The sequence below is a fragment of the Sinohyriopsis cumingii genome, unplaced genomic scaffold (genome assembly GCF_028554795.1).
Source record: "Sinohyriopsis cumingii isolate HCF-2022 unplaced genomic scaffold, ASM2855479v2 utg000974l, whole genome shotgun sequence".
NCBI classification, from domain to species: Eukaryota; Metazoa; Mollusca; class Bivalvia; order Unionida; family Unionidae; genus Sinohyriopsis; species Sinohyriopsis cumingii.
The window spans coordinates 2,173,959-2,246,047 of record NW_028315950.1 but is presented as its reverse complement, the minus strand read 5'-3'; the positions used below and the strand labels follow the sequence as shown (position 1 = coordinate 2,246,047).

General features: G+C 33.9%; 3 protein-coding genes across 5 annotated transcripts; all 3 read left to right on the top strand.

Moving 5' to 3' along the window:
* The first annotated feature begins 17,572 nt into the window (after window positions 1-17,572).
* Window positions 17,573-23,533, top strand: LOC149772921 (uncharacterized). Of its 3 annotated transcripts, none has more exons than XM_089947124.1 (2): window positions 17,573-17,683; window positions 18,922-23,533. In XM_089947124.1, exon 2 carries the CDS (start codon window positions 18,945-18,947, stop codon window positions 19,443-19,445), a length of 501 nt encoding a protein of 166 aa, XP_089803250.1. In that variant the 5' UTR covers window positions 17,573-17,683; window positions 18,922-18,944; the 3' UTR covers window positions 19,446-23,533. The 3 variants fall into 3 exon arrangements, with proteins under 3 accessions (XP_089803250.1, XP_089803247.1, XP_089803248.1); XM_089947121.1 differs by having other exon boundaries at window positions 17,593-17,841; XM_089947122.1 differs by lacking the exon at window positions 17,573-17,683 and adding an exon at window positions 18,094-18,246.
* A 10,514-nt stretch (window positions 23,534-34,047) lies between these two features.
* On the top strand, window positions 34,048-44,953 carry LOC149772920 (uncharacterized). Its single transcript, XM_089947138.1, has 2 exons — window positions 34,048-34,155; window positions 40,360-44,953. Exon 2 carries the CDS (start codon window positions 40,383-40,385, stop codon window positions 40,854-40,856), a length of 474 nt encoding a protein of 157 aa, XP_089803264.1. The 5' UTR covers window positions 34,048-34,155; window positions 40,360-40,382; the 3' UTR covers window positions 40,857-44,953.
* A 10,577-nt stretch (window positions 44,954-55,530) lies between these two features.
* On the top strand, window positions 55,531-66,456 carry LOC149772919 (uncharacterized). Its single transcript, XM_089947133.1, has 2 exons — window positions 55,531-55,637; window positions 61,869-66,456. The coding sequence occupies exon 2, from the start codon at window positions 61,892-61,894 to the stop codon at window positions 62,363-62,365; it is 474 nt and encodes a 157-aa protein (XP_089803259.1). The 5' UTR covers window positions 55,531-55,637; window positions 61,869-61,891; the 3' UTR covers window positions 62,366-66,456.
* Window positions 66,457-72,089: the final 5,633 nt, after the last annotated feature.

Sequence of the window (72,089 nt, the reverse complement as noted above, 5' to 3'; positions counted from 1 at the left end):
CATCACAAATGGATATGAGGACATTGATATCGTAGGTGATTAACATTGTGGAATGTCTCTTCTCCATAGGGGCCCCGAGTGGCCGATTGGTCTAAAGCGCTCTCCGTTACGGATCACTGCCATCTGACCTCTGTCTGACAGTAGCTTCTCGAGGGTCAGTGGTTCTTTCCGGGGATTTTCCGGGTTCTTCCTCCACCATTAATACTGGCCGCCATGTATAGCCCATCGCGTGCTGAAAAATGGCGTTAAACCCTACAACAACAACAACAACAACTCTTCTCCATGTCTTCAGAGTTGCAGCTGGGAACGAGATCAATATGTACGCAGTTCAAAATTTCTCTGTTCTTCAGTTTCTTACACCTTTTTAAGTCCTTCGCGTCGAGAATACAGGACGTTGCGGCTTTTGCAAATTCATTACAAACATAATTGATCTAGCTAAAATTATTGGCCCTTAAATAACAGGCCCATAAGCTTGTTGCATACACGTTTTCCCTATTATCCCAATATCGTGGTATTGACGCTTCGTCCTAAGTAGATCATTTTACCGTATGCAGGTAGTTTGTTGTTGTTGTTGGGTTTAACGCCATTTTTCAGCACGCGATTGGCTATACATGGCGGCCAGTATTAATGGTGGAGGAAGAACCCGGGAAAACCCGGGAAAGAACCACCGACCCACGAGAAGCTACTGGCAAGCTTTCTCACATACCCACATTAGCCGAATCCGAGACTCGAACCCACGCAGACAGCGGTGAGATGGCAGTGATTCGTAACGGAGAACGCTTTAGACCACTCGGCCACTCGGGGCCCCGCAGGTAGTTTGTAGCAATTGTTTTGTTAATAATAAGTGCTGGATCATAACTAATAAAAATTTCTTTCAAAAAGATTTCTTTTTATGGAAATAAATAAGAAAATTATGAATAAATATAACGTTTGTATCTAATGTATCTTTATCAGCTATCCAAATAAAAATCGCCTACATCCTATACCGATGGTCGAATTACGTCCTGCGCAGACGAATGAGGTCGTCACTGTCACGTATGCATAATCGCATGATTGACTTTGTGTAAATATTGCTCATTGCCAAAGTAAGGTAAACAATAATGGTGGTTGCACAGAAATATTTACTTCGTCTCTGACTATGGCTATATATATATATATATATATATATATATATATATATATATATATATATATATATATATATATATATATATAATCATACACAGTAGAGAATCTTTAATTTGTACTCTGCGGAGATTCGAACCCACGCCCGCGCCTTGCCTGCACACACCAGTCCATATTCAATCACGACATAGCACACATCACCAAACATAATGCAACTGAGTCGGTGTTATACGTACTAGTGTGTAGCAGACACACTCGCATGACGACCTAGCAATTAATTCTTATGTATCTTGCAGTCATTCCGGATTCTTATGAAAGAAATCAAGGTATATAGGACTAATTATAGAGAATTATAAATATACACCAGACAGAAAGGAAAGTGCTATCTCCGGATTCGATAACAAAATGCTTGATAATAGTAGGCATTATTAATATTTAATACAAATAATACTACCATACAGGTTAGAGAATTTTTCATTCGTACTATTTAACTCACATCACAACATCTATAAAATATCACAAGTGTATTGATGTACCAATATCAACAATGCCTAATCAAAAGACTCAAGTTATCGTACACATCATTACACGTGTATTGAAATAACTTATAAGATAATGTTTTACATCTGCGTGGAAAAAATACAAATTAATCATTTTGTCATTTAGAAAAGGAATATTCGTCAAACAATTAGTAATATCGTTAAGAGAAAAAATGAAAAAAAAAACATGTTACGTAGCAATTATTATCTTAGATCATTTATACGAAAATCATGTCTTCAAGGTTATAAATAAAAGTCGGAAACTGACTGATACGTTATACAGCAAGTGGCTGATGAATTTAACAACTACGCCACTAAAATTTTATTTAGGAATTGCTATACCTGACAATCTTAGCAAATTGTAATTTCAAAACTAATTCCACTTGCATTACCTTGCGTAACAGCGATGCAGACTGGATCCGATTTATAATTAGCTCCACTAGCTGATATGTCTCTTTTCGCTTTGAATAAAATGTCACGTTTTCGCCACAGTCACTTGAATTCTTCTTTATGGAAAATCGAACTGCTATGCATCTATCGTTTACGTCATAGCATTTCTTCTTGTAATATTTGGTAGATATTTGCGTATTTGTCTCTATTGTTGACTTCTAAAGACATAAGAGGACTGTACGTCCTAGAACATAACGACTTGCTTCACATTTATATAGGTTTGTCCCGGAGTAAGTTTGTCCAACAGAAAAGCCGAGGATAAAATATAAATAGGTACTACATATATTAGACTTATTCAAGCGTTACACATCCGCGACATGTTTACTTTTGGTACAATACAATATGATTGGAACAGCTTTGGGGTGAAGATTTTGTTTTTAAACTTTTGGCAACGTGATTGGTTTCGTCGACCTAACCGTAGTGAACAGTTGGTCTAAATCATTTTGATATCACCTGTCCAGATAATTAAATTTATACTTCCAAACAGACTTACTGCAGTTGAAATTTTTACCTGTCACATTTCTATGCACACTTATTTTGCGTAATCAAGCCCCATAACACGTGCAAAAGGGAATTTTATACGTTCTAAAATAAGTGAGAAAGAACAGTGCATTATCCAGTTTGCTTATGTGTTCTTCAGAAGGGATGAAATGCCGATAATTCTTTCCCCTCTCTCTCCCGTCTGTAGTATTTAAGTATTTACCTAATTTGCACAAGTAAACACGTAAGAACCAGATACACAGTTTTTTCCTAAGCAATAGCAAATTATACATGCATAAATTGGAAAGATTTAAGATTTAATGAATATTTGATAACCCCATGATTGTAATACATCCTACATTACACTAAATAACTTCATTGCAATTTGGGACTCTATTCAGAATAAATAATGGTACATTGGGTCTCTATCCATAATAAATAATGGTACACTGGGACTCTATCCAGAATAAATAATGGTATACTGGGACTCTATCCAGAATAAATAATTGTACATTGGGACTCTATCCATAATAAATAATGGTACACTGGGACACTATCCATAATAAATAATGGTACATTGGGTCTCTATCCATAATAAATAATGGTACACTGGGACTCTATCCAGAATAAATAATGGTATTCTGGGACTCTATCCAGAATAAATAATTGTACATTGGGACTCTATCCATAATAAATAATGGTACACTGGGACACTATCCATAATAAATAATGGTACACTGGGACTCTATCCAGAATAAATAATGGTACACTGGGACTCTATCCAGAATAAATAATGGTACACAGGGACTCTATCCAGAATAAATAATGGTACACTGGGAAACTATCCAGAAGAAATAATGGTACACTGGAACCTCAGGTCGTTTTCGGGATGAACAGGTTCATAAATATGGAAGTATTTATTATGTCAAAATTGTGATAGCAGAAGAGAGTATATTGTTTACAAAGAAACATTTAATGATTTACAAATGAGAATCACTTGAAGTATGTCTGTCTACAATTGATAAGTTTTACAAGAACGCTAATTATTTGCATTGTCTGGAGAGAGCCAGAGATACAAATATTTACATTTTGAGTGCTTTCAGTTGAAGTATATATAAAAATTTGTGTGTGTACATATGTGTGTGATTCTTGGGCTTTAATGGTACGTCAGCACAAAGATGGCTACGAAAGAACAAGCAGTACTATACAAAGTCCTGAAGACACAGGGTGAACACATATTACATAAATAGTATTGAAATCAAAAGGTCCAATATTTTAACTGGGATACATTGTTATAAATTTCGTTAATTAAGTCCAATATAAATATTTATTTCCTACATGGTACTAGCAAAGATATTGTGCAAGAATGTGTTCTACAATCAGTGGAGACTGACATCGTATGCACGCTGGCTGTGTCACCCTTTTAAGGTCATGTATAAGCCAGGTATGTGTGTCTATCGGCACAATACTGACTCATCTCTACAAATATCTACAAGGGATGCGATAGTCACTGATATGCTTGATGCTCATAAGAGCGTGTTTGTAAAGTTTTCATACTATATATTATGTCAAGTATGATGAATACACACACACACACACACACACACACACACACATATATATATATATATATATATATATATATATATATATATATATATATATATATATATGTGTGTGTGTGTGTGTGTGTGTGTGTGTGTGTGTGTGTGTGTGATTCTGAAGTCGCTATATGGACCCTTTCATTTGAAAACTGGTGACTGCATGGCAGGTTTGGCTGTTTGTCTAACCTTTAATTACTATTAATACCAATGTGACTACGAAGTCAACAGTGCAGAGGTGCAGAGTAGCATTTTACCGACCAATGAGTAGATCATGTTTCTGTAGCCAGTTTTTAAATTTACGATTTTGCAAGGCCTTCATCGTGGACATATCAACAAAGCCAATGTTGATTAAAGCCCTTTGACATTGTTATTGTTTATATGCCCTTTGATATTTGACATTTTTACAAAACGTTAATATCTATTTATGTTTGAATCCATATCGACTCAAGCGTAATTTTTTTCTCCCAATTAAATCCAGTTACGTTCATTAAAATTCGAGCTTTTGACCAAATTTCGTAATCGGGACAACCAATTATCCAGATTATTATTATTATATTCCCTGTTGGCTCAGGACAATCAAGGTTCGGTGCACATTTTAGAAAGATATACATGAAGCTGAAATTCCCAATGACATTGCAGAGAAATATAATTTTATTCCTAGTAATCTGTTGCTCAGTTAATGAACAAATGGAGTTTTTATATCTGACATTAAAGTCATTGAATTCATGTTGGAAATAAATTTGACTTAAAACATCTTACACATTTTAAAAGGAAAATTGTCCACGAGTATGCATACATTAGATTTATAAGACATACGTTTTCAAGCGGAACAAATTCATCATGCACCTGGTAACATATGTAAACTAATCAGATTTCGACTTCCTGGTATATGCTTTTATCAGACCTTGTTTGCAAGTGTGGATATATGAGTTATCGTTAGAATAATAGGGACTGGGAATGAGATGCAAAAACTAACGGTTGGAGGGCGTATCCAAAACTGATTTGGGTTCCATTGGAAGGACAAGTGGAAAAACTTTTTCGAGGTTTTTTCCAACCAGTATTGACCTACATTTAAATAGAATATTTATTTTTATAAAACTTTATAAAACTTTTCTCTCAGATGTCTCGATTAATAATGGCGTGGCTTGAATGTCAGCAAGATAGATAAATTGTTTCAATATTTGTTTCTAAATTGACTAAGCCAATTTTGATCAGCTTGGTAGAAATGTAAGGCATCTTGTGTCAAACTCGATTCTTTAGGTCCTTCGGAACTCTCTCTTACACTGACGCATCTTGTAACCTGAGGAAAACTGTTTTTAAAAGGTTCTATATAATAACGAAGACATTTCTCTCAAAATTGGGAGGAGTAGTTCCTATGATAAACTTCATTGTACATTTTGTCATCAGTTATTCCAATCTGCCCCGTAACTAACAAACCTATGTGAAACCTATTTACAATTTCTTCTGCAGAACAACAGTTGAGCCAATATCGATCAAAAGCGGATCGAACTTTGAATAGCTTTCGTTGCATGGTGTATTAAAATTGTGTATCCGGCTGCTACTCTAAATCGGATGTGGCTTACATTAGAAACCAAAATGGAAAATATTTTTGGACCTCTTTTTTCGAATGGTTGAGTCAATATTGATCAACATCATATGGCATACATTACTTAGCACATGCGCTAGGGAAGTCTTGCCCGTGCTGACTTCCTTAACAACTCGATCCAAGATCTTTGTTCGACTTCTCTATAGAACCGATGAGCCAATTAAATGAAACTAGATACGAATCTTCGTAAGCGCATGCTGTCAAACTTTATTCGGTGGTGGTTCCTGGCTTCCATATCAAACCAGGTGGCTTCCTGTCAAACTTTATTCTCTTGTAGCTCCTGGCTTCCATATTAAACCAGGTGGCTTCCTGATTTAGTCTTCTTCACTCTAACGGCTGCCTAATATGTATCATTCTATGTCCGTACAGACTTTGGAGTGGCTTGACAACTTTGATTTCCTGTTAGTTTTACTACTCACCACTGTAGAAGAGAGGGAATGTAGAATGCTTTAAATACATCCTTCTTACTTTACCACAATCTAGTTAATGCAATTAGTCTTTCATAGGTTTCAATGTATTTGCATAATGCACCTTGTTATGGTCATCACCTAAAGATGGGCATTCACTCTTCACTGCGGATGGTGACGTATGCTCTCCGGTTTTCAAAAATGATTTATTTTGTTATTTTGACTAGTTGTACTGCAGCGAGTACCGAGCTACTCCTATTAGTGTCAGCTACAACCCAAAATTTGGATTCGCTTGTTAGATGAAAGAGGTAACAATCTATACCGACAAAGAAATTTATGTTTTAGATAGAACTCTCTACTCATTACAGTTAATGCTCCATTGTGGCAATCACTAGTGCGCACATTGTCACTTGTATTCATCTATATATGGTGTGCAATAAATAACATTCCCCTTTCCCAAGAAGTTTAATTGAAAAAAATAAAATAATCGTTCACGTGCGACCAAAGATTTGCATATTTTCATATGTTTGTTTTCGGACATTTACTGTGAATCGTGTTTAGTGTGCAATTATATTGTATTCTGCTTTTATTCTTAAACAACAGAAACAACGGAGCCAAGTTTTGCCAAAACAAATGTAAACAGAACAGTCAGGTAAAAAAAATGTATCCATTATATACGCTGTATTTAACTTATTGACAAATCCTGAGGATTTAGAATTTACAATAACTAGTTGGGTTTTTTTCGGGGTTTTTTTGGACAGTAAATAACCTTCAAACTATATTAAGAAATTTGTTTGAAAACGAATACGTTTTTAGTTTAAGAGCAACCCTTTATATCAAACTCTTCCGAAAGCCTTGCTAATATAAACAACAACGGACTTAACCCGGTAGCCTAACCAGGTTGATTTTGTGAACTTATATCGTATTGCAGAATGAAGTTATTTAGATATTCATATACTCACTTCTGAAGAGTTCAGGAATTGCGTATATTGTGACACCAAAAACTACCCTGATAAGCACAAGATGGAAACACTGGAAGACGTTGATCGTACAGCTGATGATTATTCCAAAGTTTCATTTGTTAATAGGTCTTTTTCTCAACAGTATGCTTGGTACAAACTTGTTTCAGTTTCGTACGAATACTTCGTAATCTCAATCTGGCACAGGTGCTTCACTTACACGTTTAAAAGACTAATGGAAAATCATTATCTTCTCCTACGTACGCATATCGTACGAAGAAAAAAACATTATATTTTATTGCTATAAGTAGAAAAATAAGCAGCCGAATAAGGACTGAGCTATTATCATTTCAAAGAGGTCAAATTCATGGTCTTGTACTGAAAGAAATACATTGGCTGAGCCAAACAAACTCTTGTCTGATTTCATTATGGAGAATTATGAACCATTAATGTCCAGCGGTTTGATATCTCTTATATATGATTCTAAAAAGCCTATCCCTAAAATATCAAGAGACAAGGTTTGAAGAGTGTTTTGTCATCACGCGCTTCGCTTTTATTTTCTTACAGTGAAAGTGCTCGTTTTAGGGAGTAAAGAGCGGCATTTTTAATGCTCCTCTCTATTATTTATGTTATTTATTGCTGTTAACTTAGTCGGAGTAGTGACAGTGACGACTTTACCCATTGGTGGTATTCATTTATTATTAGGCAAAGACCTAGCTAAAGATAAGGTTGTGGTTAATCCACTTGTAACTGACAAGCCTTGTGTGGATAAGAAATTAAATCCTTTTGAGACTGAAATCTCTGACATATACCATGCTTGTGAAGCTGCCAAAAAGATCTCTTGATAATGATGTTGATCAGGAGAGTATTACTTTAGCAGATACATTTGTTGGTCAGTGTCCTGATGAGGTCACTTTTTCGACTGATATTGATCAAACAAAAGGTATTGACCACGCTGATCCTCTTGTAGTACTCATTTTCTCTATTCTAATCGGGGTGTCGAAAGACAGGAAAAATATCCTCATATCCCCTGCTTGTTTTAGAGGGGTATAGGCGAAATCGAAGCCGTATAAGTAGCGGTCAGTTATTTTGTGAAAACAGGGTGTATGTGAGATATTGGAGACTGGTTATGTAGGGGTCGATAAGACTGCAGCTCTTGTCACACTTGTCAGATAGTATGGAAACACAATCAAACGATTCATTAGGCTGACAATCTGCATTTGGCCATTTGCAAAATAATAGTAGGATGTATCGGTCCATTGCCTACGACTAAGTGATGCAACCAATACATGTCGACTATAATGTGTGCGTCCACAATATTCACAGAGGCAATTTCTTTGACAAATATTAAAATTAAAATAATAGTAAAAGCTATCATCCTAAATGTCAAAGGGGTTTGTAAAGATTTCATCAAACCTTGTGTACAATATGATTAATGCTTTGATACAGGTAAAGATTGGGTTTAGGGTATTCGTTTGTTTGCAGTTAGGGGATTAGTTCAAGTATCATTAAGTTTCAGTCCTTTATAACTCATTGTTGGATATACTGTCTGAGGTGAGTTGAAGTTATTAAAAGAGAACCCGTTTTCAAATGAATATTCCAAGATTAATTATTCTGACTAAGTACATGACTTCAAAAATTAGTTGTCAAAGTCTTGTGAAGTAGCAAGAAATAATCTTCACTCTACTCAGTCAAAAATGAAATAAACGTATGATAGAACTTTAAAAACAATAAGTGTTCAGAATGGTGATAGAGTTCTGGCTCTTTTGCCCATGCCTCTACTATTAATACCTCAAAATCTTCTTTAGCCAAAGAATGATGCTCCTTATATAAGAGATAGCCCTGTTAATCATGCAGTAAATTTTGTTGTACCTGTCCCACACAGTGAGGACATCAACGATAGCTTGTAAACTGATTATGGTGACTTTGGAATTCAGAAATCTGGACCCGAAACCTTGACAAATACAGCCACAAATGTAGCGAACTGAGAAAGTTGTTGATCACTCTTTTCCAGGTGCTCCAATACTAACAAATTAAATCTACCATGTTTGTGATTTCTACACCACTGAGACAACATCATTATAGAATGAAACCTAACAAGCAGGAATGTTTTAAAAATCAAATTCAGTATTTGATGGAGAATGATTTTATTTAACCACGTAATAGTAATTTGAGTTCACCATGTATTCTTATGCCGAAAAGAGATAATAATTTCCTTATGTGTACATGGTGTACAAGAGTGAACAATGTCTCCAGAACAAATTCATTTCCAATGCCAAGATTTCGATGTTTGTATTGACAAAATTTGAACTGCAAACAATACCAGCCAGTTTTATATTTGGAATGAGTTATGACAAATTTCTTTCACGAAATGAGCGAAGGTAATTTAAATGCAATTTCGGATGGACTTTATCTACGTAACTTTATTCCTTTTGGCATGAAATAGTTTTCGTCGAAGACCCAGCACTTAATGAACTTGATAACATTTGGTCTAGGTAACTGCGATACGTACATGGAAAACATTAGAAAATTCTTTGAGCGACTCAGTGATGCACAATTATGTTTTTGCCGTTCTTGTATCGAATGGTTTAGGATATATTTTGTGACAGGCTAAAGTTAAACCTTTAGAAGTTAAGACCGAGGCTATCTCTAAATTCCCAGTGCCTATCAATAAAATAAACTGAATTGACATTTTGGTAGGGCCGGATATTATCAGAAAGTTTGCTCAACTTTTCCACAGTTACAGAACCCCTGACAGATGTGTTGGGTGAGAAATGGAAGTTGTTTTGTTCTGAGAAATATTGGGAGGCTAGTGATAAATTAAAGACATTACTCGAAGGTGTACCAGTTGTTGGAACTCCAGATTTAAGTCAATAATTTAAAATGTATGTTGATGCAAGTGATATAGGGGTTGGTGGCCTATTGTTAGAATAAGACAAAAATGGTGTTGATCCAGTGAGCTATTTTCTAAAATTTAAACAACCACTTTAAAACTAGAATCAGTGATTGATGAGGTGGAATGTTTTATTGCATGGGTGCAACATTGACATCCGGCGGAAGTAAGAAAAAGATCATTTGCTTTCAGTTGCACTTTCACAAGGAAAGAAGTTATATATATATATATATATATATATATATATATATATATATATATACACACACACACACACATATATATATACACACATATATATATATAATAAGGCATCCTCCTATGTAATCTTAATTATAGATATTTTTATTAATATATAAATCACGGTTTTTATTAAATAATTCTTTATCTTCCATTTCGTGGGTAGTTTTTATGTTATGTATACTATATCGTTTGCTTAACTTTTGTAATTGATTGTAGACTGCAAGCGTTATTTGTAAAGAACATGTTGACTTGGATTTGAGTACAGGGTCGTTTGATTTTCCCTTCCATGGTCTACCTGATTTCTGTCAGGGTGTTGTAAAATATTTAAGGAGACAGACCTGAACTTGTTTGCGAATTTGATAGAAATTTCTATTCGAAATAACCTTGGCCCGGGCATTTTCTTGTGTCATAAGTCAGATTACGCTATATATATATATATATATATATATATATATATATATATATATATATATATATATCAGGAATAATTATTAATTTTGCTTTAATTTTGTTTTCCTTAAAGTCTATCTGCTTGGATAATGATTTTTGTATGACAATGGTTTAAGGAATTTACATTAGCAAATGTTTTTGTGAAACAGTGGCAGTAGATAACATCGGAATGTAAGTGAGTTGCATGTGCCACACCTGCTGAATACCTTTCATGTCGACAACCGCTTTAATTTAATTTAGAGCAAGAACTGAACTGAACAGGAAGATAGTTTGACATGAAACGTGAGTACGCCGAAACTAGAGCTCCTAAAGATTACTGATGCGTTAGAGTAGGAAGGGCCGCAACATATACAGGTGTGCAGGTATGCTATTTATTGGATTTAAACTGAGCCAGTAAGCTAAAAATACCCGTACTGTAGTAAACAAGGGAAAACTGGACTGCTGTTTCCTCTTGGTTAATCTATAATCTGTATACTTTTTGGGTACTTAAACGTTGCATAAATCACATTGTTCCGAGATAATGGATAAGTGCATCTGACATTGAGTCACAAAAGTAAAATCTTTGACACAGTATGCAGAACAAATTTCAAAATGAAACAACGATGGTATTGGGTGCCGCGAGAACGTCTTCTTTTAACACTACCAGTGAACTGTCCATAAAAAGATGATTTTCCATTGTGTATGCACTTTATTTTATTGATTAATGTAAATAATATGCAGATAAAGTGAACTGTCTAAATATCTATATTTTGTACTATATTGCCATCTACTAACCCAACACTAACAAAACAAAAAAAATATAGTAGTTTATCAGTCTACCAATATTAACTTACGGTATATTAGATTATTTGCTGTTATTGTTGTTCTTATACCAAATCATCCACATCAATTAGGACATGCACCTTTGTCCAAAATCAAGTAAAATGTCTACCTGACTAGTGACATTTAGTGACAATATGTCTCTATGCATACAAATTAAATAGTCAAATCATAGTAATGGCGGTAAATATATATATATATATATATATATATATATATATATATATATATATATATGTGTGTGTGTGTGTGTGTGTGTGTGTGTGTGTGAATCTGAATAAAAAACATTACTTTTTCACTTGGAAATTCCTGAACGTGTTGACAATTTTTAATGTTTTAGAAAGGAAACTGACCTAGATCTTGACTCTATTATTATGTCATAGTTTTTTTTTATATCAATATTGTTTGTTTGAAGAATTACACATTCCTACTGTAACACCCTAAATGGAGTCAGTTTTATTGTTGTTTTCAGTTTTTAATTTGGGTGGATTTATTTATTTAAATTATTCTCTGTAAGCATATTATTTTGGAATTATTGTGAAAATATTCAAGAAATTTTAGATTATTTTAGATTATATTATTGTGATATATAAAAAGACTGTTAACGTATAGCCACATTTCATGCCATTGGCACATTAGTAAATTCAAGACTACAGGCACATCAGCACATTAAATATATGAATTTATTTGCAACACCACTGGAATTCATTTGGAACATTATGCATATGGACATGTGATAGAACTTTTAGGACTATTGAGAATTTATTTTACAATATTGTATGTTCTTTTTAATTTTACTTTGTATCATTAAGAAAACAATTATAAGTATGAACTGAACAAACATTGTCGTTTTGTTCGCTCTTTTCTATTGCCTAGTTTAGGACAACTATTCGTAACAGTGAGATACAAACACATTCGATGACTCCAACAACGTTATCATGACATGTTAATGATATCATGTCAATTGGCAGTAGACATTACCTGTATACAATATCTAAAACCAATGCAACTCTAGTTGCCATGGATATAGATATGTTGACCTACCACACTGTCTGATGACTTACACTCAAACACCATATGATGAAACTGCACATCGTCACTAATTAGATTGATGGGAACAACACCGGTTGCAGCAGATCTGGGTCCCTTCGAGTCCATTGCCATGCACATGAATCACGTTTATATGTAGAACATGAATACATGAACATAATTATCTGCCCTTGAAATTCCTATATGACTTTAACGATTGTCATAATACTGACATTAATCGTTCACGTTTTATATTTAATTACTACACTAGAAACCTCTTCATTTAAAATGGGTGCTCCATCGTTGTCTGAAATGACAATTATATTAAATGCAGACTTCATGTGGGGTAGACGGGTCTATAGAAAAGGTGAACTCTGTGTGCATAACTGTCACTAAACGTATTCAGAAATATGAAAATGCGTATTGTATTACTTTGTGTCTTGAAAATGCATTTTAAATCCACAGAGGAATAAATGATAAACAAATTTACAATAGAACAAGAATAGTGTTTTACCGAAAATTTAACCTTGTCTCAATTTTGACAGAATTCAAAGTTCCAAGCGTTTACTAAGCCATGGCAGCTTCATTAATTGAATGCAGAACTTATAATCAAAGTACCGTGTTCAGTACCAGGCCAAGTTAGCCCTATTCAGTTGCCTGTGCATTCTCAAGGTATATGGTCAGTTGTGGTTCATTTGCCTACATACAGTCTTATTTGGGGAGTAAATTTCACACTTAAATAGACTGATCACATTTATACAAAAATGTACATGTTGTTTTTAATAATAATTAAAATATACCATGCATTCACTTTTTAAATTAAATAGTATCATAGACAACCAAACAACATAAGGTCTGATTCAAAAAGACAACCAAACAACATAAGGTCTGATTCATAAAAGACAACCAAACAACATAAGGTCTGATTCATAAAAGACAACCAAACAACATAAGGTCTGATTCATAAAAGGAAAACAAACAAGATAAGGTCTGATTCATAAAAGACAACCAAACAAGATAAGGTCTGATTCATAAAAGGAAAACAAACAACATAAGGTCTGATTTATAAAAGACAACCAAACAACATAAGGTCTGCTTCATAAAAGACAACCAAACAACATAAGGTCTGATTCATTAAAGACAACCAAACAAGATAAGGTCTGATTCATAAAAGACAACCAAACAACATAAGGTCTGATTCATAAAAGGAAAACAAACAAGATAAGGTCTGATTCATAAAAGACAACCAAACAACATAAGGTCTGATTCATAAAAGGAAAACAAACAAGATAAGGTCTGATTCATAAAAGACAACCAAACAACATAAGGTCTGATTCATAAAAGGAAAACAAACAACATAAGGTCTGATTTATAAAAGACAAACAAACAACATAAGGTCTGATTCATAAAAGACAACCAAACAACATAAGGTCTGATTCATAAAAGGAAAACAAACAACATAAGGTCTGATTCATAAAAGACAACCAAACAACATAAGGTCTGATTCATAAAAGACAACCAAACAACATAAGGTCTGCTTCATAAAAGACAACCAAGCAACATAAGGTCTGATTCATAAAAGGAAAACAAACAACATAAGGTCTGATTCATAAAAGACAACCAAACAACATAAGGTCTGATTCATAAAAGGAAAACAAACAACATAAGGTCTGATTTATAGAAGACAACCAAACAACATAAGGTCTGCTTCATAAAAGACAACCAAACAACATAAGGTCTGATTCATAAAAGGAAAACAAACAACATAAGGTCTGATTCATAAAAGACAACCAAACAACATAAGGTCTGATTCATAAAAGACAAACAAACAACATAAGGTCTGATTCATAAAAGACAACCAAACAACATAAGGTCTGATTCTTAAACGACAACCAAACAACATAAGGTCTGATTCATAAAAGACAACCAAACAACATAAGTTTTAATCCATATCATGATCAATATAAGAGCTAGACCATGAGTCAACTTAATCACTTTGTCAACTTTCTTTGGTTATACTGATAAAATCTCAAACAATTTACATATTTATGTACAGTTTTGTATGTAGAGTTTAAATTTAAAAATAAAAGAAAAACCCAATTACTTATATTTAAATACAATATTTCCTCCGACCATATTACACAAATGATATCAAGAAAATATTTTGAAAATGTGATGGTGCGGAAACTGATGTTATGACGCCAGCAGCGAAACTCTCTCTCTCTCTCTCTCTTTTATAAACACATACACATCTAAGCATAAAAAAGAAACACAATTGCTCAAAAAGAACCAAAAAAAAAATAAATAAAATAAAATTAGGTGCAAAATTCACTGTTCCCTCTCCCTCATTTTGTGTTCACGCGTTAGATACTTTCAGGCAGAAACAAAACTTGTTGCTTAGCTGAATTCTGATGGACCCAAACGAAAATACAACATACATGATGACAATACTCACCACATATTGCCACCGCTTTTGGTGGTTCTCCAATCCGTTTTTGTCAGGTGCAATTTTTCGATATATAAAGTCAGTTGGGAAGAAGTGTAATCAACATAAACCATTGCAGAGAATTGGACAATTAACATAAAACAATAATGACTAGAACATTCGTGTTCTTTTCGAAGCACCACAAGGTCCCGGAAATGGCCGATGTGCATGCCTTAGCAAGAATATTCATGAAATATGCATTTTAATTTAATATTTGTCCAACCGTGGATAGCATCGGGTTGTATCAAATCAAATGGTTTCGGATAGTAAAAAACAAATCCGACAAAGTAAATTATAGGTAAGTGATAAAGAGATCTCAGTTCTACCTTTAAGTTACGAATATTAAACGGCCGAATTAAAGAAACTATCCTCTGCTACTATCAAACGAATATATGCCCCACGTTTCCATTTGTTCTACATTGGCAATTTAGGAAAGAAAAAAAAGTGAACGAGGAGTTGCGATTGTAACGAACTATTTTATTCTTCGGAATTTCGCGACCAATCCTGCAGTGAATAAAGTTGCGAAAACAGCCGACGTTTTCTTAATAGATTGCAGTTTCAGTTTTTCCGGCCAACAAAATTTATAATTTGTCTATGCATTAATTCAATATGCACATTAAATGCAATAAATAAATATACTTTAAGCGCTGCATAGTGTAAATGGAAAAGACTGGATAGTTTAGCTGGAACAATAATATGACGGATTCACAGTATATTATTGGTAAGGGGTTTAAAATAATACCATTTAGCCACGTCTTCAGCTCGTTCCATGATTTGAGAATAACAACTTGTTGGAAGATACTGCTATAGTTTCTCTCAACCTAGTCACTATATAACTAAAGACATTTAATCCACGTAAAATCGTCCAAAGTTTATAAGAAGTTAATTCCGTATACGTTGTAAGCAAATCCGAAATAGTTCACAAAGTGAAGTAGCTTTGCCATTCAAGATGCTGTCCACTTTACATAGTTGTTTCAACAGGAGTCGTATATGCATGCAATTACTGAGCAGGTTTGTAATTCATAATTTGAACATAGAATATACATATTTAATATTATTTTGAGACTCCGTGAACAAACATGGCCTCGAAATGTCCTTTCTGGTACCAGCGACGTACCTATTGTACTGGTTGTCTTGCATTTCTAATTAAATTTCAGCTTATGATAAAAGAAACGTAAGCCAGTCTGCCACCATTTTGAAATAGTGGAGGTGGCAGGGGAGTTTTGCATAGTAACCCCTGGAAAATTTCTTAACTGAAGGGTATGGTGTAACTTTTTGAGCCATTATTGTGTAATAGTTATAGATATGGACATATTTGTTAATTTGGTCTTTCCGGCTTGTGTTGTTCTTGAAAATGATGTTTGGCATGTCTACCTCACTTAGAACTGGGGGGCGGGGGCCGAGTTGCCGAGTTTTCTAAATCGTTCTCCGTTACGGATCACTGCCATCTCACCTCTGTCTGCGCAGGTTCGAGTCTCAGATTCAGCCAATGTGGGTATGTGAGAAAGCTTGCCAGTAGCTTCTCTTGGGACGGTGGTTCTTTCCGAGGGTTTCCCGGGTTCTTCCTCCACCATTAATACTGGCCGCCATGTATAGCCTATCCTGTACTGAAAAATGGCGTTATACCCCACAACAACAACCACAACATCACTTAGTCACTGCTCAGTATGTAGCCAGTGAAATGCCATGAGTCGGCATGGAAGCAGAGCTATCTACTTATAGCAGTAGACACGTTGGTTCAAGGCAAGTATAATATCTCAAACACTGATTGGATGACAACTATTTTGAATCGCATCAAACTATTAAGTACATAATGTTTTTCAAAATTATAACCAAGGGAAAGGGCATGAAAAATGCATGTATAAATTTGGGAGTGGGGTAGTTCAACTTTTTTTTCTTTGAATTTTCATTGACTTTTTAGATCAAGCGAATGATATTCTTATGTGCTGCTTTATCATACGAAACCAAAACTATGCACCTTTTTGACCTCACTCATGCATTTTATTTTTTATGAAATGAATTCTTATATTAGGCAGGTGTATGTAACATTAAATTTGTCCATAAAAACTGTACACTGCAACCGGAGTACTAGACCTTCATATGGGAGGTAGCTACATAAGGGCCATCAACCGGGATAAAATAGCAGAGTGCTATACCCTGTTTTAACATTAAAGTCCCATTGTCCCTATGTTGGCCCCATTCACTACTTACCAAGAAGGGAACCAAACAGGGTCAGCTTACCCATAAAGCACACTAAGCAAATGGTTAGAGCACCAGCCCAACGCATGCACCATAAAAGTTCAAATTAACTGTTGATGCTACAACTGAACGAATTATATATGACCATTTCGACCTGCATGTACAAGAATTTTGATTTTTTAAAAAAATACCGTTTAATATTTTTTTTAAGTTTCACATTTTGTAGTCTGGTTCCCTGCTTAGTATGCTCCCTGCGCTGCACTCCGCTATACTTAGTATAGCGAAGTAAAACGCAGAGAGAATACTAAGCAGGGAACCAGACTACACATTTTGTAGTAAGGGTGTTGGGCATCAAAATAATTGCAGTGCTTAGGACTCTTGACGGCATCAATCTGGTATGGAATCAGACTACATGATACATTATTTACAAACCCATATCTTATTGGCTATACAGCGGAAGAACTGAAACGTGATTGGTTAGGCTATTACAAGAATAGCATGCGTCGATAGATGTTGGTATTATCAGTAGAAACATCGTGTTATTGAACTGCAGGTAAGCTGCTAAAATAAAAACTCACTGAGATTTTCAGGAAAAATCAAATATATGTGGTTAATCTAAAGTGATCTGTTAGAAATTTTTCACAATATATCAACCAGTATTGTAAACATTTTGATTTGCGACTGGCCTTGATCAACAAGAAATCGAAAGTAGAGTAAAATGTTCCAAATACGTGTATTATGCGTCATACTCTTTCTTTGTGTGTCACGTTTTCGAGATAAAATCTGAAGTGGTGATAAAGAGTAACAAATATACATATGTATAAATAATTCTCACTTGTAAGAGAGAGAATGAAAGGACAAATGTTTGTGTACTGACAAGTACACTGTAATGACATCTCTTGCACGCATAAAATCAAGGTTTCGTATTGCTGGTATCTTTGCTAGTCTCTATCGTAATGTAAGCGTTTTTTCTCTCTGGATTCTCTCTCTCTCCCTCCCTCTCTCTCTCTCTCTCTCTCTCTCTCTCTCTCTCTCTCGTTCTGTGAATAAAACTCTTGCTTGAATTATGTTTTCATTGTTTGTCTTCTCAACAGTGCATTTTTCCTACACATCTACTTCTCGTCCGCAAATTAGCTAATAAGTGGAAATACAGTAAATAGATAGGGATATAAACAATTGAATTAAAAGTGCGAGGTTAACATACATGATTTATTTACTACGATTAACAAAGCATGCGACCTACAACACAGGTCAGAGTCACATTTATTACTTGGAAGCAAATAATACAAGACTGTGCAGTCCTCAGCCTCAATGCTAAAAATTAATGTATGCAGATGTTATTCATCCATGTCTCCCTCCTCAGCCTCAGTGCTAAAAATAACTGTACGCAGATGTTATTCATCCATGTCTCACTCCTCAGCCTCAGTGCTAGAAATAACTGTACGCAGATGTTATTCATCTATGTGTCCCTCTTCACTTCACTCGAACACAAAAATGTGCAAACAAGGTACACTGACAAAACTTAATTTATACAATATGTGTTTGTCTGAATTCCCCTGCATGTGAGAAAATTTTAATCTTTCCCTCTCATTGACAAATTCTGAATACTAATATATTTTACCATTTATTGCAGGTTAACGTAATTGGTTTTCTGCCATGACTTTACAGAAATACATCTACAGAGTTTTGGCAGAAAACGAAGACCCTAAACAAGGTCTAGTCGCCAGAAATCCCAGTGCCAAGATAGCAGTTGTACAGCATATTTTAGGGAAGCGCCAGTCTCAATTTATTTCAACTACAGCTACTTTGGAAGCAGCGGAGATGTTTGTCGGACTGGTCAAGAAAAAGAAACCTAACCAGAAAATAAGAATGGTCAAAATTGACGTGGTTGAGCTGAATAAAGAGAAGGATGTTAAGATTATTGATCTTACGGATGCTGTGATACTGGAAAAACATTTGCCAGAAAAGGCCAAAATGGCGCGTAATTGGGCCCAAAAATATAAAGAAGTCCTCGTGGAAGGCAAGATTCCAGCGCGTTGTGTGACACTGATGGAAACATATCAAGAATCCAGTGGTTATGATCTCAGTGATTACTCTGAGAGCGAAGAGACTGTATCTCTTTTGGCAGATGAAATGTCAAAACTCAAATCTAAGTGATACTATTAATACCATGGCACTGCTGTTGGGACAATATTGCACACTGTGCTGAACTACTCGCATAATCAATGGAGCGTACTTCTCATATGCTGTTTTAACAAATATTTCAGACATCGAAAGGTACTACCTGGAGCTTACCTGTGTAAAATGCGTATTATGATTCTGAAAAATGCAAGTATTAACTGTAATGGCACGAAAAGAGCAATTTGACTGTTGTTTTGACATGTCATCACGTGACGAGTTCGGATCCTAAAATGAATTCCGAACTATCATTAGATTTATAATAACCAGCTAGAAACATTTTTGTATTACCCAATGTATCTTTGATTATACAAGCTAACCGATATGCCCATAGGGTTATTATGTCTTAAAATTTAGGTGAATGATTTCCGAAATGCATTAATATATATATTGCATAACTTAATTGTAAAAGATAAGCAACTTACAATGACATTTAAATATTTATCTTTTATTCTAGTGGTATATAAAGTGCCGCATACAAATGCTGTTTGTATTACTTAAGCAACTGTTTATATGGATTTTCACTTAATAATAGTAAATTGGGGAAACAATCTGTTAAGAAAATGCAATATGAAGAGCAAAGGAAACAATTGCTTTTTGTTTTGTTTTTCTCTTCACTTGTGGCTGTCTTGATTACAATATCTGTCTACCCTGATAACGTAATAAAAATAAACAGCCATTATCTCAACCAACACCTGGGGAAGTCCTTTTGTGACAGTTGATAAATATGAATTCTATAAATCTGCAAAATTATGTTTTTTACAGATTACACTTTTTCTAATAAGTTTTTAGGTCTACAAATAACTCTTGGCAAAGTGAAAACAAATTCTTTTAAAACTAGACGTTACACTTTTATTTAGAAAAAAAGGTTTCTTGTTTCGTTTTATTTGATGGATTACTGGTGCATACAAAATTAGAAGCTGAAATTATTTTGTTACTGGCACTCCCCAGTCCATCTTGGTATGCAATTTAGACTGGGTACACGGGGCAAAAAGAAAATCATTATCTCCTCCTACGTACGCATATCGTAAGAAGAAAACAAACATTAGGTAGAAAAATAAGCAGCCGAATAAGGACTGAGCTATTATCATTTCAAAGAGGTCAAATTCATGGTCTTGTACTGAAAGAAATACATTGGCTGAGCCAAACAAACTCTTGTCTGATTTCATTATGGAGAATTATGAACCATTAATGTCCAGCGGTTTGATATCTCTTATATATGATTCTAAAAAGCCTATCCCTAAAATATCAAGAGACAAGGTTTGAAGAGTGTTTTGTCATCACGCGCTTCGCTTTTATTTTCTTACAGTGAAAGTGCTCGTTTTAGGGAGTAAAGAGCGGCATTTTTAATGCTCCTCTCTATTATTTATGTTATTTATTGCTGTTAACTTAGTCGGAGTAGTGACAGTGACGACTTTACCCATTGCTGGTATTCATTTATTATTAGGCAAAGACCTAGCTAAAGATAAGGTTGTGGTTAATCCACTTGTAACTGACAAGCCTTGTGTGGATGAGAAATTAAAACCATATGGAGACTGAAATATCTGATATATACCATGCTTGTGAAGCTACCAAAACTATGCCAAAAGATCTCTTGATAATGACGTTGATCAGGAGATTATTACTTTAGCAGATACATTTGTTGGTCAGTGTACTGATGAGGTCACTTTTCCGACTGATATTGATCAAATAAAAGGTATTGATCACGCTGATCCTCTTGTAGTACTCATTTTCTCTACTCTAATCAGGGTGTCGAAAGACAGGAAAAATATCCTCATATCTCCTACTTGTTTTAGAGGGGTATAGGAGAAATCGAAGCCATTTAAGTGGCGGTCAGTTATTTTGTGAAAACAGGGTCTATGTGAGATATTGGAGATTGGCTTTGTTTGGGTCGATAAGACTTGTCCCAAGATCCTGAATTATTTTTATTATCTTAGAATTAAAATTGATGTTTCTCAACGCTGCAGCTCTTGTCACACTTGTCAGATAGTACGGAAACAGAATCAAACGATTCATTAGGCTGACAATCTGCATTTGGCCATTTGCAAAATAATAGTAGGATGTATCGGTCCATTGCTTACGACTTAGTGTTGCAACCAATACATGTCGACTATAATGTGTGCGTCCACAATATTCACAGAGGCAATTTCTTTGACAAATATTAAAATTAAAATAATAGTAAAAGCTATCATCCTAAATGTCAAAGGGGTTTGCAAAGATTCATCAAACCTTGTGTACAATATGACCAATGCTTTGATACAGGTAAAGATTGGGTTTAGGGTATTCGTTTGTTTGCAGTTAGGGGATTAGTTCAAGTATCATTAAGTTTCAGTCCTTTATAACTCATTGTTGGATATACTGTCTGAGGTGAGTTGAAGGTATTAAAAGAGAACCCGCTTTCAAATGAATATTCCAAGATTAATTATTTTGACTAAGTATATGACTTCAAAAATTAGTGTCAAAGTCTTGTGAAGTAGCAAGAAATAATCTTGACTCTACTCAGTCAAAAATGAAATAAACGTATGATAGAACTTTAAAAACAATAAGTGTTCAGAATGGTGACAGAGTTCTGGCTCTTTTGTCCATGCCTCTATTGTTAATACCTCAAAATCTTCTTTAGCCAAAGAATGATGCTCCTTATATAAGAGATAGCCCTGTTAATCATGCAGTAAATTTTGTTGTACCTGTCCCACACAGTGAGGACTTCAACGGTAGCGTGTAAACTGATTATGGTGACTTCGGAATTCAGAAATCTGGACCCGAAACCTTGACAAATACAGCCACAAATGTAGCGAACTGAGAAAGGTATTATGTAAATATGATCAGTCTTTTCCAGATGCTCCAATACTAACAAATTAAATCTACCATGTTTGTAATTTCTACACCACTGAGACAACATCATTATAGAATGAATCCTAACAAGCAGGAATGTTTTAAAATCAAATTCAGTATTTGATGGAGAATGATTTTATTTAACCACGTAATAGTAATTTGAGTTCACCATGTATTCTTATGCCGAAAAGAGATAATAATTTCCTTATGTGTACATGGTGTACAAGCGTCAACTATGTCTCCAGAACAAATTCATTTCCAATGCCAAGATTTCGATGTTTGTATTGATAAAATTTGAAATGCAAACAATACAACCTAGTTTTATATTTGGAATGAGTTATGGCAAATTTCGTTCACGAAATGCGCGAAGGTAATTTAAATGCAATTTCGGATGGACTTTATCTACGTAACTTTATTCCTTTTGGCATGAAATAGTTTTCGTCGAAGACCCAGCACTTAATGAACTTGATAACATTTGGTCTAGGTTACTGCGATACGTACATGGAAAACATTAGGAAATTCTTTGAGCGACTCAGTGATGCACAATTATGTTTTGCTGTTCTTGTATCGAATGTTTTAGGATATATTTTGTGAGAGGCTGAGGTTAAACTTTTAGAAGTTAAGATCGAGCTATCTCTAAATTCCCAGTGCCTATCAATAAAAGCAACTGAACTGACGTTTTGGTAGGGCTGGATATTATCGGAAAGTTTGCTCAACTTTTCCACAGTTGCAGTACCCCTGACAGATGTGTTGGGTGAGAAATGGAAGTTGTTTTGGTCTGAGAAATATTGGGAGGCTAGTGATAAATTAAAGACATTACTCGAAGGTGTACCAGTTCTTGGAACTCCAGATTTAAGTCAATAATTTAAAATGTATGTTGATGCAAGTGATATAGTGGTTGGTGGCCGATTGTTAGAATAAGACAAAAATGGTGTTGATCCAGTGAGCAATTTTCTAAAATTTAAACAACCACTGTAAAACTAGAATCAATGATTGATGAGGTAGAATGCTTTATTGCATGAGTGCAACATTGACATCCGGCGGAAGTAAGAAAAAGATCATTTGCTTGCAATTCTATATATATATATATATATATATATATATATATATATATATATATATATATATATATATATATATATATATATAATAAGCCATCATCCTATGTAATTTGAATTATTGACATTTTTTATTAATATATAAATCACGGTTTTATTAAATAATTCTTTATCTTCCATTTTGTGGGTAGTTTTTATGTTATGTATACTATATTGTTTGCCTAACTTTTGTAATTGATTGTAGGTTGCAAGTGTTATGTGTAAAGAACATGTTTACGTGGATTTGAGTACAGGGTCGTTTCATTTCCCCTTCCATGGTCTACCTGATTTCTGTCAGGATGTTGTAAACTATTTAAGGAGACAGACCTGAACTTGTTTACGAATTTGATGGAAATTTCCATTCGAAATGACCTTGGCCCGGGTATTTTCTTGTGTCATAAGTCAGGTGACGGTATATATATATATATATATATATATATATATATATATATATATATATATATATATATATATATATATATATATATATATATATATATATATATATATATATATATATATATATATATATATATATATATATATATATATATCTCAGGAATAATTATTAATTGTGCTTTAAATTTCTTTTCCTTAATGTCTATCTGCTTGGATAATGATTTTTGTCTGACAGTGGTTTAAGAAATTTACTTTAGCAAATGTTTATGTGAAACGGTGGCAGTAGATAACATCGGAATGTAAGTGAGTTGCATGTACCACACCTGCTGAATACCTTTCATGTCGACAACCCCTTTAATTTAATTTAGAACGAGACCTAAACTGAACAGGAAGATAATTTAACATGAAACGTGAGTACGCCGAATGTAGAGCTCCTAAAGATTACTGATGCGTTAGAGTAGGACCGGCCGCAACATATACAGGTGTGTAGATTTGCCATTTATTGGATTTAAACTGAGCCAGTAAACTAAAAATACCCCGTACTGCAGTAAACAAGGGAAAACTGGACTGTTGTTTATTCCTGGTTAATCTATAATACCATTTGGGTATTAAAACTTTGCATAAAACACATTGTTTCGAGATAATGGATAAGTGTATCTGAAACTGAGTCATAAAAGTAAAATCGTTGATACAGTATGCAGAACAAATTACAAATTGAAACTACGATGGTATTGGGTGCCGCGAGACCGTTTTCTTTCGAGACTGCCAGCGAAATGTCATAAAAAGATAATTTTCCATTGTGTGTACACTTCATTTTATTGATTAATGTAAATACTATGCAGATAAAGTGAACTGTCTAAATATCTATATATTGTACTATACTGCTATCTTCTAACCCAACACTATCAAAGCAATATAGTGGTATATCAGTCTACCAATATTAACTTACGGTATATTAGATTATTTGGTGTTATTGTTGTTCTTATACCAAATCCTCCACAACAAATAGGACATGCACGTGACAATGGTATAGGGCTTTTCAAACTCATCGCCTCCAGTTGATGAGTATGTTAAAGAAACAACACCCAAAGGTCCTTTTTATGGCATCCCACCTCTTGAGAAAATTGTGTCTAGTCAAAGATAACTAAATAAATTAAAACTTAAATCCATTTTCGCATGATGTTTGAATGGTGTTATTGTGAGAGTGAGTGCGTGTAAGTCCTCATTTTCAAAAAATTACCAAGAGACCCATAAGCCACAATTGTAATTAGAGTCATGCTAATTAGTTATAAATTTTCCAATTATTAAATTTTAAATCCAAAGTACGTAGTGTACGTATGATCATATACTTTAGAATTTACAAACTAATAGGTCTAAGAGACCAATTGATCTTTGTTCAGCCATGTTAGGAAATTTGGTTTTAATGGAGAATGGTGAATAAAGGTTCGTAGTTGTTTAAAAGGTATTATCGAATTGTGATTTCAAGCAAAACTGAGATCCCATGGGAAGAGGCAAATTGTATTAGCCCTTAAAAGGACCGAGGTTAAACATCGCTAGGAAACATTAGTCTCTTCAAGTGATCAGGCGTCATAAACTTCCTTCTGACAGTTCCTTCAGTCAGTTTCGGGCAGATTATATATCTGACAACTAAGTATTCACATTCTGTCCATGTCTAGAAGGTTGGAAATTCCATCTTGTGAACGTTGATCAGTTGATTAAATAATAATAGCAATAGGAAAATTGGAGTCATGCGAAAATTCTCCCCTAGGATTTTTTATACTTAAAGCCATCCTCAAAAATTTATTCTCACGAGGCAAGACAAATTTCCCTTGACATTCTGATATTTTGTAAGTTTCCAGCACCGGTCTTAGGTCTTCCGTGTATGTTGGTGCAAAAATTTGGTCATTAATTAAAAATCAAATTCCACGCTCCTTGGCTTGGTCAGAATTGTAGTTGACCACGTCTGCTGTTTGATGAACAGTAAGTCCAGTTTTACGTTTTGATTGATGGTTTGGTTGATCTGCGGTTAATACACGTTTAGAAACAGATTTTATTTTACTGACAAACTCAGAATCTTCTAGAATCACAGTATTTGCAAAAAATGCTAAATGTGGCCTAGGACAATAAGAGGGCTTTTACATCTATATGCAGAATTGGTGAGTTCAATATTTGATTTGGGCTGGAATTATTGATTCAATTTATTATTCTCTGGAATTACAAAGTGCTCAATAATATTCTTGGACATAAACATTAATTTGGAATTATAGTGAATTCAAACAAGGATATATTGTACTATATTATCATCAAATGACTGTTGACAGTGGAATGTAATTAGAACTTTATTCATTAGGACTGGTGATATGCATTAAATGTAAAATATCTTGATATTAAGCTAGTTGATATACCATATACTGTTGTTGTTGTTTTTTATTGCTTTTTTATATTTTTTATATATAAATATTATATCAATAGTTAATTGTTGTTTACATACTCTCCAGGTCAATGATGAATTCCACTAACTGATCATAAACGAAACAAAGAAATAGCTTGAGAAAATCTCAATGTTTCTCGTCTTCTAAATAAATTCAAAATTGCACATAGTTTCCTAGAAAATCCTTCGGGAGTGAAGGGAAAAAATAAAATGAACTCAATGAAACGCTTGAAGGTTAACTGACACCAAGTAGTACACAAGAACATGGATATATATACGCTGAGTATTTTCCGTCTCTGTAATCGGGTCCTGAAAACACCATGGTTCCACGTAATACTTGAGCATAAAAGTATAACTTGTTGCGTGGAGCCAAAATATTATAAAGTTCCACGGCGATGACCCGGGCTAAATACATGTGGTCTTGAGATATATTAATTTGGATGATGCTGTGTTTGTTGTTACGAATGTCGTTCACCAATAACACTTTTTTTCCGGCCACTCCCTTTTGGAGGGAAAACAAGGGTCATGCAAAGTGTAACTTTAAAAATCTTCACTGGATTTCTGAAATAGCTGAATGTTGTCGATGATTTTAGAGGGTGCCAAATACTTGCTACCACTGTCAGGAAAAAGGACAAAAATGAGAAGAAACAAAACAAATAAGAGGATAAAGAACCCATTTTTGCCAAGAAACGCAAGAAATCCAGACAACGTGAAGAAAGTGAAGACGATGTAGAACCCGAGCAGGTAGAAAAATTCAAAAGGAAACACTGAAATAAGAAGACAATAACTTTAATGAGGGTTATAAAATGTTCATTTTGATTACAAACCAAAATATACCCGAAAGGATACGTAAGTGCCTCTTTGCCTTGATTATTATAGAGCTGTATTTGAATCAACACACACGCGCTCCCTTTTACTATTGAATGTGGGTAAAGGGATTTTTATTTATTGATTGTTGGAAGGTATAGGTGGTGTGATGGATATAATGATTGTTGGACTACATGTAGTTTGTTTTAACTTGGTTTGGTTTTGATGGTTGATGTGTGCAGGCTATACTTATTGTTTTGAACTGTTTTTATAGGGTGTTGAATGTTATTCGTAAATGTGAAGGTATGTTTGTGAGATTTCGTCTCCTTCTCTTAAACTGTATGCTAACATGTGACGATTTGAATAGTGTGTATGGTATGTTTGATGGTATAGATGGTGTGATGGATAGTATGACGATGAACTATTAATGCATGAGTCAAATGTGTTGGTGGATGTATAGTATTTGCAAAAAAATGCTAATTGTGGCCTAGGACAAGTAGAGGGCTGTCGAGTTCAGTATTTAATTTGGGGTGAAAATACTTATTCAACACATTATTCTCAGGAATTACAAGGTGCTCAATAATATTTTTGGACAGAAACATTAATTTGGAATTATAGTGAATTCAAACAAGGATATATTAGACTATATTATGATCAAAAGACTGATGGTACATTACCACTGAAATGTAATTATAACTTTATTCATTAGGACTGCTGGTATGCATGTAATTTAAAAATGTTGATATTAGGCTAGTTGATATAACCAGTAATGTTGGTTTTTCAAATTGTGAGCCGACCATGCCACACTAAATCAGATTGGTGGACTACATGTATTCTGTTTGGACTCGGTTTGATCTGATGGTTGATATGTGTAGACTATAAACGTGTTTTGAATTGTTTTTATAGGGTGCTGCATGTTTTACGTAGAGTGTGAGCGTGTGTTTGCGAGATTGTATCTCCTTCTCTTAAATTGTATGCTGTCAGGAGACGGTTTGAATAGTCTGTATGGGATGTTAAATGGTATAGATGGTGTGATTGATAGCATGATGCTGGGATAGGAATACACAAGTCAGATGTGTTCTACACATGTTATGCAGACTACAGCTTCATCTCTGTGATTAAAATTTAACATTCGCATGCCAGAATTTCTGTTGATGACCCAGCTCACTTGAGTATGAGAGTAATGTATGTTTAATATGTATTGTTGTCTATTCTCCATCACTAAATCTTAGTATATGTATATGTTCAAATTCACCTTTTACCAAAGTCAAGTTAAATGTCTACCTGACTAACGACATTTAATGACAATATGTCCCTATGCATACAAATTAAATATTCAGATCATATTATTTGCGGTAAAAATGTTTATTCGAAAGTGAGTCTAAGACATTGCTTTTTCACTTTGAATGTCCTTAACCTGATGACAACTTTGCATGTTTTTGAAAGGAAACTTACCTACATCTTATTTCTATTATTGTGTCATAGTTTATTTTATATCAATATTGTTTGTTTGAAAAATTGCACATTCCTACCTCCACATCCTATATTGAGTCAGTCTGACTGTTGTTTTTAGTTTTTAATTTGGGGTGATTTATTTATTTAAATTATTCACTGTAAGCATATTATTTTGGAATTACTGTGAAAATATTCAAGGAACTTTAGATTATTTTAGATTATATTATTGTGAAATAGGAAAGACTGTTAACGAATAGCCACATACCAGGCCATTGGCACATTAGTATATTCAAGACTATAGGCACATCAGCACATTAAATATGTGAATTTATTTCGAACACTACTGGAATTTATTTGAAACACTAAACACATGGACATGTGATAAAAGTTTAGGTCTATTTAGAATTTAATTGACAATATCGTAAGTTCTTTGTAAATTTTACTTTGTATCATAAGAAAAGAAATTATAGCATGAATTGAACAAACATTGGTGGCTTTTTGTTCTTTTCTGTTGCTTAGTTTAGGACTAATATTCGTAACAGTGAGATACAAATAGATTCGATTAATCCCACAAAAGTATCAGGACATGTGAATGTTTGCCATGTCAATTGGCAGTAGACATTACCTGTATACAATGTTTAAAACCAATACAACTATAGTGGTAGCAAGATGAAGACATATTATCATGCCATGGATATAGATATGTTGATCTACCAAACTGCCTGAAGAACTATTTACCCTTAAACACCATATGATGAAACTGTACATCGTCACTAATTTGATTGATGGGAACAACACCGGTTGCAGCAGATCTGGGTCTTCTCGGGTCCTTTGCCATGCATCTGAATCACGTGAAATCTTTCGAACATAACGAAATGAAGATAATTATCTGCCTCAGAGATTCCTATATGACTTTAACTTATATCTTAAGGTATCTATTGAAATTACTCGTGCACATTGTACATTTAAGTGTTACACTTGAAACGTAGTAATGTAAAATGAGTTCTCCACCATTGTCAGAAATGACCTTTATATAAATACAGACTTTATGTGCGATAGACGGGTCTATAAAAAAGGTGAACTATGTATGCATATCTGTCACTAAACGTATCTAGAAATATAAAAATGCCTTTTGTATTACATTGTTTCTTTAAAATGTATCTTAAATTCACAGGGGAATAAATGATAAACAACTTTACAATATTTTTAATCAAATGCGTAAGAAACATGTTGTTAAACTAATAGAACAAGATTAGCATTTCTATTACAAAGATAACTCTTATTTAAGTGTTCACAAAATCCAAAGTTCTGAACGTTTATTGAGCCATGGCAGCTTCTTTGATTGAATGCCGAACTTGTAACCCATGTACCGTGTTCAGTACCAACCCAAGCTAGCCCTAGTCAGTTGCCTATGCATTATCAAAGTATATGGTCATTTGTGGTTAATTTGCGCTATTCATGTTATCCATCTGTGTGCCACAGATCCATTTTTAGGAGTAAATTTCAAACTTAAATAAATTTTTCACATTTATACCAGGATGTACATGTTGTTATTAACAATAATTAAAATACACCACGCATTCATTTCGCAAATTAAATAGTAGAATAGACAACCAAACAACATAAGGTCTGATTCATAAAAGACAACCATGCAACATAAGGTTTGATTCATAAAAGACACACCAAGCAACATAATTTCTGATTCATAAAAGACAACCAAGCAATATAAGGTCTGATTTATAAAAGACAACCAAGCAACATAAGGTCTGCTTCATAAAAGACAAACCAAGAAACATAAGGTCTGATTCATAAAAGACAAACCAAGCAACATAAGGTGTAATTCATAAAAGACAAACCAAACAACTAAAGTTCTGATTCATAAAGGGATTCATAAAAGACAACCAAGCAAAATAAGGTCTGATTCCTAAAAGACATCCAAGCAGCATACGGTCTGATTCCTAAAAGACAAACCAAGCAACATAAGGTCTGATTTAAAAAAGACAATCCCAGCAACCTAAGGTATAATTCATAAAAGACAAACCAAGCAACATAAGGTCTAATTCATAAAAGACAAACCAAGTAAGATAAGGTCTAATTCATAAAAGACAAACCAAGCAACATAAGGTCTGATTCATAAAAGTCAACCAAGTAATATAAGGTCTGATTCATAAAAGACAACCAAGCAACATAAGGTCTGATTCATAAAAGACAAACCAAGCAACATAAGGTCTGATTCATAAAAGACAAACCAAGCAACATAAGGTCTAATTCATAAAAGCCAACCAAGCAACATAAGGTCTGATTCATAAAAGACAACCAAGCAATATAAGGTCTGATTCATAAAGACAAACCAAGCAACATACGATCCGATTCATAAAAGACAAACCAAGCAACGTAAGGTCTGATTCATAAAAGACAAACGAAGCAAGATAAGGTCTGATTCATAAAAGACAAACCAAGCAACATACGATCCGATTCATAAAAGACAAACCAAGCAACGTAAGGTCTGATTCATAAAAGACAAACCAAACAATATAAGGTCTAATTCATAAAAGACAAACCAAGCAACATAAGGTCTGATTCATAAAAGACAACCAAGCAACATAAGGTCTGTTTCATAAAAGACAACCAAGCAACATACGGTCCGATTCATAAAAGACAAACCAAGCAACTTAAGGTCTCATTCATAAAAGACAAACCAAGCAAGATAAGGTCTGATTCATAAAAGACAAACCAAGCAAGATAAGGTCTGATTCATAAAAGACAAACCAAGCAACATAAGGTCTAATTCATAAAAGCCAACCAAGCAACATAAGGTCTGATTCATAAAAGACAACCAAGCAACATAAGGTCTGATTCATAAAAGACAAACCAAGCAACATACGATCCGATTCATAAAAGACAAACCAAGCAACGTAAGGTCTGATTCATAAAAGACAAACGAAGCAAGATAAGGTCTGATTCATAAAAGACAAACCAAGCAACTTAAGGTCTCATTCATAAAACACAAACCAAGCAAGATAAGGTCTGATTCATAAAAGACAAACCAAGCAAGATAAGGCTGATTCATAAAAGACAAACCAAGCAACATACGATCCGATTCATAAAAGACAAACCAAGCAACGTAAGGTCTGATTCATAAAAGACAAACGAAGCAAGATAAGGTCTGATTCATAAAAGACAAACCAAGCAACATACGATCCGATTCATAAAAGACAAACCAAGCAACGTAAGGTCTGATTCATAAAAGACAAACCAAACAATATAAGGTCTAATTCATAAAAGACAAACCAAGCAACATAAGGTCTAATTCATAGAAGACAACCAAGCAACATAAGGTCTGATTCATAAAAGACAACCAAGCAACATAAGGTCTGATTCATAAAAGACAACCAAGCAACATACGGTCCGATTCATAAAAGGCAAACCAAGCAACTTAAGGTCTCATTCATAAAAGACAAACCAAGCAAGATAAGGTCTGATTCATAAAAGACAAACCAAGCAAGATAAGGTCTGATTCATAAAAGACAAACCAAGCAAGATAAGGTCTGATTCATAAAAGACAAACCAAGCAAGATAAGGCTGATTCATAAAAGACAAACCAAGCAATATAAGGTCTGATTAATAAAAGACAACCAAGCAACATAAGATCTGATTCATAAAAGACAACCAAGCAACATAAGGTCTGATTCATAAAAGACAACCAAGCAACATAAGATCTGATTCATAAAAGACAAACCAAGCAACATAAGGTCTGATTCATAAAAGACAAACCAAGCAACATAAGGTCTGATTCATAAAAGACAAACCAAGCAATATAAGGTCTGATTCATAAAAGACAACCAAGCAACATAAGATCTGATTCATAAAAGACAACCAAGCAACATAAGGTCTGATTCATAAAGACAAACGAAGCAAGATAAGGTCTGATTCATAAAAGACAAACCAAGCAACATAAGGTCTGATTCATAAAAGACAACCAAGCAGCATAAGGTCTAATTCATAAAAGGCAAACCAAGCAACATAATGTATGATTCGTAAAAGACAACCAAGCAACATAAGGTCTGATTCATAAAAGACAAACCAAGCAAGATAAGGTCTGATTCATAAAAGACAAACCAAGCAACATAAGGTCTGATTCATAAAAGACAACCAAACAACATAAGGTCTGATTCACAAAAGACAACCAAGCAGCATAAGGTCTAATTCATAAAAGACAAACCAAGCAACATAATGTATGATTCGTAAAAGACAACCAAGCAACATAAGGTCTGATTCATAAAAGACAAACCAAGCAACATAAGGTCTGATTCATAAAAGACAAACCAAGCAAGATAAGGTCTGATTCATAAAAGACAAACCAAGCAACATAAGGTCTGATTCATAAAAGACAAACGAAGCAACATAAGGTCTGATTCATAAAAGACAAACGAAGCAAGATAAGGTCTGATTCATAAAAGACAACCAAGCAACATAAGGTCTGATTCATAAAAGACAAACCAAGCAACATAAGGTCTGATTCATAAAAGACAAACGAAGCAAGATAAGGTCTGATTCATAAAAGACAAACCAAGCAACATAAGGTCTGATTCATAAAAGACAAACCAAGCAAGATAAGGTCTGATTCATAAAAGACAAACCAAGCAACATACGGTCTAATCCATATCATGGTGAATATAAGAGCTAGACCATGAGTCAACTTAATTAGCTATGTCAACTTTCTTTGGTCATACTGATCAAAAATGGAACCATTTACATATTTATGTACAGTTGTGTTGTAGAGTTGAAAAATAAAAAGAAAAATGTCATTAGTTATATTTATGTACAATATTTCCTCCGACCTAATACACAAATGAGATCAAGAATATTTGTTAAAAAATATTATCGTGTGACAACTGGTGTTCTTACGCCTGCAGCGTAACTCTCTCTCTCTGTCTCTGTCTCTCTCTCTGTCTCTCTCTCTCATACACACATAGACATCTAAACATAAACAAGAAACACAATCGTTCAGAAAGCAGTGAAATATAATTAAAAGTGGGTGTAAAATTCACTGTTCTCTCTCACTCATTTTGTGTTCACACGTTGGATACTTTCAGGCAGAAACACAATAGCCGAAGATGTGCATGCCTTAGGAAGAATATTCATGAAATATACATTGAAACGTAATATTTCCCCAACCGTGGATAGCATCGGGTTGTATCAAATCTAAGGTTTCGAATAATGAAAAAATCATTAGACTAAGTAAATTAGAGGTAAGTGATATAGAGGTCTCAGTTCTACTTTTAAGTTACGAATATGAAACAGCCTAATTCAAGAAACTATACCATGTTGCCATCACACGAATATATGCCCATAGTTGTCATTCGTTCTACATTGGCTATTTAGGAAATAACAAGTAAACGAGGAGTAGCGAATGCAACGAACTATTTTATCCTTCGGAATTTCTCGGCGAATCCTGATGTGAATATAATTGCTAAAACAGCCGACGTTTTCTTAATAGAATCTAGTTTCAGTATTTCCGGCGAACAAAATTTGTGATTTTTCTGTAAATTAACTCCCCGACATACATCCGATGCATATTTTGTCTTGCAGAAATAGCCGAGATGTTCTGAATGCCTCATGGTGTGGTGAAACCGTTTGCACAAGAGGAGTATTGCAAGTATTTACGGTACGTATATATATATATATATATATATATATATATATATATATATATATATATATATATATATATATATATATATACATATATTCTGTATTTTTACACGCTGTTCCAGAAAGACTAGGAAGCATGAATTTACACAAGTTCGTTACTTCCAATTCAATAACATTGTAATACTATCATCTATCATTTTACATTATTATTCCTTTTCTGTTTTTTTTCTATATTCTTTGATTGTCTATAACAGTGCATAGCACTTGACACTTCCTCGTTTCTTGTATATTACAGAGTACAATGTACACTGTCCTAAATGATAATGAATTTGTCAGAGTAATTGAAAAGTATTACATATAATTTAAATAAAGTGCATTTTTCCAATATCCCCCTTAGTAAAGTCAAACTGGTTATTAAGTTATATTGCAAGTTCACGTTTAAATGAAGGATATGGGCCGCGGCATTTTCTTTACCTGCATGTGTTTGAAGCGTGTTCTTTCAATTCCGTACCAAATAGTCAATTGCTAATTTCAGTAATGAGTGTTTGAAACTCAAGTCTGTTAAAGGACTGAAATTCCATCATTAAAACAATTTTTTTCAGTTGCAACTAGGATAAGCTCTTAAATGTTTTTCTTTCTAAAAAAATTACATTATTAACCAGTTCTGGCCTGCCAAAACCATATATGCTCTATTTTATGTTCACCCATTTCCAGGCTTTTTCTCGTTTTTTCATACAATTAGTACCGTGTGTCCCATATCCACCTGTGATGTTCTTGGCACGCAAATCAATAGTAGTTCAATACATATGTAAGTAATGTGTATAGTTCAACGATTACATTTGTGAATATTAAATTATATTGTAAGTCCGTGTTCACCTATATAGCAATGGTCCATTTCAGGCAACATTTAAGTCTTAAAAAAAATAAAAAAATAAAATAAAGCTGTTTAATAATAGTCACATTTTCTAATATCACTATTTATCTTTCATCAATTTAATACTGAAATATATAAAAATCCTTGTCATATTATGTAATTAATGAGTAAAAGGTCAAGGTGACCATCTATATGTACATGTTTTTTACAGAAAAAGAGATTTAAATGACAGAAATTACCGAAAAGTCCTTCCAGAAGACATATAATTTAATGCTAAGGGAAGGTACACACAAGTCCATTAAAATACAAAAGATGAAGTTTCAAAACATTCACTGAACGAAATTAGTGGGATGCAAAATCATGAAAGTTGATCACCATTAGGCATGGTTGAAGAGACCTAAGTGATCATGTCGGAAGCTTTATGTTTCAAAACGAATTTGTTCTTCATAGTTGCTCTAATAGTAAATTGCATGAACTTTATATACGTAATTGCATAGAAATTACCCAAAGTGTAAAACACTCCGCCCAACACAGTCAAATCTACACAGCCCTCCCCCTTCTTGGCAACAGTTGATATATCTGAATACGTGTTTAATATAACACTAGGTCTGTCAAAAAAATCAAAGATGGATATAGGACACACGGTACTATTTCTATGGAAAAATGGGAACCAGCCTGGAAATGAGTGAACATAAAATAGGGTATATAAGGGTCTGGCTGGACAGGATTGGTTAATAATGTAAGTTATGTTTTAGGAAAAAAAATCTTTTGAGAGCTTATACTAGGTGTGCCTGAAAAAGGGAGACATTGTTTTATTGATGGAATTTCAGCCTTTAAGAGTCTTGAGTCTGGAACACTCATTACTGCAATTAGCACCTGACCCTTTGGTGCGGAATTGAAAGCCCATGTTTTAAACACATGCAGGTCCAGAAAATGCCGCGGCTCATATCCATTTCTCTACACAGAAGCTGACATCCAGGAGTCAATTATACTGATAAATATAGGTTTGATCATGAGCAAAGAGAAATGTTAAATTATTGAATTTTTAACATCATGGTGTTTGCATAGGTTTAATATGAGAACTGAATTAGTACAATGAGTCCTATAGACAGCTACAGCATGACAGTGACTCCACATATGCAAGTGCAATTAACTTTGCTATAAATGCAATCATGTGGTTCTATTTGTGAAGAAAAAGCAAAATTAATACCATTGGTAAACTAGAGTGATTTTCAGTAGGATATTAAACACATATTCATATATATCAACTGTTGCCTAGAAGGGGGAGGGGTGTGTAGATTTGACATTGATAGGTGGAGTGATTTGCACATTGGTTTATATCTAAGCAATACATCTATCAAATTTATAAAATAAGATATGATCACTTAGGTCTCTTCCAGCATGCTTAATGGTGATGACCTCTCATGACTTTGCATCCCGCTAATTTCTTTCAGTGAATGTTTTGAAACTTAATATTTTTTTACTTTAATGAACTTATGTCGACCTTACGTTAGATTGAACTTATATGTCTTGTACGGGGAATTTTAGGCAATTTCTGTCATTTAAATCTCATTTTCTGTAATAATACATGTACATAGAGATGGCCACCTTGACCTTTTACTCATTAATTACATAATATCAAAAGGCCGGGTATATATTTTAGTATTAAATTGAAGAGAGATAAATGGCGATATTAGAAAAGGTGACTCTTATTAGACAGCTTTATTTTAATTTTTCTGATTTTCTTAAATAAAGCTCAAATACTTAAACGTTGCCTGAAATGAACCATTGATATGTAGGTGAACATGAACTTGCAATATAATTGAATATTCACAAACGCAATCTTTGACAAGCAGAACAATGCACATTACTTACATATTGCATTCAACTACTATTCCTAGGTCTGTCAAAACATTAAGGGTCGATATTGGACACACGGTACTAATTGTATGAAAAAAGGGGAACAAACCTGCAAGTGTATGAACATAAAACAGAGTATATATGGGTTTGGCTGGTCAGGATTGGTTTATAACGTAAGTTATTTTTTTATAAAAAAATCTTTTGAGAGCTTATCCTAATTGTAACTTAAACAATAGAGACATTGTTTTATTGATGGAATTTCAGTCCTATAACAGTCTTGAGTCTGGAACACTCATTACTGAACTATGGGAACTGAATTAGTACCGTGAGTCCTATAGACAGTCACAGCAATACAGTGACTCCAAATATGCACGTGCAATTAACTTTGCTATAAATGCAATCATTTTTGTTATATTTGTGCATAGCAAGCAAAATCAATACCTTTTGTAAATTAAGGTGTGACTTTGAGTGTTATATTAATCACATCTTCAGGTATATCAACAGTCGCCAAGATGGGGTGATGGGGTAAAGTTTTTAGAGTGTTGATTTGACGATGCTAGGTGGAGTGTTTTGCACATTGGTGTATAACTATGCATTATTGCTTATTAGTCTTCGTGCAACAGTGTGGAAACAAAATAAAAAAATGAATATATAGGCTTTATGCATATACACCCACGTTTATATTTTCTTACTGATGTTAGAAGTACAATGAATGACCAAAGCAGTCACAAGCCATACAATGTAGATACCTCCAGTACTAACATTGGAGGTATCTGATGGAGAAAATGTTAATATTCGTGGCACTTTGTAATTTCATTTGCCAAGTTGATGATAACAAACTTTTAATCATGTTGTTCAGTTTAAGTCAACCAAACTACCTTCGTCATAGGAATGAGTGAATCAGATTAAATTTCAACCCTAATGAGTACTTGCCACCACCACATGACTAATAAGAAGCAGCCGAGCTAACCCAGCAAATACGCATTGTTTTGATAATAGGCCAGACCAAAAATGACATAACGTGTGCTTCTATAATATAACATGCGGATTAATATTGTGAACAGCGCTATATATGGATATTAGACGAATCAATAAAATGCCACATCATAGGAAAAACGACAGTTTACATATTTGCCACATTTATGGGAAACAAAACATTTTAATATAGCGACTATTCCTCCTAATGACATATACACGTTTTCGTTTGCCGGAGCATTTTATTCCAGCCATAATCAAGAATGTTTAATGTCATATACTAATACATGAATATAGTCAGGTTTGAGGGTTCAGTTGCATGCCAAGAATGAGAGTTTTAAGAGCCATGCATCTCTTGTTAAAGAAGTATTCATCAGAGTCGGTGTGGTGGGGATATGGATCTGATTAGGTTCAAAAACTTCTTTTCAAAACCAATCTGCTCCACACGGATTTATAACAATACATTTACATGATCTTCGCATAGGTCTTGATAAAATATTTTGTTGAAAGATTGATATAACAATGATTCAATTACTTACACATTTGTAGCAGCAGAGGAGGTGCGACCTCAATGAAACGTTCGGCGGGTAAACGAACGCACATACAAATTTAGATATACACGAACGACAAAAGATAAAGTAACAAAATATACTAACCCAATTAGAGAAACTCTCGGTAAGTTAGATGCTTCGGTTTGACGTTACTGACCTTATTTGATTCGTTTTCGTACGGAGCTATATTTTTTCAAAAATGACTTTCTAGCAAAAGGTCTGTTCACCTCCTCAGCTGCTTCTTCATATTTAATTATTTAGTCATATTTGTGGGTGAATATTAAATTCATTATCTGTTAAAGCTACAATGCATTTTTACATGGATAAGAATAAGGTTCATTTAATAAAATTAAAGGTGTTGTTCTAATACTTTCAGCTTTGGATACCTTACATGAAATGAAAAGAAACACTCAGATACATAATATATATTGTATACTTTTACAATGCAAAGCTAGAAAATCATTCATTTACATTTATAGCATTATAGGTAACTGCAATATCAGATATTAAAATCAAGGTAGATTGATAAATATAAACAAAAAATTTGCATATTTAGATATGTTAAGGTTTGAAGCTTATTTTTTTTAAAACACAAATAATGTCACATAATGCCCGGAGTTGTTCAATTTTACCATGTGTAGAGCCTCTATTTTTCATGACCATGCACGATCACGTGATACATGTATGTTCAAAATGGACACTGCGAAATAGCAATTGAGGATTTTGGCTAACATTTATTTCCACTTGACAGGAAAAACTTAAACAGATAAGTCTTAATATTGCGTTCAATTGAATAGTCGTCTAATAATACCCAAAGTGATGTTATTGCAATTAATTACGGTATGAACGTTTTGACAAAATTCCTTGTGAGAATGGTGTTATCTCTGTGTGAAGGGAGCAGGTCTTTTCAAGAAGTAATATTCAGGTCATCACACACATCGGCTTCCTTGTCTTAATAGAGAACGATAATGATGAAACCTTGAGCCATAGACTGTATACAAGACGAATAAAACATCTTTCTTTGCCTTGCGTATTGGCCGTAGTTCAATATTTAAATTGTTTAATTTATTGCTGTTAAACGCGACTTCGTTTTACAGAAACGAATATTTGTACCAAAAAACATAAAATCCGGACCTCTACAGTAGTAGATATTATTTGTATATTCATCCGTCATTTCAACCATGTCGCTGGAGTTTCGTTTTATTTATGAAAGGCTGTGAGCAGGTGTGTGTGAATCTACTCAGCACACACATTTATAAATAAATGCCCTACAGACAGCCATGTAGTATTATTCTCAATTCATAATGCTGCTTTATTCAGGTTAATAAATACTCATAACTAATTTCAGTAAACATAGACAGCGGCATCGTTGAAGAGAATCAAGCTAGGTAATTCATTTTGGTTCATAGAGGCAGAGATTGCCTTCAATATTTGTTAGTTTGAGTGCGCTTACTGTTATCTGAGGACTGCCGACCCGTTTCTGTTTGCATGTTCCATTTTCACTTAGTACGGTCATATGACAAGGTAATTTGGTCGTCTCAAACTAAGCAAAATGATTCAAAGTCTGTTATCATCACATTGTCAAATAAATTACGTAGTGATGATAATCTAAAATTTTGTCCACCAGTTACCAATTTACGGATGAGTACCTCTGTGACTTTAGTCTTAGTACGGAGACGGGCGATGTTGAACAGCTTGCCGTCAGCCCTGGTATTATGTTATTCATCCATGTCTCACTCCTCAGCCTCAGTGCTAAAAATAAATGTACGCAGATGTGATTCATCCATGTCTTCCTCTTCACTTCACTTGAACACAAAAAAGTGCAAACAACGTACACTGACAAAACTTTATTTATACAATATGTGTTTGTTTGAATTCCCCTGCATGTGAGAAAATTTTAGTCTTTCCCTCTCATTGACAAATTCTGAATACTAATATATTTTACCATTTATTGCAGGTTAACATAATTGGTTTTCTGCCATGACTTTACAGAAATACATCTACAGAGTTCTGGCAGAAAACGAAGACCCTAAACAAGGTCTAGTCGCCAGAAATCCGAGTGCCAAGATATCAGTTATGCAGCATATTTTAGGGAAGCGCCAGTCTCAATTTATTTCAACTACAGCTACTTTGGAAGCAGCGGAGATGTTTGTCGGGCTGGTCAAGAAAAAGAACCCTAACCAGAAAATAAGAATGGTCCAAATTGACGTGGTTGAGCTGAATAAAGAGAAGGATGTTAAGATTATTGATCTTACGGATGCTGTGATACTGGAAAAACATTTGCCAGAAAAGGCCAAAATGGCGCGTAATTGGGCCAAAAAATATAAAGAAGTCCTCGTGGAAGGCAAGATTCCAGCGCGTTGTGTGACACTGATGGAAACATATCAAGAATCCAGTGGTTATGATCTCAGTGATTACTCTGAGAGCGAAGAGACTATCTCTTTTGGCAGATGAAATGTCAAAACTCAAATCCAAGTGATACTATTAATACCATGGCACTGCTGCTGGGACAATATTGCACACTGTGCTGAACTACTCGCATAATCAATGGAGCTTACTTCTCATATGCTGTCTTAACAAATATTTCAGAGATCGAAAGGTACTACCTCGAGCTTACCTGTGTAAAATGCGTATTATGATTCTGAAAAATGCAAGTATTAACTGTAATGGCACGAAAAGAGCAATTTGACTGTTGTTTTGACATGTCGTCATCACGTGACGAGTTCGGATCCTAAAATGAATTCCGAACTATCATTAGATTTATAATAACCAGCTAGGAACATTTTTGTATTACCCCATGTATCTTTGATTATACAAGCTAACCGATATGCCAATAGTTATTATGTCTTAAAATTTAGATGAATGATTTCCGAAATGCATTAATATATATATTGCATAACTTAATTGTAAAAGATAAGCAACTTACAATGACATTTAAATATTTATCTTTTATTCTAGTGGTATATAAAGTGCCGCATACAAATGCTGTTTGTATTACTTAAGCAACTGTTTATATGGATTTTCATTTAATAATAGTAAATTGGGGAAACAATCTGTTAAGAAAATGCAATATGAAGAGCAAAGGAAACAATTGCTTTTTGTTTTGTTTTTCTCTTCACTTGTGGCTGTCTTGATTACAATATCTGTCTACCCTGATAACGTAATAAAAATAAACAGCCATTATCTCAACCAACACCTGGGGATGTCCTTTTGTGACAGTTGATAAATATGAATTCTATAAATTATGTTTTTTACAGATTACACTTTTTCTAATAAGTTTTTAGGTCTACAAATAACTCTTGGCAAAGTGAAAACAAATTCTTTTAAAACTAGACGTTACACTTTTATTTAGAAAAAAAGGTTTCTTGTTTCGTTTTATTTGATGGATTACTGGTGCATACAAAATTAGAAGCTGAAATTATTTTGTTACTGGCACTCCCCAGTCCATCTTGGTATGCAATTTAGACTGGGTACACGGGGCAAAAGGAAAATCATTATCTCCTCCTACGTACGCATATCGTAAGAAGAAAACAAACATTAGGTAGAAAAATAAGCAGCCGAATAAGGACTGAGCTATTATCATTTCAAAGAGGTCAAATTCATGGTCTTGTACTGAAAGAAATACATTGGCTGAGCCAAACAAACTCTTGTCTGATTTCATTATGGAGAATTATGAACCATTAATGTCCAGCGGTTTGATATCTCTTATATATGATTCTAAAAAGCCTATCCCTAAAATATCAAGAGACAAGCTTTGAAGAGTGTTTTGTCATCACGCGCTTCGCTTTTATTTTCTTACAGTGAAAGTGCTCGTTTTAGGGAGTAAAGAGCGGCATTTTTAATGCTCCTCTCTATTATTTATGTTATTTATTGCTGTTAACTTAGTCGGAGTAGTGACAGTGACGACTTTACCCATTGCTGGTATTCATTTATTATTAGGCAAAGACCTAGCTAAAGATAAGGTTGTGGTTAATCCACTTGTAACTGACAAGCCTTGTGTGGATGAGAAATTAAAACCATATGGAGACTGAAATATCTGATATATACCATGCTTGAGAAGCTACCAAAACTATGCCAAAAAGATCTCTTGATAATGACGTTGATCAGGAGATTATTACTTTAGCAGATACATTTGTTGGTCAGTGTACTGATGAGGTCACTTTTCCGACTGATATTGATCAAACAAAAGGTATTGATCACGCTGATCCTCTTGTAGTACTCATTTTCTCTACTCTAATCAGGGTGTCGAAAGACAGGAAATATATCCTCATATCTCCTACTTGTTTTAGAGGGGTATAGGAGAAATCGAAGCCATTTAAGTGGCGGTCAGTTATTTTGTGAAAACAGGGTCTATGTGAGATATTGGAGATTGGCTTTGTTTGGGTCGATAAGACTTGTCACAAGATCCTGAATTATTTTTATTATCTTAGAATTAAAATTGATGTTTCTCAACGCTGCAGCTCTTGTCACACTTGTCAGATAGTACGGAAACAGAATCAAACGATTCATTAGGCTGACAATCTGCATTTGGCCATTTGCAAAATAATAGTAGGATGTATCGGTCCATTGCTTACGACTTAGTGTTGCAACCAATACATGTCGACTATAATGTGTGCGTCCACAATATTCACAGAGGCAATTTCTGTGACAAATATTAAAATTAAAATAATAGTAAAAGCTATCATCCTAAATGTCAAAGGGGTTTGTAAAGATTCATCAAACCTTGTGTACAATATGATCAATGCTTTGATACAGGTAAAGATTGGGTTTAGGGTATTCGTTTGTTTGCAGTTAGGGGATTAGTTCAAGTATCATGAAGTTTCAGTCCTTTATAACTCATTGTTGGATATACTGTCTGAGGTGAGTTGAAGGTATTAAAAGCGAACCCGCTTTCAAATGAATATTCCAAGATTAATTATTTTGACTAAGTATATGACTTCAAAAATTAGTGTCAAAGTCTTGTGAAGTAGCAAGAAATAATCTTGACTCTACTCAGTCAAAAATGAAATAAACGTATGATAGAACTTTAAAAACAATAAGTGTTCAGAATGGTGACAGAGTTCTGGCTCTTTTGTCCATGCCTCTATTGTTAATACCTCAAAATCTTCTTTAGCCAAAGAATGATGCTCCTTATATAAGAGATAGCCCTGTTAATCATGCAGTAAATTTTTGTTGTACCTGTCCCACACAGTGAGGACTTCAACGGTAGCGTGTAAACTGATTATGGTGACTTCGGAATTCAGAAATCTGGACCCGAAACCTTGACAAATACAGCCACAAATGTAGCGAACTGGGAAAGTTATGATGTGAATATGATCACTCTTTTCCAGATGCTCCAATACTAACAAATTAAATCTACCATGTTTGTAATTTCTACACCACTGAGACAACATCATTATAGAATGAATCCTAACAAGCAGGAATGTTTTAAAATCAAATTCAGTATTTGATGGAGAATGATTTTTTTTAACCACGTAATAGTAATATGAGTTCACCATGTATTCTTATGCCGAAAAGAGATAATAATTTCCTTATGTGTACATGGTGTACAAGCGTCAACTATGTCTCCAGAACAAATTCATTTCCAATGCCAAGATTTCGATGTTTGTATTGATAAAATTTGAAATGCAAACAATACAACCTAGTTTTATATTTGGAATGAGTTATGGCAAATTTCGTTCACGAAATGAGCGAAGGTAATTTAAATGCAATTTCGGATGGACTTTATCTACGTAACTTTATTCCTTTTGGCATGAAATAGTTTTCGTCGAAGACCCAGCACTTAATGAACTTGATAACATTTGGTCTAGGTTACTGCGATACGTACATGGAAAACATTAGGAAATTCTTTGAGCGACTCAGTGATGCACAATTATGTTTTGCTGTTCTTGTATCGAATGTTTTAGGATATATTTTGTGAGAGGCTGAGGTTAAACTTTTAGAAGTTAAGATCGAGCTATCTCTAAATTCCCAGTGCCTATCAATAAAAGCAACTGAACTGACGTTTTGGTAGGGCTGGATATTATCGGAAAGTTTGCTCAACTTTTCCACAGTTGCAGTACCCCTGACAGATGTGTTGGGTGAGAAATAGAAGTTGTTTTGGTCTGAGAAATATTGGGAGGCTAGTGATAAATTAAAGACATTACTCGAAGGTGTACCAGTTCTTGGAACTCCAGATTTAAGTCAATAATTTAAAATGTATGTTGATGCAAGTGATATAGTGGTTGGTGGCCGATTGTTAGAATAAGACAAAAATGGTGTTGATCCAGTGAGCAATTTTCTAAAATTTAAACAACCACTGTAAAACTAGAATCAATGATTGATGAGGTAGAATGCTTTATTGCATGAGTGCAACATTGACATCCGGCGGAAGTAAGAAAAAGATCATTTGCTTGCAATTCTATATATATATATATATATATATATATATATATATATATATATATATATATATATATATATATAATAAGCCATCATCCTATGTAATTTGAATTATTGACATTTTTTATTAATATATAAATCACGGTTTTATTAAATAATTCTTTATCTTCCATTTTGTGGGTAGTTTTTATGTTATGTATACTATATTGTTTGCCTAACTTTTGTAATTGATTGTAGGTTGCAAGTGTTATGTGTAAAGAACATGTTTACGTGGATTTGAGTACAGGGTCGTTTCATTTCCCCTTCCATGGTCTACCTGATTTCTGTCAGGATGTTGTAAACTATTTAAGGAGACAGACCTGAACTTGTTTACGAATTTGATGGAAATTTCCATTCGAAATGACCTTGGCCCGGGTATTTTCTTGTGTCATAAGTCAGGTGACGGTATATATATATATATATATATATATATATATATATATATATATATATATATATATATATATATATATCAGGAATAATTATTAATTGTGCTTTAAATTTCTTTTCCTTAATGTCTATCTGCTTGGATAATGATTTTTGTCTGGCAGTGGTTTAAGAAATTTACTTTAGCAAATGTTTATGTGAAACGGTGGCAGTAGATAACATCGGAATGTAAGTGAGTTGCATGTACCACACCTGCTGAATACCTTTCATGTCGACAACCCCTTTAATTTAATTTAGAACGAGACCTAAACTGAACAGGAAGATAATTTAACATGAAACGTGAGTACGCCGAATGTAGAGCTCCTAAAGATTACTGATGCGTTAGAGTAGGACCGGCCGCAACATATACAGGTGTGTAGATTTGCCATTTATTGGATTTAAACTGAGCCAGTAAACTAAAAATACCCCGTACTGCAGTAAACAAGGGAAAACTGGACTGTTGTTTATTCCTGGTTAATCTATAATACCATTTGGGTATTAAAACTTTGCATAAAACACATTGTTTCGAGATAATGGATAAGTATCTGAAACTGAGTCATAAAAGTAAAATCGTTGATACAGTATGCAGAACAAATTACAAATTGAAACTACGATGGTATTGGGTGCCGCGAGACCGTTTTCTTTCGAGACTGCCAGCGAACTGTCATAAAAAGATAATTTTCCATTGTGTGTACACTTCATTTTATTGATTAATGTAAATACTATGCAGATAAAGTGAACTGTCTAAATATCTATATATTGTACTATACTGCTATCTTCTAACCCAACACTATCAAAGCAATATAGTGGTATATCAGTCTACCAATATTAACTTACGGTATATTAGATTATTTGGTGTTATTGTTGTTCTTATACCAAATCCTCCACAACAAATAGGACATGCACGTGACAATGGTATAGGGCTTTTCAAACTCATCGCCTCCAGTTGATGAGTATGTTAAAGAAACAACACCCAAAGGTCCTTTTTATGGCATCCCACCTCTTGAGAAAATTGTGTCTAGTCAAAGATAACTAAATAAATTAAAACTTAAATCCATTTTCGCATGATGTTTGAATGGTGTTATTGTGAGAGTGAGTGCGTGTAAGTCCTCATTTTCAAAAAATTACCAAGAGACCCATAAGCCACAATTGTAATTAGAGTCATGCTAATTAGTTATAAATTTTCCAATTATTAAATTTTAAATCCAAAGTACGTAGTGTACGTATGATCATATACTTTAGAATTTACAAACTAATAGGTCTAAGAGACCAATTGATCTTTGTTCAGCCATGTTAGGAAATTTGGTTTTAATGGAGAATGGTGAATAAAGGTTCGTAGTTGTTTAAAAGGTATTATCGAATTGTGATTTCAAGCAAAACTGAGATCCCATGGGAAGAGGCAAATTGTATTAGCCCTTAAAAGGACCGAGGTTAAACATCGCTAGGAAACATTAGTCTCTTCAAGTGATCAGGCGTCATAAACTTCCTTCTGACAGTTCCTTCAGTCAGTTTCGGGCAGATTATATATCTGACAACTAAGTATTCACATTCTGTCCATGTCTAGAAGGTTGGAAATTCCATCTTGTGAACGTTGATCAGTTGATTAAATAATAATAGCAATAGGAAAATTGGAGTCATGCGAAAATTCTCCCCTAGGATTTTTTATACTTAAAGCCATCCTCAAAAATTTATTCTCACGAGGCAAGACAAATTTCCCTTGACATTCTGATATTTTGTAAGTTTCCAGCACCGGTCTTAGGTCTTCCGTGTATGTTGGTGCAAAAATTTGGTCATTAATTAAAAATCAAATTCCACGCTCCTTGGCTTGGTCAGAATTGTAGTTGACCACGTCTGCTGTTTGATGGACAGTAAGTCCAGTTTTACGTTTTGATTGATGGTTTGGTTGATCTGCGGTTAATACACGTTTAGAAACAGATTTTATTTTACTGACAAACTCAGAATCTTCTAGAATCACAGTATTTGCAAAAAATGCTAAATGTGGCCTAGGACAATAAGAGGGCTTTTACATCTATATGCAGAATTGGTGAGTTCAATATTTGATTTGGGCTGGAATTATTGATTCAATTTATTATTCTCTGGAATTACAAAGTGCTCAATAATATTCTTGGACATAAACATTAATTTGGAATTATAGTGAATTCAAACAAGGATATATTGTACTATATTATCATCAAATGACTGTTGACAGTGGAATGTAATTAGAACTTTATTCATTAGGACTGGTGATATGCATTAAATGTAAAATATCTTGATATTAAGCTAGTTGATATACCATATACTGTTGTTGTTGTTTTTTATTGCTTTTTTATATTTTTTATATATAAATATTATATCAATAGTTAATTGTTGTTTACATACTCTCCAGGTCAATGATGAATTCCACTAACTGATCATAAACGAAACAAAGAAATAGCTTGAGAAAATCTCAATGTTTCTCGTCTTCTAAATAAATTCAAAATTGCACATAGTTTCCTAGAAAATCCTTCGGGAGTGAAGGGAAAAAATAAAATGAACTCAATGAAACGCTTGAAGGTTAACTGACACCAAGTAGTACACAAGAACATGGATATATATACGCTGAGTATTTTCCGTCTCTGTAATCGGGTCCTGAAAACACCATGGTTCCACGTAATACTTGAGCATAAAAGTATAACTTGTTGCGTGGAGCCAAAATATTATAAAGTTCCACGGCGATGACCCGGGCTAAATACATGTGGTCTTGAGATATATTAATTTGGATGATGCTGTGTTTGTTGTTACGAATGTCGTTCACCAATAACACTTTTTTTCCGGCCACTCCCTTTTGGAGGGAAAACAAGGGTCATGCAAAGTGTAACTTTAAAAATCTTCACTGGATTTCTGAAATAGCTGAATGTTGTCGATGATTTTAGAGGGTGCCAAATACTTGCTACCACTGTCAGGAAAAAGGACAAAAATGAGAAGAAACAAAACAAATAAGAGGATAAAGAACCCATTTTTGCCAAGAAACGCAAGAAATCCAGACAACGTGAAGAAAGTGAAGACGATGTAGAACCCGAGCAGGTAGAAAAATTCAAAAGGAAACACTGAAATAAGAAGACAATAACTTTAATGAGGGTTATAAAATGTTCATTTTGATTACAAACCAAAATATACCCGAAAGGATACGTAAGTGCCTCTTTGCCTTGATTATTATGGAGCTGTATTTGAATCAACACACACGCGCTCCCTTTTACTATTGAATGTGGGTAAAGGGATTTTTATTTATTGATTGTTGGAAGGTATAGGTGGTGTGATGGATATAATGATTGTTGGACTACATGTAGTTTGTTTTAACTTGGTTTGGTTTTGATGGTTGATGTGTGCAGGCTATACTTATTGTTTTGAACTGTTTTTATAGGGTGTTGAATGTTATTCGTAAATGTGAAGGTATGTTTGTGAGATTTCGTCTCCTTCTCTTAAACTGTATGCTAACATGTGACGATTTGAATAGTGTGTATGGTATGTTTGATGGTATAGATGGTGTGATGGATAGTATGACGATGAACTATTAATGCATGAGTCAAATGTGTTGGTGGATGTATAGTATTTGCAAAAAAATGCTAATTGTGGCCTAGGACAAGTAGAGGGCTGTCGAGTTCAGTATTTAATTTAGGGTGAAAATACTTATTCAACACATTATTCTCAGGAATTACAAGGTGCTCAATAATATTTTTGGACAGAAACATTAATTTGGAATTATAGTGAATTCAAACAAGGATATATTAGACTATATTATGATCAAAAGACTGATGGTACATTACCACTGAAATGTAATTATAACTTTATTCATTAGGACTGCTGGTATGCATGTAATTTAAAAATGTTGATATTAGGCTAGTTGATATAACCAGTAATGTTGGTTTTTCAAATTGTGAGCCGACCATGCCACACTAAATCAGATTGGTGGACTACATGTATTCTGTTTGGACTCGGTTTGATCTGATGGTTGATATGTGTAGACTATAAACGTGTTTTGAATTGTTTTTATAGGGTGCTGCATGTTTTACGTAGAGTGTGAGCGTGTGTTTGCGAGATTGTATCTCCTTCTCTTAAATTGTATGCTGTCAGGAGACGGTTTGAATAGTCTGTATGGGATGTTAAATGGTATAGATGGTGTGATTGATAGCATGATGCTGGGATAGGAATACACAAGTGAGATGTGTTCTACACATGTTATGCAGACTACAGCTTCATCTCTGTGATTAAAATTTAACATTCGCATGCCAGAATTTCTGTTGATGACCCAGCTCACTTGAGTATGAGAGTAATGTATGTTTAATATGTATTGTTGTCTATTCTCCATCACTAAATCTTAGTATATGTATATGTTCAAATTCACCTTTTACCAAAGTCAAGTTAAATGTCTACCTGACTAACGACATTTAATGACAATATGTCCCTATGCATACAAATTAAATATTCAGATCATATTATTTGCGGTAAAAATGTTTATTCGAAAGTGAGTCTAAGACATTGCTTTTTCACTTTGAATGTCCTTAACCTGATGACAACTTTGCATGTTTTTGAAAGGAAACTTACCTACATCTTATTTCTATTATTGTGTCATAGTTTATTTTATATCAATATTGTTTGTTTGAAAAATTGCACATTCCTACCTCCACATCCTATATTGAGTCAGTCTGACTGTTGTTTTTAGTTTTTAATTTGGGTTGATTTATTTATTTAAATTATTCACTGTAAGCATATTATTTTGGAATTACTGTGAAAATATTCAAGGAACTTTAGATTATTTTAGATTATATTATTGTGAGATAGGAAAGACTGTTAACGAATTGCCACATACCAGGCCATTGGCACATTAGTATATTCAAGACTATAGGCACATCAGCACATTAAATATGTGAATTTATTTCGAACACTACTGGAATTTATTTGAAACACTAAACACATGGACATGTGATAAAAGTTTAGGTCTATTTAGAATTTAATTGACAATATCGTAAGTTCTTTGTAAATTTTACTTTGTATCATAAGAAAAGAAATTATAGCATGAATTGAACAAACATTGGTGGCTTTTTGTTCTTTTCTGTTGCTTAGTTTAGGACTAATATTCGTAACAGTGAGATACAAATAGATTCGATTAATCCCACAAAAGTATCAGGACATGTGAATGTTTGCCATGTCAATTGGCAGTAGACATTACCTGTATACAATGTTTAAAACCAATACAACTATAGTGGTAGCAAGATGAAGACATATTATCATGCCATGGATATAGACATGTTGATCTACCAAACTGCCTGAAGAACTATTTACCCTTAAACACCATATGATGAAACTGTACATCGTCACTAATTTGATTGATGGGAACAACACCGGTTGCAGCAGATCTGGGTCTTCTCGGGTCCTTTGCCATGCATCTGAATCACGTGAAATCTTTCGAACATAACGAAATGAAGATAATTATCTGCCTCAGAGATTCCTATATGACTTTAACTTATATCTTAAGGTATCTATTGAAATTACTCGTGCACATTGTACATTTAAGTGTTACACTTGAAACGTAGTAATGTAAAATGAGTTCTCCACCATTGTCAGAAATGACCTTTATATAAATACAGACTTTATGTGCGATAGACGGGTCTATAAAAAAGGTGAACTATGTATGCATATCTGTCACTAAACGTATCTAGAAATATAAAAATGCCTTTTGTATTACATTGTTTCTTTAAAATGTATCTTAAATTCACAGGGGAATAAATGATAAACAACTTTACAATATTTTTAATCAAATGCGTAAGAAACATGTTGTTAAACTAATAGAACAAGATTAGCATTTCTATTACAAAGATAACTCTTATTTAAGTGTTCACAAAATCCAAAGTTCTGAACGTTTATTGAGCCATGGCAGCTTCTTTGATTGAATGCCGAACTTGTAACCCATGTACCGTGTTCAGTACCAACCCAAGCTAGCCCTAGTCAGTTGCCTATGCATTATCAAAGTATATGGTCATTTGTGGTTCATTTGCGCTATTCATGTTATCCATCTGTGTGCCACAGATCCATTTTTAGGAGTAAATTTCAAACTTAAATAAATTGTTCACATTTATACCAGGATGTACATGTTGTTATTAACAATAATTAAAATACACCACGCATTCATTTCGCAAATTAAATAGTAGAATAGACAACCAAACAACATAAGGTCTGATTCATAAAAGACAACCATGCAACATAAGGTTTGATTCATAAAAGACACACCAAGCAACATAATTTCTGATTCATAAAAGACAACCAAGCAATATAAGGTCTGATTTATAAAAGACAACCAAGCAACATAAGGTCTGCTTCATAAAAGACAAACCAAGAAACATAAGGTCTGATTCATAAAAGACAAACCAAGCAACATAAGGTGTAATTCATAAAAGACAAACCAAACAACTAAAGTTCTGATTCATAAAGGGATTCATAAAAGACAACCAAGCAAAATAAGGTCTGATTCCTAAAAGACATCCAAGCACCATACGGTCTGATTCCTAAAAGACAAACCAAGCAACATAAGGTCTGATTTAAAAAAGACAATCCCAGCAACCTAAGGTATAATTCATAAAAGACAAACCAAGCAACATAAGGTCTAATTCATAAAAGACAAACCAAGTAAGATAAGGTCTAATTCATAAAAGACAAACCAAGCAACATAAGGTCTGATTCATAAAAGACAACCAAGTAATATAAGGTCTGATTCATAAAAGACAACCAAGCAACATAAGGTCTGATTCATAAAAGACAAACCAAGCAACATAAGGTCTGATTCATAAAAGACAAACCAAGCAACATAAGGTCTAATTCATAAAAGCCAACCAAGCAACATAAGGTCTGATTCATAAAAGACAACCAAGCAATATAAGGTCTGATTCATAAAGACAAACCAAGCAACATACGATCCGATTCATAAAAGACAAACCCAGCAACGTAAGGTCTGATTCATAAAAGACAAACGAAGCAAGATAAGGTCTGATTCATAAAAGACAAACCAAGCAACATACGATCCGATTCATAAAAGACAAACCAAGCAACGTAAGGTCTGATTCATAAAAGACAAACCAAACAATATAAGGTCTAATTCATAAAAGACAAACCAAGCAACATAAGGTCTGATTCATAAAAGACAACCAAGCAACATAAGGTCTGTTTCATAAAAGACAACCAAGCAACATACGGTCCGATTCATAAAAGACAAACCAAGCAACTTAAGGTCTCATTCATAAAAGACAAACCAAGCAAGATAAGGTCTGATTCATAAAAGACAAACCAAGCAAGATAAGGTCTGATTCATAAAAGACAAACCAAGCAACATAAGGTCTAATTCATAAAAGCCAACCAAGCAACATAAGGTCTGATTCATAAAAGACAACCAAGCAACATAAGGTCTGATTCATAAAAGACAAACCAAGCAACATACGATCCGATTCATAAAAGACAAACCAAGCAACGTAAGGTCTGATTCATAAAAGACAAACGAAGCAAGATAAGGTCTGATTCATAAAAGACAAACCAAGCAACTTAAGGTCTCATTCATAAAACACAAACCAAGCAAGATAAGGTCTGATTCATAAAAGACAAACCAAGCAAGATAAGGCTGATTCATAAAAGACAAACCAAGCAATATAAGGTCTGATTCATAAAAGACAAACCAAGCAACATAAGGTCTAATTCATAAAAGCCAACCAAGCAACATAAGGTCTGATTCATAAAAGACAACCAAGCAACATAAGGTCTGATTCATAAAAGACAAACCAAGCAACATACGATCCGATTCATAAAAGACAAACCAAGCAACGTAAGGTCTGATTCATAAAAGACAAACGAAGCAAGATAAGGTCTGATTCATAAAAGACAAACCAAGCAACATACGATCCGATTCATAAAAGACAAACCAAGCAACGTAAGGTCTGATTCATAAAAGACAAACCAAACAATATAAGGTCTAATTCATAAAAGACAAACCAAGCAACATAAGGTCTAATTCATAGAAGACAACCAAGCAACATAAGGTCTGATTCATAAAAGACAACCAAGCAACATAAGGTCTGATTCATAAAAGACAACCAAGCAACATACGGTCCGATTCATAAAAGGCAAACCAAGCAACTTAAGGTCTCATTCATAAAAGACAAACCAAGCAAGATAAGGTCTGATTCATAAAAGACAAACCAAGCAAGATAAGGTCTGTTTCATAAAAGACAAACCAAGCAACATAAGGTCTGATTCATAAAAGACAAACCAAGCAAGATAAGGCTGATTCATAAAAGACAAACCAAGCAATATAAGGTCTGATTAATAAAAGACAACCAAGCAACATAAGATCTGATTCATAAAAGACAACCAAGCAACATAAGGTCTGATTCATAAAAGACAACCAAGCAACATAAGATCTGATTCATAAAAGACAAACCAAGCAACATAAGGTCTGATTCATAAAAGACAAACCAAGCAACATAAGGTCTGATTCATAAAAGACAAACCAAGCAATATAAGGTCTGATTCATAAAAGACAACCAAGCAACATAAGATCTGATTCATAAAAGACAACCAAGCAACATAAGGTCTGATTCATAAAGACAAACGAAGCAAGATAAGGTCTGATTCATAAAAGACAAACCAAGCAACATAAGGTCTGATTCATAAAAGACAACCAAGCAGCATAAGGTCTAATTCATAAAAGGCAAACCAAGCAACATAATGTATGATTCGTAAAAGACAACCAAGCAACATAAGGTCTGATTCATAAAAGACAAACCAAGCAAGATAAGGTCTGATTCATAAAAGACAAACCAAGCAACATAAGGTCTGATTCATAAAAGACAACCAAACAACATAAGGTCTGATTCACAAAAGACAACCAAGCAGCATAAGGTCTAATTCATAAAAGACAAACCAAGCAACATAATGTATGATTCGTAAAAGACAACCAAGCAACATAAGGTCTGATTCATAAAAGACAAACCAAGCAACATAAGGTCTGATTCATAAAAGACAAACCAAGCAAGATAAGGTCTGATTCATAAAAGACAAACCAAGCAACATAAGGTCTGATTCATAAAAGACAAACGAAGCAAGATAAGGTCTGATTCATAAAAGACAAGCCAAGCAAGATAAGGTCTGATTCATAAAAGACAACCAAGCAACATAAGGTCTGATTCATAAAAGACAAACCAAGCAACATAAGGTCTGATTCATAAAAGACAAACGAAGCAAGATAAGGTCTGATTCATAAAAGACAAACCAAGCAACATAAGGTCTGATTCATAAAAGACAAACCAAGCAAGATAAGGTCTGATTCATAAAAGACAAACCAAGCAACATACGGTCTAATCCATATCATGGTGAATATAAGAGCTAGACCATGAGTCAACTTAATTAGCTATGTCAACTTTCTTTGGTCATACTGATCAAAAATGGAACCATTTACATATTTATGTACAGTTGTGTTGTAGAGTTGAAAAATAAAAAGAAAAATGTCATTAGTTATATTTATGTACAATATTTCCTCCGACCTAATACACAAATGAGATCAAGAATATTTGTTAAAAAATATTATCGTGTGACAACTGGTGTTCTTACGCCTGCAGCGTAACTCTCTCTCTCTGTCTCTGTCTCTCTCTCTGTCTCTCTCTCTCTCATACACACATAGACATCTAAACATAAACAAGAAACACAATCGTTCAGAAAGCAGTGAAATATAATTAAAAGTGGGTGTAAAATTCACTGTTCTCTCTCACTCATTTTGTGTTCACACGTTGGATACTTTCAGGCAGAAACACAATAGCCGAAGATGTGCATGCCTTAGGAAGAATATTCATGAAATATACATTGAAACGTAATATTTCCCCAACCGTGGATAGCATCGGGTTGTATCAAATCTAAGGTTTCGAATAATGAAAAAATCATTAGACTAAGTAAATTAGAGGTAAGTGATATAGAGGTCTCAGTTCTACTTTTAAGTTACGAATATGAAACAGCCTAATTCAAGAAACTATACCATGTTGCCATCACACGAATATATGCCCATAGTTGTCATTCGTTCTACATTGGCTATTTAGGAAATAACAAGTAAACGAGGAGTAGCGAATGCAACGAACTATTTTATCCTTCGGAATTTCTCGGCGAATCCTGATGTGAATATAATTGCTAAAACAGCCGACGTTTTCTTAATAGAATCTAGTTTCAGTATTTCCGGCGAACAAAATTTGTGATTTTTCTGTAAATTAACTCCCCGACATACATCCGATGCATATTTTGTCTTGCAGAAATAGCCGAGATGTTCTGAATGCCTCATGGTGTGGTGAAACCGTTTGCACAAGAGGAGTATTGCAAGTATTTACGGTACGTATATATATATATATATATATATATATATATATATATATATATATATATATATATATATATATATATATATATATATATATACATATATTCTGTATTTTTACACGCTGTTCCAGAAAGACTAGGAAGCATGAATTTACACAAGTTCGTTACTTCCAATTCAATAACATTGTAATACTATCATCTATCATTTTACATTATTATTCCTTTTCTGTTTTTTTTCTATATTCTTTGATTGTCTATAACAGTGCATAGCACTTGACACTTCCTCGTTTCTTGTATATTACAGAGTACAATGTACACTGTCCTAAATGATAATGAATTTGTCAGAGTAATTGAAAAGTATTACATATAATTTAAATAAAGTGCATTTTTCCAATATCCCCCTTAGTAAAGTCAAACTGGTTATTAAGTTATATTGCAAGTTCACGTTTAAATGAAGGATATGGGCCGCGGCATTTTCTTTACCTGCATGTGTTTGAAGCGTGTTCTTTCAATTCCGTACCAAATAGTCAATTGCTAATTTCAGTAATGAGTGTTTGAAACTCAAGTCTGTTAAAGGACTGAAATTCCATCATTAAAACAATTTTTTTCAGTTGCAACTAGGATAAGCTCTTAAATGTTTTTCTTTCTAAAAAAATTACATTATTAACCAGTTCTGGCCTGCCAAAACCATATATGCTCTATTTTATGTTCACCCATTTCCAGGCTTTTTCTCGTTTTTTCATACAATTAGTACCGTGTGTCCCATATCCACCTGTGATGTTCTTGGCACGCAAATCAATAGTAGTTCAATACATATGTAAGTAATGTGTATAGTTCAACGATTACATTTGTGAATATTAAATTATATTGTAAGTCCGTGTTCACCTATATAGCAATGGTCCATTTCAGGCAACATTTAAGTCTTAAAAAAAATAAAAAAATAAAATAAAGCTGTTTAATAATAGTCACATTTTCTAATATCACTATTTATCTTTCATCAATTTAATACTGAAATATATAAAAATCCTTGTCATATTATGTAATTAATGAGTAAAAGGTCAAGGTGACCATCTATATGTACATGTTTTTTACAGAAAAAGAGATTTAAATGACAGAAATTACCGAAAAGTCCTTCCAGAAGACATATAATTTAATGCTAAGGGAAGGTACACACAAGTCCATTAAAATACAAAAGATGAAGTTTCAAAACATTCACTGAACGAAATTAGTGGGATGCAAAATCATGAAAGTTGATCACCATTAGGCATGGTTGAAGAGACCTAAGTGATCATGTCGGAAGCTTTATGTTTCAAAACGAATTTGTTCTTCATAGTTGCTCTAATAGTAAATTGCATGAACTTTATATACGTAATTGCATAGAAATTACCCAAAGTGTAAAACACTCCGCCCAACACAGTCAAATCTACACAGCCCTCCCCCTTCTTGGCAACAGTTGATATATCTGAATACGTGTTTAATATAACACTAGGTCTGTCAAAAAAATCAAAGATGGATATAGGACACACGGTACTATTTCTATGGAAAAATGGGAACCAGCCGTGAAATGAGTGAACATAAAATAGGGTATATAAGGGTCTGGCTGGACAGGATTGGTTAATAATGTAAGTTATGTTTTAGGAAAAAAAATCTTTTGAGAGCTTATACTAGGTGTGCCTGAAAAAGGGAGACATTGTTTTATTGATGGAATTTCAGCCTTTAAGAGTCTTGAGTCTGGAACACTCATTACTGCAATTAGCACCTGACCCTTTGGTGCGGAATTGAAAGCCCATGTTTTAAACACATGCAGGTCCAGAAAATGCCGCGGCTCATATCCATTTCTCTACACAGAAGCTGACATCCAGGAGTCAATTATACTGATAAATATAGGTTTGATCATGAGCAAAGAGAAATGTTAAATTATTGAATTTTTAACATCATGGTGTTTGCATAGGTTTAATATGAGAACTGAATTAGTACAATGAGTCCTATAGACAGCTACAGCATGACAGTGACTCCACATATGCAAGTGCAATTAACTTTGCTATAAATGCAATCATGTGGTTCTATTTGTGAAGAAAAAGCAAAATTAATACCATTGGTAAACTAGAGTGATTTTCAGTAGGATATTAAACACATATTCATATATATCAACTGTTGCCTAGAAGGGGGAGGGGTGTGTAGATTTGACATTGATAGGTGGAGTGATTTGCACATTGGTTTATATCTAAGCAATACATCTATCAAATTTATAAAATAAGATATGATCACTTAGGTCTCTTCCAGCATGCTTAATGGTGATGACCTCTCATGACTTTGCATCCCGCTAATTTCTTTCAGTGAATGTTTTGAAACTTAATATTTTTTTACTTTAATGAACTTATGTCGACCTTACGTTAGATTGAACTTATATGTCTTGTACGGGGAATTTTAGGCAATTTCTGTCATTTAAATCTCATTTTCTGTAATAATACATGTACATAGAGATGGCCACCTTGACCTTTTACTCATTAATTACATAATATCAAAAGGCCGGGTATATATTTTAGTATTAAATTGAAGAGAGATAAATGGTGATATTAGAAAAGGTGACTCTTATTAGACAGCTTTATTTTAATTTTTCTGATTTTCTTAAATAAAGCTCAAATACTTAAACGTTGCCTGAAATGAACCATTGATATGTAGGTGAACATGAACTTGCAATATAATTGAATATTCACAAACGCAATCTTTGACAAGCAGAACAATGCACATTACTTACATATTACATTCAACTACTATTCCTAGGTCTGTCAAAACATTAAGGGTCGATATTGGACACACGGTACTAATTGTATGATAAAAGGGGAACAAACCTGCAAATGTATGGACATAAAACAGAGTATATATGGGTTTGGCTGGTCAGGATTGGTTTATAACGTAAGTTATTTTTTTAGAAAAAAATCTTTTGTGAGCTTATCCTAATTGTAACTTAAACAATAGAGACATTGTTTTATTGATGGAATTTCAGTCCTATAACAGTCTTGAGTCTGGAACACTCATTACTGAACTATGTTTACTGAATTAGTACCGTGAGTCCTATAGACAGTCACAGCAATACAGTGACTCCAAATATGCACGTGCAATTAACTTTGCTATAAATGCAATCATTTTTGTTATATTTGTGCATAGCAAGCAAAATCAATACCTTTTGTAAATTAAGGTGTGACTTTCAGTGTTATATTAAACACATCTTCAGGTATATCAACAGTCGCCAAGATGGGGTGATGGGTTAAAGTTTTTAGAGTGTTGATTTGACGATGCTAGGTGGAGTGTTTTGCACATTGGTTTATAACTATGCATTATTGCTTATTAGTCTTCGTGCAACAGTGTGGAAACAAAATAAAAAAAATGAATATATAGGCTTTATGCATATACACCCACGTTTATATTTTCTTACTGATGTTAGAAGTACAATGAATGACCAAAGCAGTCATAAGCCATACAATGTAGATACCTCCAGTACTAACATTGGAGGTATCTGATGGAGAAAATGTTAATATTCGCAGCACTTTGTAATGTTATTTGCCAAGGTGATGATAACAGACCTTGAATCATGTTGTTCAGTTTAAGTCAACCAAACTACCTTCGTCATATGATTGAGTGAATCAGATTAAATTTCAACCCTAACTGGACCTTACCTAATGAGTACTTGCCACCACCACATGACTAATAAGAAGCAGCCGAGCTAACCCAGCAAATACGCATTGTTTTGATAATAGGTCAGACCAAAAATGAGATAACGTGTGCTTCTATAATATAACATGCAGATTAATATTGTGAACAGCGCTATATATGGATATTAGACGAATCAATAAAATGCCAAATCATAGGAAAAAGGACAGTTTACATATTTGCCACATTTATGGGGAAACAAAACATTTTAATATAGCGACTATTCCTCCTCAAGACATATACGCGGTTTTGTTCGCCGGAGCATTTTATTCCAGCTATAATCAAGAATGTTTAATGTCATATGCTAATACATGAATATCATCAGGTTTGAGGGTTCAGTTGCATGCCAAGAATGAGGGTTTTAAGAGCCATGCATCTCTTGTTAAAGAAATATTCATCAGACTCGGTGTAGTGGGGATATGGATCTGATTAGATTCAAAAACTTCTTTTGAAAACCAATCTGCTCCACACGGATTTATAACAATAAATTTACATGATCTTCGCATAGGTATTGATAAAATATTTTGTTGAAAGATTGATATAATAATGATTCAATTACTTACACATTTGTAGCAGCAGAGGAGGGGCGACCTCAATGAAACCTTCGGCGGGTAAACGAACGAACATACAAATTTAGAAATACACGAACGACAAAAGATAAAGTAACAAAATATACTAACCCAATTAGAGAAACTCTCGGTAAGTTAGATGCTTCGGTTTGACGTTACTGACCTTATTTGATTCGTTTTCGTACGGAGCTATATTTTTTCAAAAATGACTTTCTAGCTAAAGGTCTGTTCACCTCCTCAGCTGCTTCTTCATATTTAATTATTTAGTCATATTTGTGGGTGAATATTAAATTCATTATCTGTTAAAGCTACAATGCATTTTTACATGGATAAGAATAAGGTTCATTTAATAAAATTAAAGGTGTTGTTATAATACTTTCAGCTTTGGATACCTTACATGAAATGAAAAGAAACACTCAGATACATAATATATATTGTATACTTTTACAATGCAAAGCTAGAAAATCATTCATTTACATTTATAGCATTATAGGTAACTGCAATATCAGATATTAAAATCAAGGTAGATTGATAAATATAAACAAAAAATTTGCATATTTAGATATGTTAAGGTTTGAAGCTTATTTTTTTTAAAACACAAATAATGTCACATAATGCCCGGAGTTGTTCAATTTTACCATGTGTAGAGCCTCTATTTTTCATGACCATGCACGATCACGTGATACATGTATGTTCAAAATGGACACTGCGAAATAGCAATTGAGGATTTTGGCTAACATTTATTTCCACTTGACAGGAAAAACTTAAACAGATAAGTCTTAATATTGCGTTCAATTGAATAGTCGTCTAATAATACCCAAAGTGATGTTATTGCAATTAATTACGGTATGAACGTTTTGACAAAATTCCTTGTGAGAATGGTGTTATCTCTGTGTGAAGGGAGCAGGTCTTTTCAAGAAGTAATATTCAGGTCATCACACACATCGGCTTCCTTGTCTTAATAGAGAACGATAATGATGAAACCTTGAGCCATAGACTGTATACAAGACGAATAAAACATCTTTCTTTGCCTTGCGTATTGGCCGTAGTTCAATATTTAAATTGTTTAATTTATTGCTGTTAAACGCGACTTCGTTTTACAGAAACGAATATTTGTACCAAAAAACATAAAATCCGGACCTCTACAGTAGTAGATATTATTTGTATATTCATCCGTCATTTCAACCATGTCGCTGGAGTTTCGTTTTATTTATGAAAGGCTGTGAGCAGGTGTGTGTGAATCTACTCAGCACACACATTTATAAATAAATGCCCTACAGACAGCCATGTAGTATTATTCTCAATTCATAATGCTGCTTTATTCAGGTTAATAAATACTCATAACTAATTTCAGTAAACATAGACAGCGGCATCGTTGAAGAGAATCAAGCTAGGTAATTCATTTTGGTTCATAGAGGCAGAGATTGCCTTCAATATTTGTTAGTTTGAGTGCGCTTACTGTTATCTGAGGACTGCCGACCCGTTTCTGTTTGCATGTTCCATTTTCACTTAGTACGGTCCTATGACAAGGTAATTTGGTCGTCTCAAACTAAGCAAAATGATTCAAAGTCTGTTATCATCACATTGTCAAATAAATTACGTAGTGATGATAATCTAAAATTTTGTCCACCAGTTACCAATTTACGGATGAGTACCTCTGTGACTTTAGTCTTAGTACGGAGACGGGCGATGTTGAACAGCTTGCCGTCAGCCCTGGTATTATGTTATTCATCCATGTCTCACTCCTCAGCCTCAGTGCTAAAAATAAATGTACGCAGATGTGATTCATCCATGTCTTCCTCTTCACTTCACTTGAACACAAAAAAGTGCAAACAACGTACACTGACAAAACTTTATTTATACAATATGTGTTTGTTTGAATTCCCCTGCATGTGAGAAAATTTTAGTCTTTCCCTCTCATTGACAAATTCTGAATACTAATATATTTTACCATTTATTGCAGGTTAACATAATTGGTTTTCTGCCATGACTTTACAGAAATACATCTACAGAGTTCTGGCAGAAAACGAAGACCCTAAACAAGGTCTAGTCGCCAGAAATCCGAGTGCCAAGATATCAGTTATGCAGCATATTTTAGGGAAGCGCCAGTCTCAATTTATTTCAACTACAGCTACTTTGGAAGCAGCGGAGATGTTTGTCGGGCTGGTCAAGAAAAAGAACCCTAACCAGAAAATAAGAATGGTCCAAATTGACGTGGTTGAGCTGAATAAAGAGAAGGATGTTAAGATTATTGATCTTACGGATGCTGTGATACTGGAAAAACATTTGCCAGAAAAGGCCAAAATGGCGCGTAATTGGGCCAAAAAATATAAAGAAGTCCTCGTGGAAGGCAAGATTCCAGCGCGTTGTGTGACACTGATGGAAACATATCAAGAATCCAGTGGTTATGATCTCAGTGATTACTCTGAGAGCGAAGAGACTATCTCTTTTGGCAGATGAAATGTCAAAACTCAAATCCAAGTGATACTATTAATACCATGGCACTGCTGCTGGGACAATATTGCACACTGTGCTGAACTACTCGCATAATCAATGGAGCTTACTTCTCATATGCTGTCTTAACAAATATTTCAGAGATCGAAAGGTACTACCTCGAGCTTACCTGTGTAAAATGCGTATTATGATTCTGAAAAATGCAAGTATTAACTGTAATGGCACGAAAAGAGCAATTTGACTGTTGTTTTGACATGTCGTCATCACGTGACGAGTTCGGATCCTAAAATGAATTCCGAACTATCATTAGATTTATAATAACCAGCTAGGAACATTTTTGTATTACCCCATGTATCTTTGATTATACAAGCTAACCGATATGCCAATAGTTATTATGTCTTAAAATTTAGATGAATGATTTCCGAAATGCATTAATATATATATTGCATAACTTAATTGTAAAAGATAAGCAACTTACAATGACATTTAAATATTTATCTTTTATTCTAGTGGTATATAAAGTGCCGCATACAAATGCTGTTTGTATTACTTAAGCAACTGTTTATATGGATTTTCATTTAATAATAGTAAATTGGGGAAACAATCTGTTAAGAAAATGCAATATGAAGAGCAAAGGAAACAATTGCTTTTTGTTTTGTTTTTCTCTTCACTTGTGGCTGTCTTGATTACAATATCTGTCTACCCTGATAACGTAATAAAAATAAACAGCCATTATCTCAACCAACACCTGGGGATGTCCTTTTGTGACAGTTGATAAATATGAATTCTATAAATTATGTTTTTTACAGATTACACTTTTTCTAATAAGTTTTTAGGTCTACAAATAACTCTTGGCAAAGTGAAAACAAATTCTTTTAAAACTAGACGTTACACTTTTATTTAGAAAAAAAGGTTTCTTGTTTCGTTTTATTTGATGGATTACTGGTGCATACAAAATTAGAAGCTGAAATTATTTTGTTACTGGCACTCCCCAGTCCATCTTGGTATGCAATTTAGACTGGGTACACGGGGCAAAAGGAAAATCATTATCTCCTCCTACGTACGCATATCGTAAGAAGAAAACAAACATTAGGTAGAAAAATAAGCAGCCGAATAAGGACTGAGCTATTATCATTTCAAAGAGGTCAAATTCATGGTCTTGTACTGAAAGAAATACATTGGCTGAGCCAAACAAACTCTTGTCTGATTTCATTATGGAGAATTATGAACCATTAATGTCCAGCGGTTTGATATCTCTTATATATGATTCTAAAAAGCCTATCCCTAAAATATCAAGAGACAAGCTTTGAAGAGTGTTTTGTCATCACGCGCTTCGCTTTTATTTTCTTACAGTGAAAGTGCTCGTTTTAGGGAGTAAAGAGCGGCATTTTTAATGCTCCTCTCTATTATTTATGTTATTTATTGCTGTTAACTTAGTCGGAGTAGTGACAGTGACGACTTTACCCATTGCTGGTATTCATTTATTATTAGGCAAAGACCTAGCTAAAGATAAGGTTGTGGTTAATCCACTTGTAACTGACAAGCCTTGTGTGGATGAGAAATTAAAACCATATGGAGACTGAAATATCTGATATATACCATGCTTGAGAAGCTACCAAAACTATGCCAAAAAGATCTCTTGATAATGACGTTGATCAGGAGATTATTACTTTAGCAGATACATTTGTTGGTCAGTGTACTGATGAGGTCACTTTTCCGACTGATATTGATCAAACAAAAGGTATTGATCACGCTGATCCTCTTGTAGTACTCATTTTCTCTACTCTAATCAGGGTGTCGAAAGACAGGAAATATATCCTCATATCTCCTACTTGTTTTAGAGGGGTATAGGAGAAATCGAAGCCATTTAAGTGGCGGTCAGTTATTTTGTGAAAACAGGGTCTATGTGAGATATTGGAGATTGGCTTTGTTTGGGTCGATAAGACTTGTCACAAGATCCTGAATTATTTTTATTATCTTAGAATTAAAATTGATGTTTCTCAACGCTGCAGCTCTTGTCACACTTGTCAGATAGTACGGAAACAGAATCAAACGATTCATTAGGCTGACAATCTGCATTTGGCCATTTGCAAAATAATAGTAGGATGTATCGGTCCATTGCTTACGACTTAGTGTTGCAACCAATACATGTCGACTATAATGTGTGCGTCCACAATATTCACAGAGGCAATTTCTGTGACAAATATTAAAATTAAAATAATAGTAAAAGCTATCATCCTAAATGTCAAAGGGGTTTGTAAAGATTCATCAAACCTTGTGTACAATATGATCAATGCTTTGATACAGGTAAAGATTGGGTTTAGGGTATTCGTTTGTTTGCAGTTAGGGGATTAGTTCAAGTATCATGAAGTTTCAGTCCTTTATAACTCATTGTTGGATATACTGTCTGAGGTGAGTTGAAGGTATTAAAAGCGAACCCGCTTTCAAATGAATATTCCAAGATTAATTATTTTGACTAAGTATATGACTTCAAAAATTAGTGTCAAAGTCTTGTGAAGTAGCAAGAAATAATCTTGACTCTACTCAGTCAAAAATGAAATAAACGTATGATAGAACTTTAAAAACAATAAGTGTTCAGAATGGTGACAGAGTTCTGGCTCTTTTGTCCATGCCTCTATTGTTAATACCTCAAAATCTTCTTTAGCCAAAGAATGATGCTCCTTATATAAGAGATAGCCCTGTTAATCATGCAGTAAATTTTTGTTGTACCTGTCCCACACAGTGAGGACTTCAACGGTAGCGTGTAAACTGATTATGGTGACTTCGGAATTCAGAAATCTGGACCCGAAACCTTGACAAATACAGCCACAAATGTAGCGAACTGGGAAAGTTATGATGTGAATATGATCACTCTTTTCCAGATGCTCCAATACTAACAAATTAAATCTACCATGTTTGTAATTTCTACACCACTGAGACAACATCATTATAGAATGAATCCTAACAAGCAGGAATGTTTTAAAATCAAATTCAGTATTTGATGGAGAATGATTTTTTTTAACCACGTAATAGTAATATGAGTTCACCATGTATTCTTATGCCGAAAAGAGATAATAATTTCCTTATGTGTACATGGTGTACAAGCGTCAACTATGTCTCCAGAACAAATTCATTTCCAATGCCAAGATTTCGATGTTTGTATTGATAAAATTTGAAATGCAAACAATACAACCTAGTTTTATATTTGGAATGAGTTATGGCAAATTTCGTTCACGAAATGAGCGAAGGTAATTTAAATGCAATTTCGGATGGACTTTATCTACGTAACTTTATTCCTTTTGGCATGAAATAGTTTTCGTCGAAGACCCAGCACTTAATGAACTTGATAACATTTGGTCTAGGTTACTGCGATACGTACATGGAAAACATTAGGAAATTCTTTGAGCGACTCAGTGATGCACAATTATGTTTTGCTGTTCTTGTATCGAATGTTTTAGGATATATTTTGTGAGAGGCTGAGGTTAAACTTTTAGAAGTTAAGATCGAGCTATCTCTAAATTCCCAGTGCCTATCAATAAAAGCAACTGAACTGACGTTTTGGTAGGGCTGGATATTATCGGAAAGTTTGCTCAACTTTTCCACAGTTGCAGTACCCCTGACAGATGTGCTGGGTGAGAAATAGAAGTTGTTTTGGTCTGAGAAATATTGGGAGGCTAGTGATAAATTAAAGACATTACTCGAAGGTGTACCAGTTCTTGGAACTCCAGATTTAAGTCAATAATTTAAAATGTATGTTGATGCAAGTGATATAGTGGTTGGTGGCCGATTGTTAGAATAAGACAAAAATGGTGTTGATCCAGTGAGCAATTTTCTAAAATTTAAACAACCACTGTAAAACTAGAATCAATGATTGATGAGGTAGAATGCTTTATTGCATGAGTGCAACATTGACATCCGGCGGAAGTAAGAAAAAGATCATTTGCTTGCAATTCTATATATATATATATATATATATATATATATATATATATATATATATATATATATATAATAAGCCATCATCCTATGTAATTTGAATTATTGACATTTTTTATTAATATATAAATCACGGTTTTATTAAATAATTCTTTATCTTCCATTTTGTGGGTAGTTTTTATGTTATGTATACTATATTGTTTGCCTAACTTTTGTAATTGATTGTAGGTTGCAAGTGTTATGTGTAAAGAACATGTTTACGTGGATTTGAGTACAGGGTCGTTTCATTTCCCCTTCCATGGTCTACCTGATTTCTGTCAGGATGTTGTAAACTATTTAAGGAGACAGACCTGAACTTGTTTACGAATTTGATGGAAATTTCCATTCGAAATGACCTTGGCCCGGGTATTTTCTTGTGTCATAAGTCAGGTGACGGTATATATATATATATATATATATATATATATATATATATATATATATATATATATATATATATCAGGAATAATTATTAATTGTGCTTTAAATTTCTTTTCCTTAATGTCTATCTGCTTGGATAATGATTTTTGTCTGGCAGTGGTTTAAAAAATTTACTTTAGCAAATGTTTATGTGAAACGGTGGCAGTAGATAACATCGGAATGTAAGTGAGTTGCATGTACCACACCTGCTGAATACCTTTCATGTCGACAACCCCTTTAATTTAATTTAGAACGAGACCTAAACTGAACAGGAAGATAATTTAACATGAAACGTGAGTACGCCGAATGTAGAGCTCCTAAAGATTACTGATGCGTTAGAGTAGGACCGGCCGCAACATATACAGGTGTGTAGATTTGCCATTTATTGGATTTAAACTGAGCCAGTAAACTAAAAATACCCCGTACTGCAGTAAACAAGGGAAAACTGGACTGTTGTTTATTCCTGGTTAATCTATAATACCATTTGGGTATTAAAACTTTGCATAAAACACATTGTTTCGAGATAATGGATAAGTATCTGAAACTGAGTCATAAAAGTAAAATCGTTGATACAGTATGCAGAACAAATTACAAATTGAAACTACGATGGTATTGGGTGCCGCGAGACCGTTTTCTTTCGAGACTGCCAGCGAACTGTCATAAAAAGATAATTTTCCATTGTGTGTACACTTCATTTTATTGATTAATGTAAATACTATGCAGATAAAGTGAACTGTCTAAATATCTATATATTGTACTATACTGCTATCTTCTAACCCAACACTATCAAAGCAATATAGTGGTATATCAGTCTACCAATATTAACTTACGGTATATTAGATTATTTGGTGTTATTGTTGTTCTTATACCAAATCCTCCACAACAAATAGGACATGCACGTGACAATGGTATAGGGCTTTTCAAACTCATCGCCTCCAGTTGATGAGTATGTTAAAGAAACAACACCCAAAGGTCCTTTTTATGGCATCCCACCTCTTGAGAAAATTGTGTCTAGTCAAAGATAACTAAATAAATTAAAACTTAAATCCATTTTCGCATGATGTTTGAATGGTGTTATTGTGAGAGTGAGTGCGTGTAAGTCCTCATTTTCAAAAAATTACCAAGAGACCCATAAGCCACAATTGTAATTAGAGTCATGCTAATTAGTTATAAATTTTCCAATTATTAAATTTTAAATCCAAAGTACGTAGTGTACGTATGATCATATACTTTAGAATTTACAAACTAATAGGTCTAAGAGACCAATTGATCTTTGTTCAGCCATGTTAGGAAATTTGGTTTTAATGGAGAATGGTGAATAAAGGTTCGTAGTTGTTTAAAAGGTATTATCGAATTGTGATTTCAAGCAAAACTGAGATCCCATGGGAAGAGGCAAATTGTATTAGCCCTTAAAAGGACCGAGGTTAAACATCGCTAGGAAACATTAGTCTCTTCAAGTGATCAGGCGTCATAAACTTCCTTCTGACAGTTCCTTCAGTCAGTTTCGGGCAGATTATATATCTGACAACTAAGTATTCACATTCTGTCCATGTCTAGAAGGTTGGAAATTCCATCTTGTGAACGTTGATCAGTTGATTAAATAATAATAGCAATAGGAAAATTGGAGTCATGCGAAAATTCTCCCCTAGGATTTTTTATACTTAAAGCCATCCTCAAAAATTTATTCTCACGAGGCAAGACAAATTTCCCTTGACATTCTGATATTTTGTAAGTTTCCAGCACCGGTCTTAGGTCTTCCGTGTATGTTGGTGCAAAAATTTGGTCATTAATTAAAAATCAAATTCCACGCTCCTTGGCTTGGTCAGAATTGTAGTTGACCACGTCTGCTGTTTGATGGACAGTAAGTCCAGTTTTACGTTTTGATTGATGGTTTGGTTGATCTGCGGTTAATACACGTTTAGAAACAGATTTTATTTTACTGACAAACTCAGAATCTTCTAGAATCACAGTATTTGCAAAAAATGCTAAATGTGGCCTAGGACAATAAGAGGGCTTTTACATCTATATGCAGAATTGGTGAGTTCAATATTTGATTTGGGCTGGAATTATTGATTCAATTTATTATTCTCTGGAATTACAAAGTGCTCAATAATATTCTTGGACATAAACATTAATTTGGAATTATAGTGAATTCAAACAAGGATATATTGTACTATATTATCATCAAATGACTGTTGACAGTGGAATGTAATTAGAACTTTATTCATTAGGACTGGTGATATGCATTAAATGTAAAATATCTTGATATTAAGCTAGTTGATATACCATATACTGTTGTTGTTGTTTTTTATTGCTTTTTTATATTTTTTATATATAAATATTATATCAATAGTTAATTGTTGTTTACATACTCTCCAGGTCAATGATGAATTCCACTAACTGATCATAAACGAAACAAAGAAATAGCTTGAGAAAATCTCAATGTTTCTCGTCTTCTAAATAAATTCAAAATTGCACATAGTTTCCTAGAAAATCCTTCGGGAGTGAAGGGAAAAAATAAAATGAACTCAATGAAACGCTTGAAGGTTAACTGACACCAAGTAGTACACAAGAACATGGATATATATACGCTGAGTATTTTCCGTCTCTGTAATCGGGTCCTGAAAACACCATGGTTCCACGTAATACTTGAGTATAAAAGTTTAACTTGTTGCGTGGAGATAAAATATTATAAAGTTCCACGGCGATGACCCGGGCTAAATACATGTGGTCTTGAGATATATTAATTTGGATGATGCTGTGTTTGTTGTTACGAATGTCGTTCACCAATAACACTTTTTTTCCGGCCACTCCCTTTTGGAGGGAAAACAAGGGTCATGCAAAGTGTAACTTTAAAAATCTTCACTGGATTTCTGAAATAGCTGAATGTTGTCGATGATTTTAGAGGGTGCCAAATACTTGCTACCACTGTCAGGAAAAAGGACAAAAATGAGAAGAAACAAAACAAATAAGAGGATAAAGAACCCATTTTTGCCAAGAAACGCAAGAAATCCAGACAACGTGAAGAAAGTGAAGACGATGTAGAACCCGAGCAGGTAGAAAAATTCAAAAGGAAACACTGAAATAAGAAGACAATAACTTTAATGAGGGTTATAAAATGTTCATTTTGATTACAAACCAAAATATACCCGAAAGGATACGTAAGTGCCTCTTTGCCTTGATTATTATGGAGCTGTATTTGAATCAACACACACGCGCTCCCTTTTACTATTGAATGTGGGTAAAGGGATTTTTATTTATTGATTGTTGGAAGGTATAGGTGGTGTGATGGATATAATGATTGTTGGACTACATGTAGTTTGTTTTAACTTGGTTTGGTTTTGATGGTTGATGTGTGCAGGCTATACTTATTGTTTTGAACTGTTTTTATAGGGTGTTGAATGTTATTCGTAAATGTGAAGGTATGTTTGTGAGATTTCGTCTCCTTCTCTTAAACTGTATGCTAACATGTGACGATTTGAATAGTGTGTATGGTATGTTTGATGGTATAGATGGTGTGATGGATAGTATGACGATGAACTATTAATGCATGAGTCAAATGTGTTGGTGGATGTATAGTATTTGCAAAAAAATGCTAATTGTGGCCTAGGACAAGTAGAGGGCTGTCGAGTTCAGTATTTAATTTAGGGTGAAAATACTTATTCAACACATTATTCTCAGGAATTACAAGGTGCTCAATAATATTTTTGGACAGAAACATTAATTTGGAATTATAGTGAATTCAAACAAGGATATATTAGACTATATTATGATCAAAAGACTGATGGTACATTACCACTGAAATGTAATTATAACTTTATTCATTAGGACTGCTGGTATGCATGTAATTTAAAAATGTTGATATTAGGCTAGTTGATATAACCAGTAATGTTGGTTTTTCAAATTGTGAGCCGACCATGCCACACTAAATCAGATTGGTGGACTACATGTATTCTGTTTGGACTCGGTTTGATCTGATGGTTGATATGTGTAGACTATAAACGTGTTTTGAATTGTTTTTATAGGGTGCTGCATGTTTTACGTAGAGTGTGAGCGTGTGTTTGCGAGATTGTATCTCCTTCTCTTAAATTGTATGCTGTCAGGAGACGGTTTGAATAGTCTGTATGGGATGTTAAATGGTATAGATGGTGTGATTGATAGCATGATGCTGGGATAGGAATACACAAGTGAGATGTGTTCTACACATGTTATGCAGACTACAGCTTCATCTCTGTGATTAAAATTTAACATTCGCATGCCAGAATTTCTGTTGATGACCCAGCTCACTTGAGTATGAGAGTAATGTATGTTTAATATGTATTGTTGTCTATTCTCCATCACTAAATCTTAGTATATGTATATGTTCAAATTCACCTTTTACCAAAGTCAAGTTAAATGTCTACCTGACTAACGACATTTAATGACAATATGTCCCTATGCATACAAATTAAATATTCAGATCATATTATTTGCGGTAAAAATGTTTATTCGAAAGTGAGTCTAAGACATTGCTTTTTCACTTTGAATGTCCTTAACCTGATGACAACTTTGCATGTTTTTGAAAGGAAACTTACCTACATCTTATTTCTATTATTGTGTCATAGTTTATTTTATATCAATATTGTTTGTTTGAAAAATTGCACATTCCTACCTCCACATCCTATATTGAGTCAGTCTGACTGTTGTTTTTAGTTTTTAATTTGGGTTGATTTATTTATTTAAATTATTCACTGTAAGCATATTATTTTGGAATTACTGTGAAAATATTCAAGGAACTTTAGATTATTTTAGATTATATTATTGTGAGATAGGAAAGACTGTTAACGAATTGCCACATACCAGGCCATTGGCACATTAGTATATTCAAGACTATAGGCACATCAGCACATTAAATATGTGAATTTATTTCGAACACTACTGGAATTTATTTGAAACACTAAACACATGGACATGTGATAAAAGTTTAGGTCTATTTAGAATTTAATTGACAATATCGTAAGTTCTTTGTAAATTTTACTTTGTATCATAAGAAAAGAAATTATAGCATGAATTGAACAAACATTGGTGGCTTTTTGTTCTTTTCTGTTGCTTAGTTTAGGACTAATATTCGTAACAGTGAGATACAAATAGATTCGATTAATCCCACAAAAGTATCAGGACATGTGAATGTTTGCCATGTCAATTGGCAGTAGACATTACCTGTATACAATGTTTAAAACCAATACAACTATAGTGGTAGCAAGATGAAGACATATTATCATGCCATGGATATAGACATGTTGATCTACCAAACTGCCTGAAGAACTATTTACCCTTAAACACCATATGATGAAAC

Excerpts from the sequence above, each read along its gene's own strand:
- LOC149772921 (XM_089947124.1), top strand. The coding sequence starts at position 18,945 with ATGACTTTACAGAAATACATCTACAGAGTTTTGGCAGAAAACGAAGAC.
- LOC149772919 (XM_089947133.1), top strand. The coding sequence starts at position 61,892 with ATGACTTTACAGAAATACATCTACAGAGTTCTGGCAGAAAACGAAGAC.
- LOC149772920 (XM_089947138.1), top strand. The coding sequence starts at position 40,383 with ATGACTTTACAGAAATACATCTACAGAGTTCTGGCAGAAAACGAAGAC.